This window comes from Symphalangus syndactylus, chromosome 20 (assembly GCF_028878055.3).
Source record: "Symphalangus syndactylus isolate Jambi chromosome 20, NHGRI_mSymSyn1-v2.1_pri, whole genome shotgun sequence".
NCBI lineage: Eukaryota > Metazoa > Chordata > Mammalia > Primates > Hylobatidae > Symphalangus > Symphalangus syndactylus.
In genome coordinates, this window is record NC_072442.2 from 11,406,269 (window position 1) to 11,478,357 (window position 72,089).

The 72,089-nt window shown below is 37.6% G+C and overlaps 1 protein-coding gene and 1 long non-coding RNA gene across 3 annotated transcripts; one reads left to right on the top strand and one right to left on the bottom strand.

Annotated features, from left to right (window-relative positions):
- Positions 1-32,397: 32,397 nt before the first annotated feature.
- Positions 32,398-35,528, bottom strand: LOC129470061 (USP6 N-terminal-like protein). The gene is given in 4 exon segments (XM_055257419.2): positions 32,398-33,554; positions 33,557-33,580; positions 33,583-34,577; positions 34,579-35,528. Coding segments are annotated over 4 exon segments (2,478 nt in total). The 5' UTR covers positions 35,271-35,528; the 3' UTR covers positions 32,398-32,787.
- A 104-nt stretch (positions 35,529-35,632) lies between these two features.
- Positions 35,633-41,280, top strand: LOC129470062 (uncharacterized). Of its 2 annotated transcripts, XR_008653154.2 has the most exons (6): positions 35,633-35,700; positions 36,628-36,885; positions 38,409-38,460; positions 38,659-38,726; positions 38,895-38,977; positions 41,202-41,280. It is a non-coding gene; the product is annotated as an uncharacterized lncRNA (long non-coding RNA). The 2 variants fall into 2 exon arrangements; XR_008653153.2 differs by lacking the exon at positions 35,633-35,700 and having other exon boundaries at positions 36,545-36,885.
- Positions 41,281-72,089: the final 30,809 nt, after the last annotated feature.

The following is a 72,089-nucleotide window of genomic DNA, read 5'->3' on the forward strand; positions in this document are numbered from 1 at the left end:
GGAGAATCACTTGAACCCGGGAGGCAGAGGCTGCAGTGAGCCGAGATTGTGCCATTGCACTCCAGTCTGGGCAACAAGAGCAAAATTCCTTCTAAAAAAAAAAAATATATTATTTTATACATATATTTTATATATGTATACACACACACACACACACACACACACACACACACACACACAGTTAGGGGGAACCCTCTGAAATGGTTCCAAGGAAAATAAATTTAAATTGCATTTATTAAGCAATCCACTAAGTGCCAGCAGGAGATTTCTTCCTACAGCGCTGCAGAAACATTTTAGAGATATGGTTTGGCATGCTGCAGAATGCACAGGTCTTCAAAGAAGGCTCTGACCTACTTTGTTTCTGCCTATTCTGTGCTGGTTCTTGCTACTGTAGCTTTCTGAGTCAGGTAGAGTCAGTCATTGCACCATTTTTGGTAGCCAGTCTGCTCATACAAGACCCAAGGCAGAGTCATAATACAGAAGCTTCTGATTTCTTACCTACATTTAGGAACATTATTACAAGCATTTTGCTCAGAGTTGAAGGAGCTTTCTGTTTTCATCATTTCAGTGTACATTTCAAAATAGCTAACAGGAATGTCATCTAAAGTAGTAGATCATGATTTCCAAATATACACTGGCTATATCTCATAGGCAGCAACTTATTAATAAGAACTTTAGAGAATATTTGTTTGCCATAACACAATAAGGCTAAGCACAAGTATGGGAGCCCCAAATTAGGAACCTCATTGGTTTTCATAGGCAATATACATTGTGTGCCACATAATCCAAATCCATATAGGCACTACCAGTCCCCCTTAAGAAGCTAAAGGTAAAGTAAAGGGGTCCAAGACACAATCGTGTGGAATAAATTGAAACACTAACCTGATTCTGAAGACTACTGGAGAAAGGCCACACGAATTTTAAAAATTCATCTGAATAATCTTTCCTCTCTGCCTTAGACTCAGCTCAAACTTTCTGCATTGTGTGCCTTAATGAGAATATTTGTCTTCATTCAATTTATTCATTTAGGCACTCATTCTATAGACCTAGTATTCAACTGTCCAGGAAATGTGTAGCTCCTTTGGTCTTTCTCTAGGCTTCATGCACAGTCAATAGGTATAATTTTTCATTAAAGGTCCAATATGATTTAAAACATAACCTGAACTGATAATTTAAACAGTTCTTTTAGGCAATATTTAAGCTTTTCTTTGGATAATAATGCGTAGTCTCTTAGGAAACCTTCCCCTCCCATTGCTTCTCTTTCAAAAATACCATCTATTTATATGTGAGGGAAGGTTCTGGTTGACCCATTCTTGTGGCATTAGAAGGGACTTCTTGGTGTGGGCTGGTGTTGTGTGTGTGCTGATATCCTCTTGTCCCTGAAGCACTGTTTCTTACTTACCTGGTTGCTGACTGCCCTGCGGCCGTTGAGAGATTAAGTTTCTGGTGGGTATTATTCTTGATCTGGTCTCTGCTGCATCAATCCATATTTGCAGTGGCTCCCTGTCTGAGCTGCCCTGACCGTGGTTCCCACGGGTACTATGAACCTCTATGAGGTCCTGCTTTGACTCCTAATTATTTCTTCAGCCCTCATTACATAATATTATTTGGCAAGCTCCTTGATTACTTTGAAGTTCCGTATAGATTATAGGAAAGTAAGGGGCTTCTAGGAAAAGACATGCCTTGAGATTTCTCTCTTCCCGGAAACACCATACCTTTTGCTTGTTTGTTTGTTTGTTTTTGAGACAGAGTCTCACTCTTGTTGCCCAGGCAGGAGTGCAATGGCACGATCTTGGCTCACTGCAACCTCCACCTCCCAGGTTCAAGAGATTCTCCTGCCTCAGCCTCCTGAGTAGCTGGGATTACAGGCACCTGCCACCATGCCTGGCTAATTTTTTTTTGTATTTTTGGTAGATACAGGGTTTCACTACGTTGGCCAGGCTGGTCTCGAACTCCTGACCTCATGATCTGCCTGCCTCGGCCTCCGAAAGTGCTGGGATTACAGCCATGAGCCACTGTGCCTGGCGGGAAACACCATACTTTTAAGTTAACTTTGCAGTGATGATACCTTGCAAGGTGTCGGGTTTTTTTACAGTCATAAATTGGGAGTAAGGGAGAGTTCCTTCTTCTCAGTGCTCCTGTAAAAGCAGTAGGGGAAACTGGGAGAAATTACTTATAGCTTCTCTGGCCTAACTCTCAAACCCTTTCCTTCCCTTCCCATCACCAATTAGCCAGAAAAGAGCCTGAATTACTTTTTCCTTCTCTTGTCTGAACCTAACTTATATAAAATTTTGGACCAGACCTCATATCCAATCTTTGATAAAAAGGAAGCTATCAGGGATCCAAAAAATCCTTTCTAAACACAGAGCCTGGCTCACTGGATTTGTTGGAAATTTTGTTTTAAATGTCAGTGAATAGGAGTTTCGTTTCTGGTAATGGCAAAATAGCTTGTAACAGACTGAATCTTCTACAGAGAACAAACAGATGATCTGAATTAAATAAAAGCAAAGATATAAAAGATTTTGAAGGCTAAATAGATTACAAAGATGGCTGAGACTGGAAGAACCAAAGTCATGGACAGATGAAAGTCTTATTGACGTAACCCAGCCTGTTGTGGCTGTTTTCCTTAAAACATTCACCAATCCCTGACTGCTGTAGATAATAGACTGGGAAGCCAACAGAAAGTGACTTCAAAGAGGCAGAGAAGATGAGCAGTGCTGTTGTCATTATTGCAGGATCATGATAAAATTTAGATTTCAGGGCTAATCAGATAGGAAGGATTTGCAAAGCCAACATTTCATGGAGAAAAAAAAAAAAGTGTAGGGTTGTGAGCCCAATGGTGTGAGCTGCTTTTACTGTCAAGGTGTTCATGATTCATAAAAGTAAGCAATGAGGGCAAAGTGAAGCCAAGAAAGAAACGGCAGTGAAGAAAATAAAGACCTAAATGAGCTTTTGGCAATCTCATTATGCTTCACAGATTTAAATTGGAGTTTATGACTTGTTAAGGAAGAACGACCCCAGGATTTCAGTTTGGAAACTTGAAGGACTACCCCCACAGAAGAAGGGAAAAAATAAATCAATAAAAACATAAATAAGAAAGACTAAATGAATACCCCAAAACATCTCAGCTCCTATTAAGACTACGGTTTTTTGCCCTTAATTTGCTGACAGAAACTAACTAATCCAGAGCTTTTATAATTTTGTATATACAAAATGTTTATTTAATCAAAAAAATTTAAAGATATAATGAGAATGGACCAAAAGAAAATGAGACAATAAAAGTAGATTTGCAGGTAATGCAGAAATTAAAGTTTTCAGACACAGACTTTAAAATAATTTTGATTGGTATGTTCAGAAACAGAGGGCCAAGCGAACTTCACCAGATATCTGAGATCTATAATTTTAAAAAAATCAAATATATGCTCTAGAGCAAAAAATGCGTAAAGTACCAGAGACTGATAGCACCTTGATCATTTTCTTTGAATTATTTCTATGCTAAATCATCATCCCTCTGTTCAGCTTCAGTGAAGGGAAGCCAAGATTCACCATTCAGTAAATCCCCTGAACATCTGATCTCTTAAACTCTTAAGTTCTTTGACTGCTTCTAGCATCCTCTCCCTACTTTCCTGAGTTTCAAACTTAAGGAATAAGCCAGGATACAAGGGTCTCTCCTTCTTTCTGGCCAAACTCAAACTAATTTTTAAAGTATAATGCCAGAGCAGAAATGAAACAGAAAGTACACAAAAATAGACCAAAAACTGATTATTAAGGGAAGAAAATTACTGAACAAATTTGTCAGAATGAAACAAAATCACTAGTCATTTGGAAAAACAATGTTTTATCCTGATAAACTATTTTATGGTCAAAACAGAAAAAATATAGTAGTTATTATTTTATAATCTTAGTATGAAAGCAAAGTTTTCTAAGCATGAAAACAAAGTCAGATGAAAAGGTAAAATTTTCTGTATAATATCTCTTAGGGAAAAAAGGAGGAGAAATAAAAGAATAAATCCAAACTATATAAAATTTTCACAATTTAGGCAAGGCACTATAATAATAAGTTTCTATTCTTGAGTATATAATGAGCTGTTATGAAACAAGAATACCCAAATAGATTAGAAACATAGGCAAAATATATGTATGGGCCATTTTCAAAAGATGAAATAGAAATTACGTGGTATTCAGCCTTACCTGAAATGTTTAAAATGCAAATTAAATGGCAATTAATTTTAACTTTAGTCCATTAGCCTAAAATAGAATTTAGGGTTTAGTAATACCTATTATCAGAGTTCAAGTGGAGAAATGGGCACTGTCAGGAAATAGTGGTGGGATTATAGGTTGCTCTAATATTTGTAAAGGTTATTCTAAATATGAATGAAAAAACATAATATGAAAAAGAATAAAGTAGGGATTTCCAGGATGGGTTTTGGAGAAAACTCCCTAGGTCTGAATCACAGTATGTCAGCTTACAAGCTGTTTAAACTTGGGCAAGTGGTTTAACCTTTTGGTAGGTTAGACACTTGCAAAGCTGCCACGGTTTCAGCATCTCTCCAAAAGTTTTAGCTTTCCTGACAAAGGATGACTCAAACATCTCTTGGCTTCACCATCTTACATGGCTCTATGTACATGCAAGGATACTGGAAAATATACCCGTTTTCAGGTCCAGAATGGAAAGAAAAAGCAGATATGCATGAACACTAGGACTCTCATTCTCACAGGTGGGAATCATATATTAAATGTAGCTATTAATATTATCGCATTCCTTTTGTCCCAAGAATTCCACTTTTCAAAGTTATCCTATACAAAAACATGGAAAAGTGTGCAGAGAAATACATTTAAAGATTTTACTTATAGTATCTTCTATATTGTTGATAGTTTTAAACTACTTTACCATTTAAAAATCATGATAAAGAGCTATAGTAATGGACAAAGAAAAATGTCCATAATTTAACTTTAAATGAAATATTCTATATCAATACAATAACAATTGTGTAGAGGTGTGTTTCCTTGTATTTCAGTATGTGCTGTTATCTAAATGTTTGTGTTTCCCTAAAATCCATATGTTGAAATTCTAACTTTCCAAGGGACAATATTAGGAAGTGGGGCTTTAGCAGGTGATTAGGTCATGAAGGTAGAGCCTTCATAAATGGAATTGGTGGCCTTATAAAAGACTGCAGAGAGATAGCTATCTCTTTTCATCCTATGAGAACATAGTGAGAAGGTGCCACCTATGAGAAAGGAGCCCTCAACAGACACTAAATCTGCTGGCACCTTGATCTTGAACTACCCGGACTCCAGAAATATGAGAAATAAACTTCTGTTGTTTGTAAGCTACCTAGTTTATGGTGCTTTGTTATAGCAGCTGCCAAGTGAATACAGGGGGAAAAAAGCATGTATGAGAGATACTGTAAAGGTTTTCATGCTTGCTTACATTAGCAAGTTAAAATTGTGGGAATTGTCCTTTAGTAGAAAAATTTAAAAAACTCTTAAAAATGCCTTACTTAGTTTTAAAAGTAAAAGCATTCTTTCTTTCATTGTTGCTTTTGTCTTTTAATATGTTTCAAAAAGGACAAAATATATTATGTTCACAAACTCCTAATAGAAACATGCATATCAGAACCAAAGTAAAGGTAAATTTAAAAATGGAAATGTAAAACATATCCCATTCACTACATACTGAAAATTATAAATACTTACAAATAAAAGTAACAAGAAAGAAACAGGAAATGTATGAGATGAACAGTAAAATCTTATTGTAGAATATAAAATTAAATCTGAACATACATAAACATATACCATTCTCTTTATGGGAGGAATTACTTTCATAAGCCACCATTCTCTCTAAATTAGTATAAGTGCAATGTGCCTCTAATTAGAATGATAATAGAGATGTAAGTCAAATTTTATAAATAGATTTCAAAGTTCATATGGGAGAAAATAACACCTAAGATTAAACAAAAAGAAGAGGACAGTGATGATAGTAAAGAGAGACTTGCCTTAACATAAATCAGGCTACACCAAAAATTCCCTGTGATTGAATCAATATATCATTAGCATAAAAATAGATGCATGGATGGGTGAAACAAGATGTAGAAAAAATAAATGGGCATTAGCATATATGAGAATTTTCTACACACCAATACTAGTATTTCAATTTAATGGAAAAAATAAATTATAAGATTGTGTCATGATTGGTTATTTATATAGAAGACAATATAATTTTTCCTGATATTATACCATATACAAAATAAAATTACACAGGAAATAAAGACTTAAATGAATTTAAAGTTTAAATCTTTATAAAGCTTTAAACACCCTGGAAACAGGTCCAATACCTTAATGGTGAGCTGAAGGGAATGTTCTTAAGCGATATGAAAAACCAGATTCTATAAATAAAAGATAGACATTTCTGTCTAAAAAAATGTTAAACCTTTGAGTGGCAAAAAGCGATATAAACCAAAGTAATAGACAAACAATGGATTTGGAAAGAAAATTGTAAAATATTCAACTAAAAATTGTTTGCTATTTATAAAATTGAGTAATAATTTTGCAAACAATAAAACAATTTTCCATAATTCATACTTCATATATACTTAACTAACAATTCCTAAATGACAAACTGCTGAACAATGTAAATGTAAACTATGCATTTAAAGTCTCAACACAAAGCCCATGGCCAGTCAGGTAAAGACAATATTTAATTACTAATAAAGCAGACAATCCAATACTTTGGTTAAAAATTCAATGTTATTTTTTTCTTTTATATAAACATTATTTCCCAAAGATCCATGCAGAGTAAATATTGTGAGTGGCCTCTATGTAAAGTGTTTTAACATGTAAAAAGTTTTTGTGTTTAAACTTTTCCTTAACAAAATGCAAAGCTCTGAAATTTTGACAAGAAAAAGGGCAAATAACTCAATAAAAATGGGAAAGAGATATGAGAAAATACATTTCTTAGACATAAACCCTAAGGTCAAGAAATATATGCTCAGGTCAGATGCAGTGGCTCACATCTGTAATCCCAGTATTTTGGGAGGCCGAGGTGGGCAAATCACCTGAGGTCAGGAGTTCAAGACCAGCCTGGCCAACATGGTGAAACCCCATCTCTACAAAAAATATGAAATTTAGTCCCAGCTACTAAGGAGGCTGAGGCACAAGAATCGCTTGGACCCAGGAGGTAAAGGTTCCGTAAGCCGAGATTGTGCCACTGCACTCTAGCCTGCGCAACGAAGCAAGACTCTTTTAAAAAAAAAAAGAAAGAAAGAAATATATACTAAACTCACTGGGAGTCAGGAAAATGCAAATTAAAAATTAAAGTAACACTGAGATATCGCCTTCCTACACCTTTAAAAGGAGCAATAGCACTTAGTGTTGGTGGGAATGCTGATACAGGATGCCTTCAGAGGAAGAAACAAAACTGGAATTGTTTAAAATCTTTTTGGGAAAATAATCAGGCAATACTACTGAAATTAGTCAATATATCATTTGAGCTATCGATTTGCCATCCTCCTTTTTGGATCATATTTACCAAAATAAAAACACCGATATTAAAATATATATGCACACAGATTTTATTAGAGCATTGGCTGCATTGAGAATGGTTGAAAAAGATGGTACATTCATACTTTCAGAGTCACTTGAACCAGAGTGACTCCACCTTGAACAGGGGCTGGGTAAAATAAGGCTAAGACCTACTGGGCTATTCCCAGGAGGTTATGCATTTCTTTTCACAAGATAAGATAGGAGGTCAGCACAAGATCCAGGTCACAAAGGCCTTGCTGCTAAAACAGGATCCATTAAAAAGCCAGCCAAAACCCAATAAAACCAAGATGGCAATGAAAGTGACCTCTGGTCGTCCTCACTGCTCATTATATGCTAATTATAATGCATTATCTGCTAAAAGACACTCCTGCCAGCACTATGACAGTTTACAAATGCCATGGCAACAACAGGAAGTTATTCCATATACTCTATAAAGGGAAGGTAACCTCAGTTCTGGGAATTGCCCACCCCTTTCCTGGAAAACTCATGAATAATCCACCCCTTATTTAGCATATAGTCAAGAAATATTAATAATTATTTAATAACTATAAGTATACTCAGTCAAGCAGCCCATGCCACTCCTCTGCCTATGGAGAGTAGCCATTCTTTTGTTTCTTTACTTCCTTAATAAACTTGCTTTCACTATACTGTATGGACTTGCCCAGAATTCTTTCTTGCATGAGGTCCAATCTCTTGGGATCTGGATCAGGACCCTTTTCCAATAACAATACCATGAAACACTATGCAGCAATTAAAAGAAATAAAATAGAATTATACCTGTTGAAAATAAATTTCCATGAGGTATTCTTAAGTGAGAAAAGCAGAATGCAGAATGTCAGGCCTCTGAGCCCAAGCCAAGCCATCTCATCCGCTGTGACTTGCACCTATACGCCCAGATGGCCTGAAGTAACTGAAGAATCACAAAAGAAGTGAATATGCCCTGCCCCGCCTTAGCTGATGACATTCCACCACAAAAGAAGTGAAAATGGCCGGTCCTTGCCTTAAGTGATGATGTTACCTTGTGAAAGTCCTTTTCCTGGCTCATCCTGTCTCAAAAATCTCCCCCACTGAGCACCTTGCGACCCCCACTCCTGCCCGCCAGGGAACAAACCCCCTTTGACTGTAATTTTCCTTTACCTGCCCGAATCTTATAAAATGGCCCCACCCTTATCTCCCTTCGCTGACTCCCTTTTCGGACTCAGCCCGCCTGCACCCAGGTGAAATAAATAGCCATGTTGCTCATACAAAGCCTGTTTGGTGGTCTCTTCACACAGACGCACATGAAACAGAACATTTGCATGTAATCTCATATTGAAAGACTAAGCTCCATATGTGTGTATTTATACTTTGCACTTCCATTGTATATAAGTAAGTTGATGAAAAAAACAAACTCTTTAAAATATTTAAAGAAGTGATAATAATGAAGAGGAACTTGGTTTAACATACATCAGGATATGAAAAAAATCTCCTATAACTGAATCAATATATCCTTAGCATAAAAATAGATGCATGGATGACTAAAACTGGTTTCTAAACCAATATGAGTGACCATGGCCCTGGGAACAGTCTCAAGGGATCCTGAGAAAGTGTGCCCTAGGTAGTCAGGTTACAGTTAAGTATTGTACATTTTAAAGAGACACACATTACAGGCAAAGACATAAGTCAACACAGGTAAGGTATACACTGGTTCAGCCTAAAAGGTGGAATATCCTGAAATGGGGAGAAGTGGTAGCTTACCAGTCATAGGTAGATTCAAAATTTTTCTGATTTGTAATTGGTTCAAAGAGTTATGCTTGGTCTAAAGACTTCAAGTCATTAGAAAGAAATGCTTGCATTAAGATAAGGGGAGTTGTTGCAGCCAAGGTTCTTCTTATGTAGATGAATCCTCCAGGTAGCCCCTTTCAGACAGAATAAATGGTAAGTGTTTCTTTTCAGATTTAAAAAAATATCAGACTCAGTTATCTCTGCTAGATCCAGGAAAGGCCTGGTTACGTTAATGCAGATTCTCTACAGGTGCAAATTTCCCCCATGAAAGATGGCTTTGCAAGGCCATTTCAAAATTTGTCTAAGAAAAATATTTTGGAGTAAAATATTTTTATTTCCTTTAGTGTCTGCTATGTGTCACGTAATGCTATACCAGAATCAGGTGGGAATTTGGTATCTTATTGCCACAAAGAGTATGTCTTTTCAGTCTTATAATCTCTATTTTAACTTTAATTTTGGTCAGTTGTGCCTAAACCTCAAATGGGAGGAGGGGCAGGGCGCGGTGGCTCAGGCCTGTAACCCCAGCACTTTGGGAGGCCGAGGCAGGTGGATCATGAGGTCAGGAGATCGAGACCATCCTGGCTAACATGGTGAAACTCCGTCTCTACTAAAAATACAAAAAATTAGCCAGGCATGTTGGCAGGGGCCTGTAGTCCCAGCTACTCGGGAGGCTGAGGCAGGAGAATGGTGTGGAGGCAGGAGAATGGTGTGAACCCAGGAGGCAGAGCTTGCAGTGAGCCAAGATCACACCACTGCACTCCAGCCTGGGGGACAGAGCGAGACTCCATCTCAAAAAAAAGAAAGAATTACAATTTTTCCATTTTCCAGTTTGCTAATTCTTTCCTCTGACACCTCCATTCTGCTATTGAGATGATCCACTGAGCTTTTTATTTTGGTTATCTAATTTTTTATTCTAAAATTTCCATTTGATTTTTTTATATTCCCTACTTTTTTTCTGAGACATTGTTTTTTTATTTGTCTCAACCATGTTTGTAATTGCATCCTGTAGCACTGTCATGATGACTGCCTTACAGTGTATGACAGACAATTCTGATATCTCTGCCACCTTAGTGTTGTCATCTGTATTAGTCTGTTTTCATGCTGCTGATAAAGACATACATGAGACTGGGAAGAAAAAGAGGTTGAATGGACTTACAGTTCCGCATGTTTGGGGAGGCCTCACAGTCATGGCAGAAGGCAAGGAGGAACAAGTCACATCTTACATGGATGATGGCAGGCAAAGAGAGCTTGTGCAGGGAAACTCCCATTTTTAAAAACATCAGATCTCGTGACACTCATTTGCTATCACAAGAACAGCCAAGAAAAGACCTGTCCCCATAATTCGAGCACCTCCTACCAGGTTCTTCCCACAACACTTGGGAACTGTGGGAGCTACAATTCAAGATGAAATTTGGGTGGGGACATACCCAAACCATATCACTCTTCCTCTGGCCCCTTCCGAATCTCGTGTGCTCATATTTCAAAACCAATCATGCCTTCCCAACAGGACCCCCAAAATCTTATTTCAGCATTAACTTGAAAGTTGACAGTCCAACATCTCATTTGAGACAATGCAAGTCCCTTCCACTTACAAGTCTGTAAAATCAAAAACAAGTTAGTTACTTCTAGATACAATGGGATACAGGCCTTGGGTAAATACAGCCACTCTGAATGGCAGAAATTGGACAAAACAAAGGGATTACAGGCCCCATGCAAATCCAAAATCCAGCAAGGCAGTCAAACCTTCAAGCTCCAAAGTGATCTCTTTTGACACCATGTCTCACATCTGGGTCACATTGATGCAAGAGATGGATTCTCAAGGTCTTGGGCAGCTGCACCTCTGTGGCTCTTCAGGGTACAGCCTCCCTCCTGGCTGCTTTCATAGGCTGATGTTGAGTGTCTGAGGTTTGTCCAGGCCCCCAGTGCAAGCTGTCAGTGGATCTACCATTCTGGGGACTGGAGGATGGTGGCCCTCTTCACACAGCTCCATTAGGTGGTGCCCCAGCAGGGACTCTGTGTGGGGGCTCCAACCTCACATTTCCTTTCCACACTGCCCTATCAGAGGTTCTCTATGAGAGCCCCACCCCTGCAGCATACTTCTACCTAGGCATCCAGATGTTTCCAAACATCTTCTGAAATCTAGGTGGAGATTCCCAAACCTCAATTCTTGACTTGCAGCCCCAATACCATGTGAAAGCTGCCACGGATCATGGCTTGCACCATCTGAAGCCATGGCCTGACCTGTACCTTGGCCCCTTTTAGATATGGCAGGAAGAGCTGGGAACACAGGGTACCAAGTCCTTAGATTGCACACAACATGGGGACCCGAGGCCTGGCCCATGAAACTATTTTTTCCTTCTAGGCCTCTGGGCCTGTGATGGGGAGAGCTGCCATGAAGACCTCTGATATGCCCTAGAGACATTTTTCTCATTGTCTTAGGGATTAACGTATGCAAATTTCTGCAGCCAGTTTGAATTTCTCCTCAGAAAATGGGATTTTCTATTGCATTATGAGGCTGCAAATTTTCCAAACTTTTATGCTGTTTCCCTTATGAAACTGAATGCCTTTAACAGCACCCAAGTCATCTCTTGAATGCTTTGCTGCTTAGAAATTTCTTCTGCCAGATACCCTAAATCATCTCTCTCAAGCTCAAAGTTCCACAAATCTCTAGGACAGGGGCAAAATGCTGCCAGTCTCTTTACCAAAGCATAACAAGAGTCACCCTTGCTCCAGTTCCCAACAAGTTCCTCATTTCCACCTGAGGCCACCTCAGCCTGGACTTTATTGTCCATACTGCTTATCAGCATTTTGCGCAAAGCCATTCAACAAGTCTCTAGGAAGTTCTAAACTTTCCCACATTTTTCTATCTTCTTCTTAGCCTTCCAAACTGTTCCAGCCTCTGCCTGTTACCCAGTTTCAAAGTCACTTTCACATTTTCAGGTATCTTTTCAGCAATGCCCCACTCTACTGGTACCAATTTACTATATTAGTCCATTTTCACGCTGCTGTTAAAGACATACTCAAGACTGGGAAGAAAAAGAGGTTTAGTGGACTTACAGTTCCACATGGCTGAGGAGGCCTCACAATTATATCAGAAGGCAAGGAGGAGCAAGTCACATCTTACATGAATGGCAACAGGCAAAGAGAGAGGTTATGCAGGGAAACTCCCATTTTTAAAACCATCAGGCATTGTGAAACTCATTCACTATCATGACAACAGTGCAGGGAAGACACACTCCCATAATTCAATCACCTCCCACCGGGTTCCTCCCATGACACATAGGAATCCTGGGAGTTACAATTCAAGATGAGATTTGGGTGGGGACACAGCTAAACCATATCATCATCTAATGACTATCTTCTTTCATTCAATCTGAGATCCTGGTTCTTGGTATGAAAAGTGATTTCAGTGAAACCTAGTCATATTTGCCTTATGTTATGAGATTCTGGATTTTATTTAAACCTTTTGTTTTCACTGAATTTCTCTGACACCATTCTATCAGGAGAATAGGACACTATCTTTTTACTATCAGGTGGAGACAGAAGTTCAGATTCACCATTTGGCCTCTCTTAACCCTGAGGCTTGGCCACTCCTTTTTACTGCTCTGTGCTCTCTATGTAGTTTCCACTGACATTATTGTGGGGACGGTCTTTTTAGAACTATACAGTGGTAAAGGCCCCACTCTCCACTTGGTCTCCTTCAACATCACTCTAGCAGGAAGGGAGAGGGGCGCCTTGTTACTGCTGAGTGCGGGTAGAAGTTGGCAGGCTCCTCATGTTGTCCTCATTGACACTGTAAGCAGGGAGCCTAATTACTGGGCAGTTGCAAATCCCTACTTGACCTTCTCTGACACAATTGTTGCAAGGGGTGTTGGGGTATACACCTCCTTACAGTCTTGCATGGGTAGAAGTCAAGGTTCTTCATACTGCCTTTGTTGGCATGTATGGGGATTTGACCACAGATTTTAGGGAATTTCCATTACCTATTATTTTGGACAGGAACAGAAATTCCCCTCATTTTCTTTGTTGTCTTGGTTTTAAATATATTTATTTTGGAGCATAAAACCTCAGAATATATAAGTTTATTCTTCCTCTCACACATCAAAAGTTTTCCATTTCCAATTTCTTTTTACCCCATGCATTAGCTTCTTATTCCACTTACATTTGAAAACCTTAAGTGGTAGCAAAGGCTTATTAAGTGAATGGATAAATAATAAATGTATTAATACAAACATGATGAAAATTAGAAAAATCATTCTGTTATCTTTCCCAGTCCTACAATTTGAAGAAGGTTCTTACAGTTTTTAAAAATTTATAGAATTGCATTATTTAATTGCTATAGAGCTTCAGATAGAAGTAGTACAACATAGAAAGAACTCAAGACTTGAGAGCTGCATCCTAATTATGCCACTGACTAATCCTAGGAAATTCACCTCTATGAAGACTTAATTTCTACATTTACAAAATGGAAACAAACATCTGTCCCTTCTTATGGATTATGAATACTTCAATGTCCCATTAAGTGGAAAGTACCAAGTAAACCAAGTTTAATAAGCATAATAACAGGATAATCAAATTTCACACAATCTGTACTCAACAATTGGGTGCTTAGTGTGTCAGAAAGAAGAGAAATCCAATTTTTAATTGTCTCTCTAAGAATGATCAATTTTTAAATCCTAGAATATAGCCTTTAACATAAGTGGCAGAATATCAACATAGTTTTGTAAGAGCATGATAATAAAAGTAAAACACAATAAAATTTATTAATTTTAAGTATCTTCAAGTTACTACATAACTCATCACAAGTACCTAGTGATCACCATTCCTTAGGTTTCTTGTCTGCAGAAGTTCTACAATAATATGGTCAGGATAAAGTCCAATGTCTTTGTATATAAGTGTCTAGAATACTTCAAACAGCTTAGAATTAAACTCTGATTTAGGAAAAATGAATCTGAGTAGATAGCCCAACACAAATTAGGTCATAAAAATAAAACAACTGCAGGAAACTTGAAGTTGCTTGTTAAACTAGAGAAAACCATTTATTGAAATCTAATGTATGGATGTGTACCTTTAAGGTTTGTTTCTGACTTTAATTGGTAGATTACTTTAAAATTGTTTCTGTTTCTCAACAGACCATATACTGAGAAACAAAATGAAATAAGCTTTTTCCTACTTCAATAGGCATGAGAAAACCTCTCTAACATTGAGTTTTAAAATAGTTCTAATGAATATAATTATAAAAATAAAGCATTCAGATTGTATCTAGTATACCTCTCTCTCAAATAACTACCATAAGAAACAAATAAATAGAACAAATGTTCTCTAATGTAAGGTGTGACAAACCATCTTTAATGTTTCTTACCAAACTTTTATGTCAACTATTAACCCATATTATAAGTATACACTTGATATTCAGAATTATTATCTAGTCTTGGCTGTGTAAGTTGTTATGTCATCTGAGGATTGTCAAAGATAAATTGCACCGGACAAGTAAACAGGCTAAGGAGATTTTTAGTCAAGACAGTTGCAGTGGGAGAGACATTGAACTGAAACAAAAATAGGGGAGAGATTGAATTGGAACAAAAGGTGGGAAAGTTTTTAAGTGCCTGTATTAATCCATTCTTAGGCTGCTATAAAGAACTACCTGAGACTAGGTAGTTTATAAAGGAAAGAGGTTTAATTGACTCACAGTTCCACAGAGCTGGGGAGGCCTCAGGAAACTTACAGTCATGGTAGAAAGGAAAGCAAACACATGCTTCTTCACATGGTGGCAGGAAGGAGAAGAATGAGAGCTGAGTGAAGGGGGAAGCTCCTCATAAAACCATCAGATCTTGTGAGAACTTACTATCATGAGAATAGCATGGGGGAAACTCTCCCCATGATTCAGTTACCTCCCACTGGGTACCTCCCACGACACGTGGGGATTATGGAAACTACAATTCAAGATGAGATTTGGGTGGGAACACAGCCAAACCGTATCAGTGCTTGAGTGAAGTAGTGGAAAAAGTTAGGGCAGAGGTTGGTCAATATAATTAGGCTACCTGTCTTTGCTAATAGTAGTTTATGGAATTCAGACTCCTACCTTGGCACAGAGATTAAGACAGAGAGGCACTATCTACCTTGGTGATTATATTTCAAAAGGATGGCTCTCAGGTCCTTGAGAAAAAAATTTCCTGGATTATAAAGCTGGTAAGAGGCTGGAAGAAGATTTACATCTCAAAGGGGCAGAGAGAGAATTTACAACTGCAAATTTTCTAAAGTAAATGCTCTAAGAAAAGGGAAATCAGAGGCCTACAGTCAAAAGATAAACGTGTCTAAAGTTTAGTCAATGTAAATATTAAGGGCATCTTGGTCAGGATATTATTTATTATCTCCATACTATCTGGAAAAAAGAAGAATTCAGACTTGATTAACACTAACCCAAATTGTGTTCTGTGGGAGGCAAACTTAAGACCTATGAGATGTTTCAAAAAATATTTTATTCTCATCTAATGTAGTATTTACTCTGCTAATTCACAATGTTTGTGGGCAAATTACAGGCACTATGGAGTCCTGCAGTTTAAATAAAACAAAACAAAATAAAAACACTAGCCTTTCCTTAAGCCAATATTTTTCAAATCGAATACCAAATCCCTGCAAAACGTATGCTCCAAGAAACACAATTAAGGACCAAATAATCCTTAATTTCCCCTTTACTTCTAAAATTCTATAATTATATGCATTTAATAGCATTATTTTCTTGGAATATAAAATTTCAATTCTGGTTTTTGTGCGTCTTTAAATTGTTGCTCCCCATCTCTGCGCTCCAATGCAAACCCCCAGACAGATTCTTTAACGCTTCAAATGATTGAGAAATCACTACAGATTTTTAAAATTCTAAAACAGACCATTTAGTATTCAAAGTTTTATAAAACCAGTAGCTACTTGACTAATCATTACTTGTATCTTAGAACAAGTAAGAGGATTCCATAGAAGTTCAGGGAAAAAAAAAGAATCCTAAAAACCATTACTAAGCAACAACTTTTTATGTGTAAATCCTTTGATTGTTTCTTGAGAAATTTCCAAAAAAAAAAAAAAAAAAAAAAAATTGAAAGGAGGGGACGGAGGAAGGGAGAAAGCAAAAGAAAGCTGCGTGTGTGCATTTATCTCCAAGGGTCCTTATTTCACTAGTTATGTAAACAAAATTTATATGGTCCTATTTATCTTACTTTCTGAAGTATCCTGAGAGTTTTAGCCTTGTAAAATCTCAGGCAGCATTTCAGCTTCAAACTTTTTTTTTTTTTTTTTTTTGAGACGGAGTCTCACTGTGTCACCCAGGCTGGAGTGCAGTGACACGATCTTGGCTCACTGCATGCTCCGCCTCCTGGGTTCACGCCATTCTCCTGCCTCAGCCTCCCGAGTAGCTGGGACTACAGGCACCTGTCACCCCACCCGGCTACTTCTTTGTATTTTTTAGTAGAGACGGGGTTTCACCGTGTTAGCCAGGATGGTCTCGATCTCCTGACTTCGTGATCCGCCCGCCTCGGCCTCCCAAAGTGCTAGGATTACAGGCGTGAGCCACTGCGCCCGGCTGCTTCAAACTTCTTATTAACCATTGCAGAGGGAGGGGTTATGTACTGGGAACATTTATTTTCTTTGCTGACAAAAGTAAGTATAGAGCCAAATGACTGAAGTTAGTTGGCAAATTTCTCTCTTTGTTATAATAAATGCTAGGGAGATAGCTCTTTGAGCCACATAATTCTAATTTTGCCAATTAGTAAGAGCAAAGTAAGAAGCAAACTGGTATTGGATTTTCTTGTAAATACTACAAATACATTATTCTACCACAGAACAGAAGATATTAATGTAGTGTTCCTTCAAGAAAATAATAAATTAAGGTCACCAATATAAATAAAATAACCTTTATATAATTAGCTCAGAAAGTTAGATGAAAATTTTTAAAAATGCTTTTGATTATTAAAGTATAACAATGCTGCTAAACATATCAGTTTATGTTACTGTGTGCATCGGGGTTGGTATATCTAAGACTAATGATGAGCAAATAACTAAAATGACTTCTACTGTTACTTACTTCTGAACAGCGATGGTAGAAGACAAACCAAATTACTCTGTTTTTCCCTGAAAAGTTATTCATGTTTTAACTTTTAATAAGAATCCTATCCCGTAATTATAGATGTCAATAGAAATCTCATTTCCAACCAAGAAAAGTGAATTTTGAGTCCCCAATATGCATTTTAGAAGTACAAACTTATGTTAAGTTTATAATGCAGTTGCCTTAGAAGGTAATAGAATATCTTAAATAATGTAAACATATATGTAAATAATACCATACTTTAAAAATCTGTTCATTTTCTTCTAGGCTCACATATTTGTCCATTTTACATCTTTAGTACTATCATGTATACAACACAACACATATTGTTGGGAAAAATGATGAATAATAACATAGTGTGCCAAATGTTAGAGAATTGACCATATCTTTTGACAACTGGAATGTATTTTCTAAAACAACCAAGAAAAAGTTATTTTCTATAAATCCTTTTGTTTATAATCTATTTTCCATTCTAAGTCTCATTTTATTTAATCTATTACTCTACTCAGAAAAACCTGATTAATAATGTTATTCTACATAATATAGGATATGCATATTCATGAGCCCTCATGAATTATTTGTGAAATTGAAATGAGTAAACCTTTATCTTATAGGAAAGCAATTAAAAGTACTTGACTCACAAGATGATAAATCAAAACTGAAAATTCAGTCCTCTAAGCACATATAATTTGAAACCCTGCAATGAGAAGTAACACATCATGCTAGATTAGACTTCCCCGTGTAAAAAAGTGTATTTAAAATATTAAAGCTACTCTTTTAGATCATAAAACATTCCAGTGTGGGTAAAGGTATAGCACATTTTAAAAAGCTAAGCTGATGGGTGATTTAAAGTACTTTTGGACAACATATTATCTTCTGACATACCTGCTTTCTGAAAACCTAAAAGGTTTTATATTTTTATGGAAAGGCCTAGGTGACACTGAAAACCAAGAAGATTCCTCCCTCAGGGAAGACGGGTTTAAATTTACTCAAGCTGCATAGTAGAAATTAACAAGTGATGCAGAGCACAGTTATCTTTCTATTGCATACTGTATGCTAGTTTAATAATCAAATGATATATAAAGTTGTCAAAAAGCAGTGAATTTAAAAAAATATATAATTTAAGTAAATGCACTGTAAAAAAACATTGATTATACTGTATTCTATGTGGAAAAAGCTCAAAGCTACACTGTAAGGTTAACATTTTATATAAACTACTTTAGCAAATGGTATTCTAATAACTTCCCAACTTGGCAATATATTTTTCTTTCTTTTTCTCTCCTCATGAGTATGTACAGAGGTGATTTTTTTAAAACCTGGAAAAACATAGATTTTATGTAAATGCATACTACTGCTGGGAAAACCCTTTGGGTCTTCTTATTGTCCTATTGCCAATTACATCTTAGTGATATTGCTCTATAGCATTGTCATTGTTTAATATTCTGTTTGAAATATTCTCAGATCTTCTTTCCAAGTGTTTGTGTCCATTTAAAGATACTTCCAGGATCTGAATTATGTTGTTAATTTATTTTATGTTGCCTCTTTCTTTTTTCCTAACAAACTCTTTCCTGCTCAAACCTTCTATCATCTTGAAAAACAAAAATGCTGCCTTGTTCAGAAAGCTTCATGTAATGAAAGCGTATTTATTTTTACCAGCTTCATCAGGCAAGGCTTCACTAAATATCTGTATGTGATGTGAGCATTATAGCTTAAGACGGTTTGCTTAAGACTTTTTTATTTTATAAAAATGGGAAAAGATATGAGAAATCAAGTGAAATTAGACAAACTTAAAAACACCTTGGTATATTGGGGAGATAAAAGCCTTGTAATTAGGCTCAGAATCATGGCACTACTCGGTCTTAAGAGACCTGAGTCACTAGATCTTTAAAACCTCAGTTTTGTCATTTATTAAGTGATAAACTAAAGCTTAAATAAGGCAATATATAGATAGCAATTTATATTATAGAGTACTGTGAAATGTAAGGAAGCAATTATAAGACAGAACGCGTTACTGCTAAATGACAGCTGGGATAGTGGAGCCATCTTATCTCAACACTAGATGCTGCAGATGTTGACGTTTATTCCTAGCAATTCATAGATGGATGATAAAAGAACATTAGATTCACAACATGGAAATAATTGACTAACAAGACAATAAGAAGACAGGAGATCTAGCTGCTCTTGGCTTTAGGCATGAAATTCCCACATACCTGGAAGACCAAGGCCACTTCTCCACAAATCTGTCTAATTCTGAAAACGAATCCACTCAGCGTTTCATTATCTATTAATCAAATTTAAGTTACTTTGTACTGTTGGAGAAGAAAAATACATTTCCCCTGAGTTCATAAAATATTCTTTTCAGGAGAGAGCATTTTCTTGATGTTATAATTAATGTAGTCTGCCTGCTGTAGCTATTCAAACATTCTTTTATTCTATTTTTTGCCCCATGGCAATTCTCTGACTACTGTTTTATACATTATGTGTAAGATACATTGCATAAGACTGCATACTCATACAAATATGGAATTTTTTTTATCATACTTTTAGCCTTACTTCATATTCTGTATCTAATTTGTCTAAACTTATGGTGTAACCTCAATTTTTCTCCAAGGCATTCAACATTATTTGCAAAAAGATTCAGTTAGATTTATTGTTACAGGAACTCACAAACTGAATAATATGAGCAAAAATAAATCATTTCAGGGTTATTTAAATCTTAGTGCATTTGCTGTATAACTGTATGTAAAGAACTGTTCTGGGGGTTGGACACACAGAGAAGTGTTGACCATCTCTGCCCATGATGAGGATACAATCCAGTAGTTTAGACATCGTTATGGTCTGAATATTTGTGTGCCCCGCCACCAAAATTCCTGTGTTGAAAACCTCATTGCCAATGTGGTGGTATTAAGAGTTGGGGGTCAAGGAGTGTGATTGGATCATGAAGGCAAAGCCCTCATGGGTGGGATTAGTGCCTTTATTGAAGAAGCCCAGGGAGCTGCCCTGTCTCTTCTGCCATGTGCAGACAGAAGGCACCATCTATGAACCACAAAGTGGGCCATCACAAGACAGTGAATCTGTAGGCATCTTGATCTTGAATTTCCCAATGTCCAGGCTGCAAGAAGCAAATTTCTGTTTAGCTACTCCATTTATATTTTGTTATAGCAGCCTGAATGAACTAAGACAGACATTATTGTGACTCTGAGGGAAATTGTGGAGGAAAGAAAGTGGTTTACAGAAAGATGACTCTCACTATGTTGCGTCAAATTATTTGGAGACCAGTGATACTGAAGAAAGAGAAATATGATGAAGACATAGAGGGGTTTCAAAAGGTAACTTTATGTCATCTGCCCATTAGATTATTTAATGCTTATGCATTTATTTATATTTTTACCACATGACTATGTATAGATGTCAATAGAAATCTCATTTCTAACCATGAAAAGTGAATTTTGAGTCCTAAATATGCATTTTAGAAGTACAAACTTATGTTAAGTTTATAATGAATACAGTTGCCTTAGAAGGTAATAGAATATTTTAAATAATGTAAACGTATATGTAAATAATACCATCCCTTAAAAATATATAAAAATACTTTAAAATACTTTAAAAGTATTCCTACATAAAATATAGTTTTGTTTACATTTAATATTTGTGAGAGTCATTCTTATTAGTGCTGATAGTTCTCAGCCACTCATTTTTATTTTTGTGTGATATTCCATTGTAGGATTGTTGAATGCCTGCACATATTAAAATTTGAATATTAACTATTGCCAAGTTGTTATCCAAAGTGATCGTAAAAATGTTTATCTCAATTCACAGTGTATGAAGAGTTCTTGTTATGCCTTAATCTTGTCGATACTTGGTATAGTCAAACACTTAATTTTGTCAATATAATGGAAATGACTTGTGAATTTCTCTTGAGTTTTTCTCTTCTGTTGGAGTTGGCAGACAGGAATCACATTTCTCTTCATACCTTCTGTTCAATTTTCTATTGGGTTGACTTTTTCTTACTAAGTTTTTTAGGAATCATTTTTACTGTATATTCTTCATACTTATGTTTTGGTGATTATACACATTACAATATTTTTCTAGTCTGACATATTTTTCCATTGTGATTTTTTTTGTACAGAAATTTAAAATCTTAATGTGTTTGAAAATTTCAGTCTTTTTAAATAATTTACTCTACTTGCATTAAGAAATGTTTTCTTAACCTGTCCTTATAAAAATTTTGCTATCTTTTCCCAGAATACACAGTTTTGCTCTTTATATTTACATTTTTGTTATAATATGTAGCATCAATCTAATTGTATTTTTTTATCTGAATAATACAGTCCTAAGACCATTTGCTGGGTAACCCATATTTTCCCACTAACTATAATACTATTGCTGTCATATACCAAGTTTTATAAATGTCTAGGTCATTTTCTGGGGTTTCTATTTTATTTTGTGTCATCTTATTTTTGTGTCGCTTAAAACACTCTTTAAATTACTACAGATTTATAATAATCTCAGTATCTGCCACATCAATTTTGTATACTTTGTCCTATTTCAAAATATTCATGACTCAACATGCTGTCAAAATCTCAACAAAATATTGTTGTGGCTTAAAATTTTAAATTAATTTTGAGATAATTGATATCATTATTATACTGAGACTTCTTATATATTAACACAGTAACTCTCTAATTTTTTCTTTTCTCTTTTAGCAATATTTTATAATTTTATCCATATTTAAATCATTTAGAAGATCTCTTAATAGGGTTCTCATGGTTTTTTTAAGTTTTTATTATTTCTGTGAATGAAAATTTTTTAAATCAACACACTTTACTGTAATTAGGGACCCTAAAAGCACTCTTAGTTTTTGTATGTAGATTATCTAAAAGCAATTATTTATAACTTGTATACAAATTATCTTGCATTTTTATACAGAAATTTTCATCATTTAAAAATAAGGAGAGTGGTATTACTTTCTATTATTTCCGTATTTCTTGTTGTATATCTTTCTTGTCTTTTCTGTTAGCTAAACCTTTACTACAATATTGAATATTAGAAGTGATGGCAGATATATTTGTCTTATTCCAGAATAAAGGGAAATAGTTCAGAGTTTTGCCATTTTGTCCATATTTGCTATCATTTTCCTCCTACAGAAATCCTCTATCAGGTTAAAAACTAAAATTATTTTTTTCCTATTCCCTGTTTGTTAGGAATTTTTACTGAATAATTTTTCTGCATCTAAATAGGTGGTATGTTTTCTTGTTTACTTTCTACTATTTAATGTGGTGCTAATATGAAAATAGATTTGCTAAGATTCAAAGATCTTTATATTTCTTGAATAAATCTTGTTTATCAGAATGTGTTTTGTTGTTAGCACATGCAGAAACAACACACATGCATGCATGCACACACACACACACACACACACACACACCCTGCAATAATCTCCAAACAATTTCTTAAAATCCATGTGTAGAAGAAGAAAAATGAGAAAACAGGCTTAGTGTCATCCATAATCACATAGAACAATCACATTGCTCGAACTGAGAATAACACAAAATTCCCTGGATCTCAAGTGTTTAAAAATTATGGATTTATTTTGTTAAATTAAATTTGTCCTAAGGCTGCGTTTGTACTTTGAATCCCTACAAACTGTAAACTAACTTAGTATGTAAAGAAACTGCAACCTTAATAAGACTATATTCTTTTTTTTTTTTTTTAGACGGAGTCTCGCTCTGTCGCCCAGGCTGGAGTGCAGTGGCATGATCTCAGCTCACTGCAAGCTTCACCTCCCAGGTTCCCGCCATTCTCCTGCCTCAGCCTCCTGAGTAGATGGGACTACAGGCGCCCGCCACCACGCCCAGCTAATTTTTTTTTTGTATTTTTAGTAGAGACGGGGTTTCACCGTGTTAGCCAGGATGGTCTCGATCTCCTGACCTCGTGATCCACCCGCCTCGGCTTCCCAAAGTGCTGGGATTACAGGCGTGAGCCACCACGCCCTGCCAAGACTATATTCTTGTAACAAATATCTGAGTCTCACTCAATTACAGTAGCCAAGCTTCAGCCAATCACAGGCTGCCAACTGATCAGGCAATGTTCACAGAAAGCAAATGCCTCATCACACCATGTCCAATAAATGCAAATGCCCATCTGTAGCCAATCAAGCTATTTCTGTACATCACTTCCTTTTGCTGTCTATAAATACTGTCCTGCCCATGTTGCTGGGTGGAGCTCTCTGAATCTCTTTTTGTTCTGAGGCTGCCCAGTTCATGAAACTGTCCTTGCTCAAATAAACTCTGCTAAATTTAATTTGTTTTAATAGTTCTTAACAAGAGATTTTATTCTAACACAACACATAGTGAAATAATATGGCCCAAATAGTTTACCACATGGGCAATTCATGTATTTGGATTGAAGTACACATACTCAGTTTAAAAAGGGAAAGAAAGAGAAAGAAAATATTTTGAATTGTGTGGTGAATTCTTCCCATGAGGCTATTCAATAAATATATTCCCTAAAACAAACATGATGGGAAATGCTAATGTCCTAGTCTGTTATTGTCAATTTCCCCCATCTCATAGTCTATGCATCTTACTACATTAAATTGTGTTTAAATATATGTATTTTTCATAAAACATGGCCCCAAGTCAAATGCATCATCCAGTGCCCAAAGAGGCGAAACTTTTTTCTCCAATACTAGGGAAAAAATTGACTAGGCTGGGCATATTTTAAGGTGGGCTGTTGAACTACATTTTTGTACCTTTCTAATGGATATTTAAGGATAAGTTTTACAGCTGAGTTTTCAACATATGGAATGGTTTTAGAATCTTATGAAATGGGAGCGTTCCCTTATCCCCCTTGCAGGGTGTGCGACAGGGGTGTGGCTCACTTCTTTGGTGCCTCCACTGCTCAACCCTAGGGGAGCATGCAGACGGGAGGGTGCAGAGGTCGTGGGGAGCATTTTTGGGTTCTGACCCCATGGCAGCATCTAGGGGTGTGTTTACAACTCCCAAAGCCTAAGTGAGCCTGTGTTACAGTGTGCTCTTTCAGCTTTGCTGTCTGCGGGCAGCTTGTGTTAATTAGCTCAGTTAGACCTTCTGCCTTATTACAAGGACAGAGGGCTTTCTGTATCCCGGGTTCTTGCCCTAGTGTACTGGAAAAATCGGATCACACGTGGGCTTGGAAGATGAGTGCAAGTTTTTATTGAGTGGTGGAATTAGCTCTCAGCAACATGGTTGGGGAGTCAGAAGGGGGATGGAGTGGGAAGACTGTCTTCCCCAGGAGTCGGGCAGCCCAGCGGCCAGACTCTCCCCTCATCGCCCCTGGCCGAACTGCCCTCTGTGTCCACGTGGTTCCGCCATGGCTGGTCTGCCAGTGTCTGCTGGTGTCCGTCAGTGTGTTCTCCTCCTCTAGAGGTCCAGCCAACTTGTATGTGTGCCTGCTGAGGTCTCTTGGGCACAGGACGTGGGGGCATGACAGGCCACAGTGGTCTTGGTAAACGCAACATTTGATCCCGAAAACCCAGAGTGCATGTTCTCACTTAGATCCATGGGCACAGGACCGAGGGTGGAGCCCTTGCCAGGGACCCGCCCCTTCTCTACCCAGCACTTCCCTGTCCCCCTCCCATATCACCTAAACAGTGACTTTAGCATTAGAACCACCTGAAAGGCTTGTTAAACTACAGATTGCTGAGCCCCATCCCCAGATATTCTGATTCAGAAAATCTGGTGTGGGGCCTCAGTTCCAAAGTGATTCTAGGACCTTCTAACAAGTTTCCAGATGATATGGCTGTTGCTTGCCTGAGGACCATCGTCTAGGATAACCACTGACTTTAAAAAGGGGTTTAAGTTTTCTTTGGATCCAGGCAAGCTCAATTTCCACTGAATGTTGACGGTGTCTGTTTCTTTGGGTGGGGAGGTAAGAAGCAAGGGGAGCAATTTAGCATGTTTTATTAACTGTCACATGATAGGTGTTTTAGAATAAACTGGGGATTGAAATTATTCGAATTCACCTATAGCCAATATTCTTTAGTGCCTACTACAAAATTTTAATAAACTTCCTAGCCATCAACTGCTGAAAGTCTTATCTTTCTTGTAGCTTATAATTAACAGTTTAAGATAATGTTATCAACCAGGGATTGTTGACGCATTTCCTTTCCTCATAGTTAAAAGACATAGAGCAAAACCATTCTTTTGACAATTTAACATTTTGGCTCAGCAATTCTTGACTTTTGTTTTGCATTCGGAGGCAATGATATAACCTCTTTGCTGTGGCATGTCAGTTTTTCTGAGTTATCCTTGCCAGAATGCATTTCCAGGTTTTGATGAAAGATTTGCTTTTGAAATCAGTTATCTTTCTTCTTGCTTATTTTTTTCAAGACAGAAATACCTCTTTATAAATAAATAAATAAACCATCAGAATTTTATCACAATCTGAAAAGGTCATAGAGAAATCTGAAGAAAGTGTTTAAGGATTCATCATACCATTAAGGTATCTCCAGTCCAGCATCTTGCAGATTCCTTTAAGAGGAACTTTTATGGTCAAATGACGTCTAGTCCATAAACCATTTTTCTTATCCCGAAGGTTGTGGAAACACAAAAGTTTATACAAAAGAACAAAGATTTTGTTTCTTTGATGAAGTCATGGACTGCAAAATACCATCTGGCTTACATAATTGCTTGAAATCTCATTAAATGTTAAACAGATAAAGTATTTCAAATAAATTAATAAAAAGCTCAGTTTCTAATTTAGAAAACATCAGTCTGAAATTTGTAATGATGAACTGATTAACAGAAGACAATTTTAAGCAGATATATGTGACATCTATAGCTATAGTCTGAATATTACAAAAATGAATTCTCTCTTCTTTCCTCTAGCCTAAGCTTTTTTTTTTTCTGAATATGCATATGCTGTATCTAAAGTTCCCAGTAAATGTTTGTGGAGTAGATGAGACAAACAGTACCACTAAAAAGCCTCTGGACATTGGTAAATATTAAGCTTGATAAGTTGTAAAGATTTCATTTTTACTTAAACCAACTTTCACCAAATAGTCCCTTCTGGGAGGCTTTCATACTCAGCCTGCTGAAAAATTTTGAACTGACAGTGGGTTTTATTTGTTTATTTTGCATCTTTTTCTACTGAAAATGTACTTATTCACTTGGGAAAGTTAACCATTCATTTGGAAAAAACAAAACAAAACAAAACAAACAAAAAAAACAATGTGACTGCATCTACCCAAAGCTAGATACATATGCTTACTGCCTTGTCATTCAGTGCAAAGTAGTTTCCATAACAACCATTATATCAACTGAATGCAAAGAGTCCTATTTTTTTCTAGGCCATGAAAGCAACTTTCTAAAGGAGAACACATGTTAATATCTTCTCCTCACTATATTACCCTATCAAACTATTTGGTGAAAAGCACCCTGTCTCTATAAATTAACATTTCTGCTGGATATCTCTTTAAGAATTCACATTTTCCCTTATTCCTTTAAGTATAGTGTGGCAACCTCTCCTTCTGCTGGGTCTGAAGTCCCCCTTGTCAGAGGTCGGCTCTGGTTCAATCTCTGGTGAGGAAAACAAAGTCAATTGGCAGTCTGGGCTCCAGACAGGGATTTTCTAAGCAATCGTTTTGTTTATAGCTCCAGTTCCAACCACATCTAAGTCTTCAGAAGTACCTAGCAACTCCAATTCTTAAATTCTTCCTAGGATGCTCCAATGTGAGTTTCTCAGAACTACAAGCATTGCATTTTTAACAACTGCCTTCTCTTAAATCATTTGCCAGCCTTCTAAGTCCTTCCATCTTCATATATTGTCTTTTAGATTTACAAATATTATCTGATTTTACAAAGACACACTTCCTATTTATCATTCTTGTTCAGTTTGGGTAATTTTGGGGAGAAAGTTGTGAAAATGTCTTTTTTTTTTTTTTACTGTCTTGAAACCACAAGTCCTAAATATTCAAAAGAAATAAACATGGAATTTTTGCCCTCTACCTTATAAAAGTAGTAAATTTAATAATAAGTTCTCATGATGTATTTAAACTATTTTGTTACAGAAATTTGGGGTTAAAATCATAGTGATTCTGTAAATTAAACTGATTTACACTTATGCTTGTTCTCTAAGAAGGTTCTTAGTTGGATGTAGCTCCTATTCCATACCACCTTCATCCTAACTTTCAAATCTACCATCAGAACAAACTAGATTTATTGGCTCATTAAAAAAAAAAAAGAAGATTGAATTTGCTGTGTATGGAAAACAAGGGAACAAAGAAATTTTAAAAAGTAAAGAAAGAGAAACAATGGCAACTTTCAGCACATTATCAAAATCATATACTTTTAGGTAATAGGGAATTCCAATTTCTGAAGCTTGAACCAAAATTTAATGGCTAAGAAAGAAAAAGATAAAACTGGGTTAAATTCTGTTGTTAGAATTAAATCATAGTTGGTGGAACAGCTCACACCTGTAATCCCAGCACTTTGGGAGGCTGAGGCAGGAGGACCACTTGGGCCCAGGAGTTTGAGATCAGCCTGTGCAACATAATGAGACCTGTCTCTACACAAAATAAAAAATTAGCCAGGCATGCTGATGCATTCCTGTAGTCTCAGCTTCTTATGGGGCTGAGGAGGGAGGATGGCTTGAGCCTGGGAGGTTGAGGCTGCAGTGAGCCCTGTTTATGCCACTGCACTCCAGCCTGGGTGACAAAGTGAGATCATGTCTCAAAAAAAAAAAAAAAAAAAAAAAGAGGTGGGGGAAGGTGGGGGGCAAGAAACAGATTTTGTTCGATTCTGATCTGTTAGAGCTCTAGAGATTAGTGGGCAAAACCAAATTGTGAATACCAACAATCAAATAAGAAGACTTCCTTCTTTGTGATGTCGGTGTTTTTAATTTGTTTACAGCTAACTTTAATTTCAACGTTTCAAGATCCTGGAACTGAAAAACAAAAGTTCAAGCCTAGGACACGCTTCTCAGAGTCCCTACGTGCTATTGTTTTATTTAACGTTGCATAAAAACACACCTGAATGAGCTGTAGGAATCAAGCTTTAGCTCCCTTTGCAAGATGACAATCTCTGGCCTTGAGAAGACTTATGATTTTCTCCTTATATGGCTCGAGACAAAAGCATAAAACAGGAACAGCTTGGAAACCTGAAGATGAAAGCTAACTGCGTGAATGAAGTGTTGCTGCCTTAGACAAGATAATCTGCCCATCAAAGCAAAAAAGCATAATTCAGTATGCCTGGGATGTCTCCGTATCCAAGGAAAGAAAAGGATCTGAAAGAAATTGTTGACATTCTGACTACTTAAAGTAAACGCCTTGTTAAATGAGATTCTGCTGAGACTAGGATGCTCTGTATGTGCCTATCAGTTCAAAAATATAATGAAAGGAAAGTGCTCTGTGTTTCCTGTTGACTTTCATACCCAAAGATCAATTTAATGGAAAATAAAAAGCTTCCATTCATGGGATACGTCTTTGTATTAAAAGGGATTAAATAAAGAAATTTGGAACTTTAGGAGCTATTAGCATTATTATGTGTGTGAAGAAACAGTGAGTCCCCAATTCACTCCTCACTTTAACTGAGGGTTCCTTTCTTTCCCATTAAATGCCAAAGTCATTAATTCATTTTGTATTGAGCATAAGATCTGAATTTCAGTTAGCATAGAAAAAAACGATAAATCTCATGAAATCTCATAAAATGTTAGGAAGTTGGGGGAAAGCAAAAGCAGCTATAATTTTTAGATATTCATTCAAAAATATATGTTATTGAAGCTACTGTATATTTTCACATAATATCTAATTTTTTAAATTATTCTTTTATTCTATGTGTATTCTGATGAGTCTTCACTCACTTATGGTATTATGGAGCATAACGTAGGTTAAAATACTGTTGACAAAGAGTCAAACTCTGTAAAATATTTGAAGAGATTTATTCTGAGCCAAACATGAGTGACCATGGCCTGTGACACAGCCCTCAGGAGGTCCTGAGAACATGTGCCCAAGGTGGTAGGGGTACAGCTTGGTTTTATATATTTCAGGGAGACATGAGACATCAATTAGATACATTTAGGAAATACGTGGTTTGGTTCAGAAAGGCGGGACAACTCAAAGCGGCAGGTTCCAGGCTATAGATAAATTTAAACATTTTCTGGTTGACAATTGCTTGAGTTTATCTGAAGACCTGAGATCAATGAAAAGGAATGTTCAGGTTAAGATAAAAAACTGTGGAGACCAAGTTTTATTGTGCAGAGGAATCTCTCAGATAGCAGACTTCAGAGAGAGACCATGTTGTAAAATGTTTCTTATCGAACCTAAAAGGGTACCTGTCTTAGCTGATGATCTCCTGAATCTGGAAAGAAAGGAAGGAAAACAAAGGGGAAAGGGGATTCTCTATAGGATGTGGATTTTTCCCACAAGAGGCTTTGCCAGGCAATTTCAAGGTATGGCAAGGAAATATATTTTGGGGTTAAATTTTTTTCCTTGTCTCATAATGCTATGCCAGAGTCAGATTAAAAAGTAAGTCATGATATATAGGGTCAAATAAAACCCATCAGATGAGAATTCATGGTTTGTAGGGCATGACTTACTAGACCCCTTAGGTAGGAATTTGGGCAAGTTTAAAAAATCAGAGCTTAGTCCTCAATACCTATCTTAATTTCCTCATACAAACACTGCTGTATCCTTTCTTTTCTCTCTTTTTTTTTTTTTTTTTTTTTTTTGAGACAGGGTCTCGTTCTCTTCCCCAGGCCAGAGTGCAGTGGTATAATCAAGTCTCACTGCAGTCTTGACTCCCTGGGTTCAAGTGATCCTCCCACCTTAGCCTCCCTAGTACCTAGGACCATAGCCATACACGACCACTTATTAGCCTCTCCTGGCTAATTTTTAAATTTTTGTAGAGATAGGGATCTCACCATGTTGCTCAAGCTGGACATATTTTAATAAACTGCAGGTGTCAGAAAAGAGAACTAAGAAATTTTGATAATTTCATATCAATTAAGAAGATAACATGTTTCAAGAAATACTATTTGATCCACTATGTGTATAAGTGTCTGCTGTTAGCCACGATTCATTGGGATCTTATTGCATATCTCAGATGTCCATATCTCATATCTCACCGAGAGTACCCTTCAGTTTCCCTTATGTTGGTTAATGTATATTTCTCAACCTCTTTACCAGACCACACCATCCCAGAAAGCGGAATCCTAATTTGTTTCTTCTTGGTGGCTACTAATTTTCTACCATAGTACCCAGCACCTAGCATTCACTCAATTGTGTGTGTGAAATACATAAGTGATTTTTATCTAAGCTCATTTATTTTTAAAGTACTTTTCTAAAAACATGTCTTTTAAAAAATCCATTGCCAAAGGGAAAAAAAATTTAAAGTTTCTTTGGTTACCTTGGCGGATCATCTAGATGATGTGCATCAATGTCATCTTTTTGTTATACTCATTAACGTGGCTGTTCTTAGCATGAATTATTTTTTTTTTTTTACTTATTACTTTTAGCATGTTAAACAATCACATCAAAAAAGTATACAGATAAAAAATGTCATAAATGACATAAGAAAATAGTGCTTGTGTGTATATATATACTTTTTGCATATATATATATAAAAATCTATAGTATTTACCACTGTTGATATATATATATTTTGGAGCAGCTCAGATACTGCTATTATAAACTAAATTGTACAGCTTGGTTTATTACAAGTCGCAGAATTATGGTTATATAATGGGAATTAATATCCTCAGCTACATATTTATATACATTTATTTCTCAGCTTCCACCTGATCTGAATCAAGAGCCCAGTTATTTCATCAGAATTTTCTTTGCGTTTCAATGTAGTTTAGCTTTAATACACTGCATTTGTTTTGCCATTTAATAACATCGTTACCAAGTTGATTAAAATTACATTAGACTCATTATATACATAAAAAATATTGTCACATTCACTAGCTAAACAAATGTTACCTTCATTTTAAAAGACATACTTTTGTACCTTGAAAGTTTAAAGCCCCACCTTGCAACAGGAAGAAACATCAATGCCGGGTTTTCTACTATTCAAATATAAGCAATGTTGAAAACAAGCTCCCCAGTTAAACACGAAGTCATACTCTCTTGGAGTGCCTAAATCTTTGTCAGTGTTTTGTTATGTGTAGTGTAACAGAATATTATTTAAAGACATCACTAATTTTTTTTAAACCAAGAACTTGAATTTGTTTCAATGAAAAAAAAAAAGATTTTCAGAAGCATGAAATCACACTGTATTTTTTAAAAGATCAAAATCCTAGACTCCTATGAAAAACTAGGATCATTTTTATAATTTTAACATGGACAAAGTAATGGCCTAATGAGGTGCACCAATATCCATCGACTACATTCCATAAAAAGGCCAGAAATGGATTGTGTAAATGGCCACCCTGGGACCTTCGTGGGGAGAAGCTACGTGAGTCGGGGCAGAAGAAAGAAGTAACCACACTGCTAATCCAGTTAGTGTGGCTGCCCCACATGAGTACTGTGAGCACTGAGGGATCAGTAAGCTTCAACTTCTCCTGCTCTGAGATTCGCAAGAGTCAGACCAGAACAAAGGGCATAAACGCACTAAGACCAATCTCTTAGTATGTGGATATGATAAGCACTGCTGCACCTTTGGCCGTAAACTTATTTTCAGTGCCCCGATTTTTAAGCACCATTAAGTGGTTAGCCTTTCTCTCCAATGTCTTTTATTTTCAGATTGAAAGAAAATGGCAACAGCTGAAGGAGAATGATGAGCATTCTGTGAGACTGCAATTAATAAAGTCAGAACAAACTCTTCAGTCAGTTTAGGACCCAGGTTACAAATATGAGAGGGAAGAAGAAAAACTGGACTAAAAGACAAGGAAAACAAGAATTACATATTATTCCATGGATCTGGATTAAAAGTAGTTTTTTAAAAAACGTTTCTTTAGCTCTGTGTTCAAACGTGTATGAATAGATGCCTATACCTATTAAAAGACACATACACTACATATAGCGTTAAAAATATCTATTCTACAGTTTTTTCAGTACTTTGTAACATTAGTCAAAATAGAATGAGCCAACAGAGTAAAAATGTTCAGGTTTTGGAGAAAAACATAAACGGAACTGAGTAATAAATTACCATTGTGCGTGCATCCCTAAATGCTATTGCTATGTTTCCGGGTTAAATTCTAACAGGTCAGTGATGATGCAGTTGTAATGCTCATCTTAAGCAGCATCTACGTGGGGCTGAAGACATTTCCCTGTACTCTTATTACTGACAGACAGGAGAGATGCGCGAGTTGTTTACAATAGTATAAATTCTGCTTTGGCAATTATGAACATAGCAATGTAGGTTTCATGTGGTTTCTCTCTCTTGTCTTTAGCAAGTACACATCACATCTCACAGCAACACTGACTCTTGGATGGAAAGCCCGTCCCTATTCCTGTAGTGGTAGGCTGGAGGCGGGGGCCCTGAATATGGATACCCAGATGGACTGGCATCTTCTGCAGCCGGTGAAGCTTTCTACCTCACGGGACTATCTACAGAAACTGCAGGGAGGCCATGGTCCTGAAAGGGTGCGTGTTGAAAGGCTGAGTATTTTGGTAAATTGCCACGTCTAGCATCTCGGGTCCATGATTGTCCCTGCGTCTCAGGTCTGTGTGTATAACTAACTTCTGACCATGTTCTGTTATCTGGCAAATAATCCACTGGCGGAATGATCAATTTTCCATTCTTTGATGACCCTGAATTGCCCGAATATCCCCCAGCACCAGTGTCAACAGGGAGGACTTCTATTCCACTAGACGGCAGTACAAGGGGGCTTGGGCGGCTGTAAGATTTCTCCAGAGAAGCACTGACGGAAAGAGTAGAACCATGAGGTCTCCTGGAAGGATTCAGCTGAGTCCCGGGGCTAAACTGTGGAGAAGCAAAGCTGCTGTCGGCAGGAGGGAAGTGTTTGGGAGAGTTTCCCTGGTAAACGTGGGGATTGCTGTAGGAGGGGGGATGAGCTAGCCCTCGGGCTTCCCCATCTAGCTGGGACGGATATCGTGCATGACTTGGAGGCTGTACTTTAAAAGCAAACTTGTTGGATACTTTTGATGGACTGCAACTTGGCTCAGCGTGCTTTCTCGGGCTGGGAGGGTAAAGGGCATGCCGCGGGCTCTGGGGTAAGCCCTTTCCAGCGCCTCCTCCAGGAAGCGCCGCTGTTCAGCTCCGCGCCCGGCCTGTTGTCGCACTGGGATGCGGTGGAGCCCCGCTTCCCGTCCTCAGCATCCAGGGCCTTCATCTTTGGCCGCACGTTTGACACCCGCACCTCGGCAGGGCCTGGGGCGGTGAGTGCGAGCGTGGGGTGCGCTGCTCGACCTTTGCCGTCCATGGTGCATTTGGCAGTTCTCTCCGTAGCTGAGACGTCTGAGGGTTTATTCCATTTGGGCACAAATTCCTTCCTGATATTTGAAGCGGCGTTGCTATTTTGGTTGGCAGCTGCGTGATTATATTGTCTGGAACTGTCCTGTGGACCTGATGGGAGTTTTCTTTGAACATCTGCCTCATCTTTAAGCTTTTTGCTCTCCTCCTCCACCGATTTCCGTCTTGGCGGCTGCGCTCTCCCGGGCCTCCCGGTCCTGCTCTGGGGGTGCGGGGAGTGCTCGTGCCTCCTGTGGGACGCCCCGCTCTCCCTCCTGCCGCTGGCCCGCGGGCTCGGCCGGCCCACGCTCCTCTGTCCGTTGCTCAAGTGATGGACGCCCCAAGACTGAAGTTCAGGTGGAAGCTGCCCCAAGGGCTTCTTTGGATATTCATCCTCTTTACCAGGTTCTGGAAGGTCTAACTTTGCCCACTTTAGTTCTGCCATAGAAATCTGAAGTTGCTCTATCACAAAATCATCTTCAAAGAAAAAATCCTTTGCCAGGGTCTCCTGAAAAAATTCTACAAGTTCTTCCATGGACAATTTCATTAGATGTTTTTTGTGTAATTTTAAGATTGTGTAAGACATAGCAGTAAGAACTCGTTCTCCTTCAAAGATGTAGATATCCCATATTCTGAGGTTTAGTGTAAAGGGAGTGCGATTAAGGAAACACTGAAAAAACCATTTCATTGTGTAAAAACTTGTGTAGATTTCTTGAGAATCCAAGTGTTGCTTAAGCTTGGACAGAAATTTGTTCAGTATTTTTTCATGATGTTCTTGAAACCTCGAATTTAGGAAAACCTTGGACAAAACAGCCATGCATGGCATGTTTAGGGCCTGAGAAGAGTTTGACCAGGGCCCAGAAGGCGTCTTCCTCGTTCATATACATGAGGAGTAAAGCTGTGATCTGGCTCATCCCCTGACAATACCCGACTTCCGTATTATAAATAGAATAGGCAGCAAAAACATGGAATAAGGACTGTTGCTTAACACCATATCTGTCTCTAAACATAATGTGGTCCCGAAATGTGCGGTTGACATCCAGGTCTATTTGTCTGATGTCAGGTGAACGGCCCCGTGCTCTGTGTTTTAATTTACTATACAGGTCCCTTGTTTCTTCTTTCATTTTAGGGATCTCAAGAAGGAGGGCCCAGACTTCACCTCTGAGCTGGAGTGGTATTCCTTTGTAAATTCGCCTATGAAACTTTTCAGTGTTCTTGTGTTTTTCCCATCCTTTCAGCATTTTCAGCCATTTGGTAGTTCTTTCAATTTCCAGGTGCTTTTGCCGTTCCACAGCCGCATTATGACCTGGGAGCTCCACCTCTTGTAAAAATCCAAATCTATCCATGACTTTGTAAACAAGGTAATCAGCATCTGCCCAAGGTTCAATCTCTGCACCTTCTCGTCCTCTGTCATATTTAGCAACTATTTCGGCTCGCTCCTGGGCAAGTTTGAGTGCTACATCCTGGTCTGAATTCATGACTGCAAATGGCTCTGAATGTTGTCCCAATCAGATATTAAACCAAAATCTGCTGTCTAAGGTTTCTCAGAGGAATACATGTCCTCAGTACGGTCCCGACTGCGAGGCTGTGGGCAGCGGGCAGAGCGGGCGGTCCCGGGCGGCCGAGCAGGTCCTGCGCGGCGCGGCGGCAGCTACCACAGTGCCCTCAGCCCCATTGTTTCCCTTCCAAGAGGATCCCGGCAAAGCCGAGCCCGGGAACCAGGAAGTTCCCCGGCGCGACACCTCCTGGCGCCGCTATGGAAACGGCCCCCGCCTCCCCGGGATCCTGCCTCCGCGCCTCCGGCCCCGCCCGCCTCACCGGCCGCCGCCAACTATCACCGCAGCAGCGGTGGCCGCCGCCGTCTTGGCGCGGCCCCGGGAGGCCTTAGCATGAATTATAATGAAGGTGGTAATAACAACTGGAATCAAATGTTTTTTTTTTTTGCAGTAGAGAAAGCTTTCAGTCACATTATTCCATTTGATCTTCACAAAATCCATGTGTTGGCAGAGTGGTCACTGTTATTCTTATTTTATTTATTTATTTTTTTATTTTGAGACAGAATCTCGCTCTTTCGCCAGGCTGGAATGCAGTGGCACAATCTTGGCTCATTGCAACCTGTGACTCCCAGGTTCGAGTGATTCTCTTGCCTCAGCCTCCCAAGTAGCTGGGATTGCAGGTGCATGCCACCATGCCCGGCTAATTTTTGTATTTTCAGTAGAGACGAGGTTTCACCATGTTGGCCAGAATGGTCTCGATCTCCTGCCCTCGTGATCCACCAGCCTTAGCCTCCCAAAGTGCTGGGATTACAGGCCTGAGCCACCGCGCCCAGCCTTTGTCATTCTTATTTTACAGTTGATTAAGTGAAGACCAGAAATGTCAAGTGACCTGTCCAAGATTACATATATAGCAAGTGCAGATGCTGGGAGATTCATATTCTGGTCTTTCTGATTCCAAAACTCTATGCTAAATGCAGATTAGTCCCCAATTTACAAGTGCCTGAATCGTAAAGCCTTCTTCAATCTAAAAACAAACAAACAAAATAACTAACACCCACATGAGCACAGAAATCACCAGTCCACTTGACCACATGACTATAAGACACTCTTACGCCATTGAACCTCCTATTCCGTGTTTCTGGTACTTAATGGAGGACAGAAAGCTTGTGCTTTCACAAATTGCCTACGGCTTGCTGGAGTAAAATCCTTTAAAAATATATTCTGTTCTGGGGAAATATTTTCATTGCCTCCTATTGGTTTGTGTTTGTTAGTTCAAGCATCTTTAATGAGATGAGGAGTACTTTGCAGCCACGCTGCGTAATTTTCTAAATTATCACAGGTTAATTTATTCCTGAATCACCCAGGAGTTCTGGACAAAGAAATGCCTTCAGAAGCAAGTAACATCAGGCACCTTCTAGAGAAGAGTACATGGAGGGACCAAGTGGGAGCTTCTTCCCATCTTTTTTTTCTCTAGGGCCTTCAACTTTCAATTCAATCCCTTCCCTGCCTTAGTTCGTAGAAGCTTCTTTCGAAGTCTTCTCTCCATGCTCAACTCTTGTTTCATCCATCACAGTCTATTTAGCACAGAGCAACCAAGGTGATTCTTTTAAAGCAAATCTAAATACATAAATCATTTGTCCAAAGTCCTTCCAGAGCTTCCAATTTCAGTTAGAATAAAGTCCAAAGGCCTGACTATGACCTCCGGGGCCCCACGTGATCTGCCCTCTGCTTCTCCAGTACCACTCTCACTCCCACACTGTGCCCACTCAGCAACAGCCACACTGGCCTGCTGGCTCCTTCTTCACTTGCCAAATATTCTCCTACCTCAAAGCATTGGCTCCTCTCTGCCTCAAACACTTTTCCCTTAGCTATTTCCACAGCTGTTTCCCTCACATTATTCAAGTCTCATATTATCTCATCAAGGAGGCCTTCCCCCAAATTTTCTATATCCTTACATTATTTATATACTTTTTCATAGTACCAATTGCTACCTAACATTGCACTGCATATTTATTTACCTATTTAGAAAATATTCTGCCCTAGAATATAAACTTGATATTAGGAAATTTGTGTGTTAATGACTGCTCTGTTCTCAATATCTAGACTTCATATAGTAAGAACTCAATAAATATATGTCAAACACATGAAATGAATCAGTAAATAATATCTTAGTTTTTGGGGCTATCATTTTGCATTTCTCTCAGGATATTCTAATGGGAGGGTATATAGGGTAAATGAGGATGCAACAAGCCAGTTGGTATCTAAGCCTAAAATTTTTCATAACATCAAATTCAGTTTCAGAATTACTTAAACTACAACTAAATTCAGTTTCAGAATTACTTAAACTACAACTAAATAACTGTACACTTGGAGCTATCCAAGTTTTTTAGTTGATGGCATTCTTATATAGAGCAAACTTTTGTTGAGTATTATCTATGTACCAGGCACATCACATAGAGGGTACCTTGGACCCATACTGGGAAAGCAAATATGGAAAATGTACAATTGGTTTTCTCAAGAGACTCATAGTTTAGTATCAGTAGTAGTTTATTTTAGTAGTAGTTTACTTTGTGGGGATACTTTTATTTGAGAAATAAAGAAAGGAAGGAAAGGAGAGAGGAAGGGACCAGTCTATGTTATTCTGTAAGAAGGATTTATAGATAGGGTAGGAAAAGACTTCAAATTAGGAAAGAAGTTTAAAATGTTTGACATCAGTTTTTAGAAAGGTCTTGTCACATACTATCCAGACAATATTTTGGTTTTGTGTGGCATGAGAATAATTTTTATTAGATATGTTATAATATTTTATAAATGAATATTTGCCAATTATAGGAATCTTGTCTACCTATATCCTCTTCAAGTAAAATTTCATGTTCCCTGAAATGACCCTAATAACTTCTAGAATAAGTTGTGATACATGAGAACATGTAGCTAATATTTCTGATTGTGATCACTCATCAGTTTCTTACCCACTGATAAAGGAACAGGAAATGTGATCATTTCATGTCTCAGTCATAAAGGTGCTTATATTATTGTAATTACATGTTAACGTTTTTTATCAAGATTTCAATTTTTAATAGAAAAAATTTTTGTGGTTTACTTTCTATTTTTTATTTTCAGTTTCTAAGATACCATTTAGCATACAGTGCACATATTACTCCTTCTAAAGCATGTAAGTATCTCACCTCCCTAGCCTCATCCTTTTGAATGTGTGTTTTGAAAATAGATCAACTTTAGCATTTCTTACCATGAAAAAAAATCATAAATGGATAAAATTATAATGTAACTTTAGCCTAAATTCTGTTGTTTTCCATTCTTTAATATGACTTACAAAACCTAACCAAGTCTATCATCTATTATATTATCCTAGACCAGTAGAATTGAGCATCAACCCTCTTTAGGACTTGGCAGTCTAGATGACTGATGAAAAAACCAAATGTGAGTTCCTTTTGTGGTTATTGATATTGCTATATTTCTCTACCATCTGTTGCCTCTTTTCCTGGGAAAAAAGAACCCATCTCTTCTTAATCTTCAAGGAGATCGTTCTTAAAATTTGTTGGATGGTCTACATGACTAAACTTCACTTCTATGTCCTTATATTCCCAGAGCCAATCATTTCTATGGAATCAGAGCTCCTAAGACTACAGGAAATTCATTTACTATCTCTCTTAAGATGAAAAGTAAATCCTGTAAATTCATTTTTGTTTGTTATTTGGTTTTGGATTTTTAGCTTCATATTCTGTATCTTTTTAATGCAATAAGCTAATCCACTGTGTGAAACTGGTTCTTATTTGGCTATATACTGAAATAAAATAAAAATTTTATTACTTTGAAGTAAATCTCTCCTGGAAGGCTTTTCAGAATTGTTCACTAATTAATAAATGTTAGTTTCTAAAACTGCACTGAGTACAAAAACACATATTAACACTCTTATTTTCATCATAATGGTCTTTTAAAACAGGCATGCATGATATTCTGTAAGCAGGGCTGAACGTATTATTTAAGAAGAGGAAGGAATTGATTTATTAAGCAAATATTTATTAAACCTAAATTCTACAGTAATTCACATGACATTAAGCATGAAGTAATAGTTCACGGAGAATGGTAGTCTGGCTGCCAAGAGAAAAGCATATATAGAGTTTTCAGCAATGTAGAGCCATTCCAGAAGGATATAAGCAAAACAGAAAACCAGTATGAACACACCACATTATAGAAAACCAAAATCTTTTATAGGAATTAACTATTGGGGGACAATTCTTTATAAGTCTCTCACATTTCTGAATGTCTGTTGAGCAAGGACACTAACTGCCCTTTTATTCTTATTTTAATGTATTTATTTATTTATGTTGAGATGGAGTCTCACTCTGTTACCAGGTTGGAGTGCAGTGGAGCTATCTCGGCTCACTACAACATCCGTCTCCCAGGTTCAAGCGATTCTCTTGCCTCAGCCTCCTGAATAGCTGGGACTACAGGCACATGCCACCACACCCGGATAATTTTTGTATTTTTAGTAGAGATGGGGTTTCACCATGTTGGCCAGGATGGTCTCGATCTCTTGACCTCGTGATCCACCCGCCTCAGTCTCCCAAAGTGCTAGGATTTCAAGCATGAGCCACGGCACGCAGCCCTGCCCTTTTGTTCTTAACTGTCTTTCCAAGGATGTTAATATAGCAAACAGCCTTGGAAGTTAAAGATAGTTTTCCTCTCTGGAGCAAGGAGCAAGTTCGCTTAGTGTTCAACATAATAAAGGTAATTTCTCCCTCTGAAACAAACATCAGGCAGGTTTGCTTACTGCCGATTATGAAAGATTCTAGTTACCTAACTTAGGGCTCCTCAGCCATGAAACAAAATTTACTGCATAATTTTTCATTTAGAAAATTCCATAAGGCCCTCTGCTTCATCCCATGGGACATGAGAGTACAGAAGAAACTGATGTAAACATGAAGCTCATACTGCTTTCTGTGCCGTGAGCAATAAAACCCTTTGTCTCTGACCAAAGAATCTCATGTCTTGTTAAAATCCACAAAACTATGCCAAGTTTGTTAACTTGCAAGTAGGATGAAAATCTTACATCCTTAACAGTTCTTGACATTAACTGATATATATCCAATATTTACAGTTTTAACAAACACCACTAGAAAATAGCCCTTAACTGCCCTAGTTGTTGAAAGGGGAATTTAGAAATCACAATTAATTGTCCTTGGAAACTCCATGGAAGCTTGCTATCAATTCACAGAAGAAGAAAATCAGAGCATCATGCCCCATTGTGGAGCCTGAATTTATACTATTTGCTTGATCTGAAATTCTTATGTAAGAGTGTTTGTATTTTTGAAAGGAAATAATAGAATAGGCAAGATACCGTAAATCATAAGACAGTAGCTAAAAATTTTCCAGAATTCAAGGACAACAAGAAATTAAAAATGAAGGAGGTATGTTGAATCGCAGCTTCATTTGATGTCTCTCACTTTGCCACAGCACACAGGCCATTTTTCAGTTTCTTAACCCACTTATGCCTAGTGTTCCATTATTGGAACACTAAGCTTATGGGAGTTATTTATATCCTACTGCTCAAGGTCATTGCCAAGGTCTGATTTTTCACACAAAAAATTTGCAACCTCCAGCATAAATTTAAATATACCAAGCTCTGTTGCACTCTCAGGTACTCTGCATGTACGTTCCTCTCCTATCTGCCTGGAATGTTATTATCCTGCTTTTTTATAGTGGGCCTTTGCCCGTGCTTTGAGTGATACCTCCTCTAAAACTTCTTATCTGACCGCTTTATTTAAAATAGCCTCTTTCGCTTATCCTCCACTAGTCATTTGGTTTATTTCCATGGGTTATGGTTACTTTATTGATTTACGCGTGTATTTGTTATTGTCGTCCCTCTTGGTGAGAGAGGTCTTATCTTCACAGGCTCCATTGTATCTCCCTTGTCCAGCACAAGCCTAGCAGGTAGAAAGCCCTCAAGAAATATTTGCTGATTGATAAAGAAGGTAAGCGCTTAATTGATTTGAACATAAATATAAAATTAAATAAATATGTAATTATAGTTATAAAATTATTACTTATATTTTATATAAAACTATAAGATGGTTGAAAAAGAAAATTCCCTTTTAATAGACTGTGACAACATGTTAAAATAATAATAATTCTAACAAAGCCCATTGGTAGCAGGAAGCTCTCAAGAAAAATGGCATAAGTGGGATAATTTCAATAGAAATTGTTTTATTTCTGAGTTGATAATTTAAAAAATATAAATGTAGGCATATTATTGGCAATTAAACAGCTAACTCCCAAACAGAACTCAAAACAGATACCTGCTTTCTAAATTGACAGTTACATAAGCACACACACACACACACACACACCCCCTAAATATGAATGAACATGATTATATAGCAAAAGGTAGGATAAAAGAAAATAGTAATATAGCACTAAAACTACAAAATAGACCAGAAAAAAAAACAGCTAACATTTTGTAGATAGAATAGGCTATTAAAAGGAATTAATTCTTTAAAATTGAGTCAAAGAACAAAACTCAACTATGTATTATCTAGGAAGCAGTTCTAAAATAAAATAACCCAGAATATTTAAAAGTGAAAGAATGAGCAAGAGTATAGCAGAGCCATGATACTAATATTACACAAAGAAATATTCCAGGCAAAAATATTACATAAAATAGAATCAATTTTATGTAGCTATAACTCTCAAGACTCTTTATCTATCAAACAATATAGATCTTGAAAATAAAAATTTCCAGGAAATATTAAACATGGAACTTTTAGTAAAAGATATAAGGAAAGCAAGGAAAATTAATCAGTAATATAAATGGGTAAATTAAAAGATTGAAAGACTGATAAGTAAATCCAGAGCTGGCTATATGATTCTCCTCCAAAAAGAAAATAATGATAGTAGAAAAAGATAAACTATCGGGTAATCTAATTAAGAAAAAACAAATATATATAAGAAAATTAAAAGAATTAGAATACTTTTGTAAAAAAATTGCTAACAAGCTCAAATAGTTTAATGAAGTCTTCCTAGAAGAAATGAATGGTTAAAATGAGTCAAAGAAGTTGAGAAAGTTGACCAAGCCCTCAAAACTAAGAAAACTACTTATTTAAAGACTACCACTCCAAGAAAGATTCAAAAATGATTTTTTTTGAGACATGGTCTCACTCTGATGCCCAGCCTTGAGTGCAGTGGCGCCATCACAGTTCACTGCAGCCTTGCCTTCCCAGGTTCAAGTGATCCTCCTGCCTCAACCTCCCAAGTAGGTGAGACTACAGGCATGTGCAACCATGCTCGGCTAATTTTTGTATCTTTTGTGGAGACAGGATCTCGCTATATTGCCCAGGCTAGTCTTGAACTCCTGGCTTCAAGCAATCCTCCCACTTTGGCCTCCCAAAGTGCTGGGATTACACATGTAAGCCACTGAGCCAGTCTAAATTTTTAAAAATCATTATTAAACATATTATCCTTATGGTGTGTTTCCAAATCACTGAGAAAGTTAAATCACTCTTGATTATATGATTCTATATAAATTATTAGAATTTAGGACCAAGGAGTACACTAAAATAATGATACACCACGACCTAGAAAGGTTTACTCAGATTTAACTAAGGTGATCATATAATTTATTGGTTACACCAGAACCTTTATCGTGAAAGAGGTGGCTATTAATAATTACTCTTTCATATCCAACAGTTAGCCCATAAGAAATTGGTATTTGCTCCAAATTCAAAGTGTGAACAGAGTCCAATCCAGTCATTTTTCCATATTATTCTTATTCAACTTTGTCTGAACCACATTAAGCTCTCTCCTAGTTTTCTACAATAGTCCCTAACTGCTCCAGTTTTTGTTATCTTTGCAATTGAGCAGCAAGGCAAATCCTTTTAAAATGTACATCAGACCTGATGCAGTGGCTCATGTCTGTAATCCCAGCACTTTGGGAGGCCAAGGCAGGTGGATAGCTTGAGCTTAGGAGCTCAAGACCAGTTTGGGCAACATGGCAAAAATACAAAAAATACAAAAATTAGGCACAGTGGTGCCCACCTATAGTCCCAGCTACTCAGGAGGCTGAAGTGGGAGGATCGCTTGAGTCCGGGAGGTGGAGGTTGCATGAGCTGAGGTTGCACCACTACACCCCAGCCTGGGCAACAGAGTGAGACCCTGACTCAAAACAAACAAACAACAACACAAAAGTACAACAGATTATAGCCCTTTCTGTTCAGAACTCTCTGAAGGCTTCCTATATAACTTAGAGTAAAAGTCAAAGTCCCTTTGACCAATAAAGTTCAATATTATTTAACCCCCTCCTCCTGATTCCTACCAACACTTCTCTCCCTCTAGTTCACTCCACTCCACCTACATGCATAACCTCACTGTTCTTTGAATTTACGAGTTAATTTCCTGTTCTAGGGTCTTAGCAGTGGCTTTCTTTCTGTCTAGAATGCTTTCCCCACAATTATCAGCCTGACTTATTGGGCTTATCAAGATGTCAGCTTCAAGGCTTTGTATGAATGTCACCTTCTAAATGAGTCTCCCTTTCAACTCTATCTAAATTACATCCACTCACCCCAACTGCACCACCCTACCTGAAGTTTCTTATCTATTTATTTTCTCCTTTGTTACTTACAATGTTCTAACATGTTATTTATTTACTTATATGTGTTGTTTATTTTTGTCTGTAGCTACTAGATTGGTGCAAATATAATTGAAGTTTTGGACTTTGAATTTTAAATTAAGCTGAAACACATCTTTATTAATCAAAATAGGAACCATTACAATCAACACATTTTGGCCAATGAGAAATACGTTTATTTACTCCTGTAGGGTCAAAATCCATGCTTTGGGATTTGATGAACTCTTGGAAAGCATTTTCTGCATCCTGCTGGTTGTGGAAGCATTTTCCCTGTAAAAAGTTGTCGAGATGCTTAAAGAAGTGGTAGTCAGTTGGCAAGAGATCAGGCGAATATGGTGGATGAGGCAAAACTTCGTAGCCCAATTCGTTTAACTTTTGAAGCATTGGTTGTGAGACCTACAATCGAGCCCTGTCACGGAGAAAAATCGGGCTCTTTCTGTTGACCAATGCTGGCTGCAGGCATTGCAGTTTGTGGCACGTCTCATCAATTTGCTGAGCATGCTTCTCAGATGTAATGGTTTTGCCAGGATTCAGAAAACTGTAGTGGATCAGACCAGCAGCAGACCACTGAACAGTGTCCATGACATTTTTTTGGTGCATGTCTGGCTTTGAGAAGTGCTTTGGAGTTTCTTCTTGATTTAGCCACTGAGCTGGTCATCACTGGTTATTGTATAAAATCCACTTTTTGTCGCACGTCACAATCCGATCGAGAAATGGTTAGGTGTTTTTGTGTAGAATAAGAGAAGATGACACTTCAAAACGACAATTTTTTTGATTTTCGCTCATCTCATGAGGCACCCACTTATCGAGCTTTTTCACCTTTCCAATTGCTTCAAATGCTAAATGGCTGTAGAATGGTTGACATTGAGTTCTTCGGCAACTTCTTGTGTAGTTGTAAGAGGATCAGCTTCAATGACTGCTCTTGATTGGTCGTTGTCAACTTCCAATGGCTGGCCACTATCCTCCTTATCTTCAAGGCTCTCGTCTCCTTTGTAAAAATTCTTGAACCACCACTGCACTGTATGTTAGCAGCTCCTGGGCCAAATAGGTTGTTGATGTTGCGAGTTGTCTCCGCTGATTTACGACCCATTTTTAATTTAACAAGAAAATTTTAACTTAAGAAAATCACTCATATTTGCTTTTTGTCTAACATCATTTTCGTAGTCTAAAATAAATATAACATAAACAGGAAGTAATAAGTCATTAGCAAAAAAAAGTGAGAAATGAGCATTAAAATGATGTATAACATAACCACTTTTATTTAAGAATATGTTTCAATATCAAATGTCAAATTTCAACAATGCAAAAACTGCAATTACTTTTGCACCAACCTAATACAAGGATGTAAGTACCTCAAGGCCACAATTTCTTTCCCTTTTTTCTCTTTTGTTCTCTTTGTTCTTTTGGGCTCACATTAGATGGTCAATAAATAGTGTTGAATTAGTGGATAAGAGTTAAACATTTTCTCCTGAAAATTTTCTGTAATTTCAATTTGACTCATTATATAGATTCTGGTTCTTGTGAACATATTATTCTGTTTTCTCAAAGACCTGTCTGATAACTCCAGTATCTAGATCTCCTATGAGTCTGTTTCTACTATCCATTCTTTCAGACATTCCTGTTCTTTGTATGCCCTGCTATTTTTTATTGAATATCTATCTGACCTTCTCTTATGAAAAAAAAATTGCAGAAGTAATTTGAGTTGCTGGATGCTGTTACCTTCCTCCAGAAAAGATTTACCTTTGCCCTTGGCAGGCAGTTACATGAGAGAGGCAGAGTACTTTCTTTTAGGAAGTGAACTGATTCAAAACTAAACTTCAGTCTTTATGAGAGCTGGTCTTTTTTGGATAGCCATTACTTGGAAGTGTTGCCCTTCACAGGTCCCAGCTGAAAGACTGGAGTATTTTTTCATGCCCTTCCTCCTTGGCAAGTCCCGAACTCTAATTTTTAGCCTGCTGAGCACCACAAGGTTGCCCAAAGTTCTTTTCAGTTATCCAGCCTCTCAAATACCTTGCTGGAAAAAGCAGAATTGAATATCGGGTTCATCTACCTGCACTCCCCTACTCTTCAGGATTTTAGCTCTCTAAATCATTTCTTCCCTGGTATGACTCAAATGCTATTCAACTTTTCTAGACTTTTTTTTTTTCTTACAGCAAGAAGTTTGAATGATATAAATTAATCACCATACTGGAAGCAGGATGTCCCAAGATTTACTGGCTATTCACTAGAAATCTTTGCATAAGAACACTTTACATAAATTTTAAATAATGCATTAAATATGAATCAGCTATTTCCAACAAATTTGTTTCTTGCTTTTATAAAACCATATATTTAAATATTTCTTTAAACACTTAAATCAAGATATTGTTGATGTAAAGATGATTTACCAGATTATAAGTGCTAAAATTATTTTTCCCTCATTGGAAAAATAAGTAAGCATCATTCCTCATGAAAGAAGTTTTTGAAGTCAATAAAAGAATCTTTATACTTGCATATGACACACACCATCTTCGTAATAGTAGACCACGTACTGCAGAGGAACATTTCACAGTGTATATTTTTTCTTAAGAGATATCTTATCACACCACTTTGCCCCTCCCTCTCCAAAAAAAAGTTTATGTTCAGCTATGTTTGGGAATTTCTACATATATGTACCTAGCTTGGGGACATGGGATATGTTTGTATTTTAAATGTTCTGAAGTGTTATACTTTAAAGATTTGCTTAAAAAAAAATAATTTTTTCTACCTCATTTAAGAATATAACTTTTTAAAAAATATTTACTGGCATCCCAAGGAAGTGGTTTTCCATGGGACATTCTTTAGGTAACCCTGTTCTGGAGGAAACAGAAAAATATAACATAGAGTCTCTACCTTCAAGGGATTTTTAATTAGTTGGAGAGAAAAATATATTCATATTAATTAACCTGGAATATACAATTCAACTCACTTTACAAGAAACCAACACAAAAGAAGTCACAAGATGTCATGATTAAGGGTGAACCTGATTACCCAGTCCTTTGTGATCAAGTAGGGCATAGTACTAAAATATCAAAATCCATGTCAGGGTTTAACTCAATTAGCATTATGAATTTGCAGCAATGAATGTAAAGTCTTTGAGGTCAAATAATAGGAGAATAATCTTTAAAAATTCCAGTGCCAAAGTAATGTTGTTTGCCTACCAAGGGTCACAATATTTTTTATTTATTAACTTGGAAGGTTTAGGGTGCTTTCTGCAAATCTAGTGCAATAAAAATGAAAGCCATTAAAATAGCCTTGCTTCCCTGCATAACAAACCCTGGACATTACAAGAGATTCAAAAATAACACACAACAGGCTTTTCTTAAATTTTTCTCATTAACTTTTTAAAGCCTCCTGACTTTGTGGAATCACCGCAGTAAGTTCTAAGTGATGAATAAAATGGAAAAGAAAATGTAGGCTATCCTCACTTCCTTCTGGGCAAGAACACACCTGGGTTTTGTTTGTTTGTTTGTTTTGTTTTTAGCTAAATTACTGTCAGCATTGTTATTTGCTTCTATACAGACCTTTTAACGAAACAGCACAGCCACACAAACATGCACTGGGGAAACACATAAAATCAAAACTTCAGAATTCATTCGGATCACAGCACATTTTACCTACTCTGATCTGGTATTTCTAGCTTTTATTATCTATTCTCTCTCTTCCTTCCTCCCTCCCTCATTTTCTCCCTCTCTTTCTCCATCACCTCACAAATCAGACACTCCCTCAGCCATCCACAGGCCTAAGTGGTCAAGCTTGCATTATAACCAATCCTTTGCCAAGGGATGGGATTGGAGAGTCTCTGAAATAGAAAGAGAAAAGAATTTCCAGGTTGGAACCAAAACAGTAGCATCATAGGCCATCTCTGTCATTACTTACGATTCAAGACAAGAATCTCCATCATGGTATTCGTGATTTCATAAATATCGATATTCATTGTCTTCCATGAAATAAAAACGCATTTTGCCTCTTGATGTGTATAGCAGTTAGCTAATTATAGAACTTTAGGGGACAGGCGGTGATAGTGACAGGAGGCAGACAAATCCTAGGCAGATGGGGTGGGTCCCCAGTAAAACCCCACCTTCTATTCAAAAACAGCCTGAGGGCTGAAAGGCTAGACTGCTGGTTCTGGATGAAACCTGCAACCCAGAGTGAGAACGTCTGTTCCTGTTTGCCCACCCTTTCCTGATTGGTTCTTTTTGAATAATGCTTTTTAAATAACAGAATGTTGCCTTTTTAAATACTACCTATGGCCTGCCCCTCCCTTCTTTGTCCATAAAAACCCCACTCTCAGCCACACTGGGAGAGAAACCACTTGACGTCGGGTGGCTGTCCACCTGTGCATCCCCTCTCTGCTGAGAGGTGTTTTGCCACTCAATAAAATTCTTCTCCCCCTTCCTCACTCTTCTATTGTCAGCATATTCTCATTATTCTTGGACAAGGGACAAGAGCTTGGGACCCACCAAACATGGGTACAGACAAGGCTGTAATATCATGGCCCTCTGCTCTTTGCCAGTGGAGGGCGGCCACCCCATGCAATGAAAGCAGTGGCAGGGTTGAGCCAGCCTTGGAGCTGTAGACACCAGAGCAGGGCAAAGGGCTGACAGAGCTGTTAACATGCTGCCATCTGTTGGGGTGTGGATGGGAAGACTAAAAGAGCTAATTAGAATGCTGTAATATCCCTTCTGGGGCTTTAGGGTCATATGCACCCCTGCCTAGGCATCACTATCTCTCCCTATTCTGGATGCTGGGGTATACCACAGGAGTGGCTTGTGATATGCCTGGTCCGGCTGCAAGCACCACACAGAGCCTGCTCCTGTGCCAGCACTTGGAGTGCCCACTTGGGCCACACACTTGCTTCCTGACACACCCCCTCCTGCCAGGAGCTGCGAGTGCAGTTGTGGTGGCTGTGGGATCAATGCCAGAGTGCCACCAGTCACAGTCCACCAGGCTGAGTGGACAGTGTGTCTCCTGTGACAAACCTGGGCCCCAAGCAAGACCTGGGCAAGGGTGTCACCAGCCAGGGGTCACCAGCTGACAAGTGACTGAGAAAAACCCTGCATCAGAGGTTCAATAGTGTGTTTTTGGCCACAAGGAACAGAATAGCCACCTAAAAAAGAATTTATAAACAGTATGGGCTAATTTTTCCCACATAATGAAGAGTCTATAGATATGCAGATCAGGGTGGGGTAAGTGGCTCAGCAATGTCAATTACCAGGATTCTGTGTCAGTATCTCTTGGTCTTCAACTCATGGTCACAAAGTGGCTGCAGTTGTGCAACTATTATCCTCATAGGACAATATCCAGAAGTAGAAAGGAAGTGGCAGCAATTTCTTCTCTATTAATGCTTTCATTCAAGGAAAAATAAATATTTCCTAAAAGTCGGAGTAAACTGCTTTTCTGTCTCACTGGCCAGCATTCTATCTCCTGCCATATTTTTAGCCTCTATAGTGGTAGGTGGAATCTTTTGGCAAGAAAAAATGAGGCTGGTCTTCAAGTATCCAAGAGTATCTGCCACAGGAAGAGGAAGAGGAAAAGGATGTGCTTTCCTTCTTGTATGGACTACTGATCCTGTTTAGAGAGCTACACACTATGCATTTTACTTTTATCTGACATTAGATCCATTCTTGTTTTGGTTCCATTAGATTAAGAAAAAGGTTATTGATTTTAAAAGTTTAAAAGTTATGTTTCACTTATTCATTTTTTTAAATATTATGAACCTTGAATATTGTTGTTTTGAATGAGTTTTTGGTTTGTTTCAAAGCTCTTTGGAGCATAAAGGGGAGAGGCAGGTCATAGGTAGTACTAGAAAAGGCAACATTTGATCACTTAAAAAGCATTATTCAAAAAGAACCAGTTGGGAAAAGGGGAACAAACAGGAACAGATGTTCTCACTCCAGGCTGAGGGTTTCATCCAGAACCAGCAGTCTAGTCTTTCAGCCTTCAGGCTGTTTTTGGATTGAAGGTGGGGTTTTACTGGGGACCTGCCCCATCTGCCTAGGATTTGTCTGCCTCCTGTCACTATCACCGCCTGTCCCCTAAAGTTCTATGATTAGCTAACTGTTACACACATTGGGAGGCAAAATGCATTTTTATTTCATGGAAGACAATGAATATTAATATTTCTGAAATCACAAATACCAAGCTTGACCACTTAGGCCTGTGGATGTCCAAGGGAGTGCCTTTATGTATACATTTTTTGTTGTTCTGTAAAGTAAGTCCAAAGCTTTTGGCAGATTTAGAAAGTATGTATCACCCCCTAAAAATTTAGAATCATCAGTAACAACAATTGTTTCTAATAATTCAAGGTATTTGTATAAACTGTTTTAGGACAAATCCCTCATCCACATTTTAGAGACAGCATTGATACAATAATCTCATTCTGTTTAGATTAATAGTTTCCCAAATTCATTTTCGCAGTTAACTCCCATAATATTTGTTCTTTATCCATATTATAGAACAAGGGAGAAATTACTGACCTTCATCATGCCTGAATCCAGAAAAAGTCAATTGACAGTGAAAACCAGAGGGTATTTCCATAGTAAAATGTAGGTGGGAAACTCATTTTTTATTTTCTTTCTGTACCTTCTCTTTCAGCTGTTCAATAAGAGCTTATTGAGTTCTTGCAGTGTGCCACTGTTTCATTTCAATTGTTTCATGAAACTGCACACAAACATAAAGCTCTGGTGACATTTGTCCAAGGTCATACAACTAACAAGTTTTGGAGATTCAAAGCAGGACACAAAGTCCAAGGTTCTTTTTACACTGTCACAACTAGCTTTTTTTTCTTTTCAAAAAGTATTTAGAGTGTAATCGGTATGCCCAAACAAAAAGAAAAATCTTTTCTGACAAAGCTACATGTTTATTTGGTATAAACGGTAGTAATTCACAGAATTCGAGGTAAATCTTCAAAAATACTTTCAAAAATGTCACTTCAGTGACAACATTGCACTTCACTTGACTACATTAAAACTCTTCACATTATGTATAATTGGTAATATGGGATACACATAGGCTCACATAACCAGAATCAAAAATCAAAAAGAATTTATCCTATTTTTCTGAATTTATATGCATAATCTTAATAGAATATAGTATAAAATATACAGAAAAACAATAAAATATTAAAATTGTATTTTAATCTGTAAGAAAAAATAGTAGCCAATTTTTGTTATATTTCTATTTTGGTCATTGAGAGTTATAAATTTAATTAAATGTAATTGTTTTCTCAATCTTGTGCTATGGATAATTTAAGTCTTCATTTAAATGTTAATTGCCAGTAACATCAAAGAAAGACCTTAATAATAACATTTTATTCTGCTTTAATTTTATAAAATTCAGGATATTTGTTTTGTTATAAAGTATGATGTAAGATAATGATTATGAAAAGGTGAAGATGAATATAAATTTCTACAATAGTCTTCAAACAATTTCGCATAGTGATTTTCAGAAGAGTCAAATGTACTGTTTCCGTGTTAGTTTCAACAAATGGAGCTTGAAATTCAGATAGTTGCAGTCAAGCTGCAAAACTCTTCTTCATTCAAAAGAGGAAATGATTACCTTCTGGTCTTTTCATTAGTTATCAGCAAGTTGCTACAATTAGATTAGGGCTGGATGAAGACCTTATTTTCCATTTCATTCTGTGTTAACATTATCTATGCAGTGCATATTGTGTAGTTAATAGAAGTTTAAGGGAAAAAGGTTAAATAGATTTATAATTTTGATGGACTCAGTAACAAACAGTGCTACAGTTGCCTGGTCAGACTGAAAATCAATTTGTGAGTATCAGAATGTGAACTCGTTTAGTTCCAAGCAGAACTATTGCTAGGCCATCTTTGGGGAGATGCTGGACTATTGTTTTCATTAGGTGCATCTGGGATGCCTAAGAATAGGTTGTTCTTAGAATGTGAACAATTCTAAGAATCTCATAATGAGCCAAGAGGTTCTTTCAGCATTAGCAAAGATAGCTCACTCACTTAATATTGTGCCAAAGAGACCAAGGTTCAAGTACTTAGAAAGACTAGTGCTCAAATATTTCTGCTTGTTCTCTTGCACCTTTACCACTGCCATGAGAACATGACCAGGATGGCCTGATGAAATATGAAAAATGCATGGGTCAGTGGCCCCTGTCACTCCAGCAAACAGCCAGCCAAATGCCAGACATGCATGTGACCCCAGCAGAGAGCAGAACTGCCCAGCCAAGTTCAGCCTTAATCACCAGTCTGCAAACTTGTGAACTAAATAAATCTTATTATTTTCAGTCATTATGTTTCAGGATGGTTGATTATGCAGTACTGCGTGGCAGTAGGAAACACACGCTTTGATAAACACCATCTCATACTAGGAGATGATAATGGGGATTGATTAGAATCCTATCATTCGTGCCTTCTTGGCTGGGGGCAGAGGGTAGAGAAAGACAAAAAAAAAATAGGAATTTTTTTTTTTGTTCTACTTAGCAAAAGTACCGGTATTTATCTTCTTCTATTGAGGATAGAATGAGAATGGCCCTAACAGACCTTATACAGAAAAGCAAAGCTACTACACGACAAGCTGTCAGTGTTAAGGCTGGATGAACCAAGGCAGAGTCAGTGTCAACATAAAAGCTAAGAGTTGACAAGGGAAGTAAAAGAGATACCTGCTTCAATAATCCTGCAGGCAGATTTGATTACTTCCTATTAAATGAGCAAATGAGGCCAGACATATTGTTGGTCAGTACAATTGCCAGATTTAGCAAATAAAAATACAGGATGCTCAGTAAAATTTGAATTTTAAATAAATGACAACAGCTTATTAAAGTTGCATCCCATACACTGGGCATGCTGTGTATTTTCCAGGAGTTTGACTTCTGGAGAGAGGATTTGGGGAATAGAGAACTGATTCAGTTTTTAAATTATACTTTTCCTGTCTCTTTCTGATTTTTATTTTCTTGTTAGTAGCCTAAGGAATAATGTACAAAACTACCTTCTTTGCCATGTTTGTAGAATAAGTGATGAACCATTACTACGTATGAAGGTAGAGTTCAGTATAGACTGTGGATCTAGTAGAAAAACCTAAGTTTTCCAGCCCCTCTCCCATCTATGACACCTGTAAATTCACCCATAAACAACATGACAAACCAGACACTGGCGAACTCCTTCTTTCCTTATCTTTAAACTACCCACTCATAGCTGACTTGGCTTTACACATAGTCCATTCCCAAACACTTTACATGTATAACTTTTTGCAAAGTTACATTGTCTGTTTTTATAATTATAAAATAATATATCATCATTGTAAAATAAATCAGAAAATAATGGAAGAACATTAAGTTGAAAAGAGAAAACACAAATATCTGCCTCTGAAATAGCAACTCTTAACATTCAGGTAAAAATCCTTCAACTTTCTTTATGTATATGGACAAATATATGTATGTTGTTTTTCCTCACACAGAAATAGAATTGTTACATATGCCTCTTGGTAACCTGTTAGCCTGACTTAATATGTTGTGGATTTTTTTCAATGTCAATAAATATACATTTACAACCTTGTTTTTAATGACTGCAGTCAGTGAGTCTACAATACTTATTTAGCTCTTACTAAATGCAAGACATGCTGCATTTCATTGCATGTATACCCCATGATAGATTTAACCAATTCCTTATAATCAGGCATTTTATGTTGTTTATAATTATTCACTAGTATAATCAAGCTTACAAAGAACATGTTTGTAAGCCTACAACTCAACTGATAGATGGGTTCGGGCACACTAGAGAGGAGTAAATATTTTTGGAAATGTTCTGATTGTTCCAGGGCAGATTGCATGCAGATTTTCAATTTTTATGGATATTATTTGACATTCAACTAGTCAATCAGTGAATCAGTCAGCTCTCTTCTTTTCATTATTCCTGATACCTTTTCTTTTTGCCTCTGTTATACTTATAGGTACAATTATACTCCCATGAGAAAGCAAGCAAGAGTATGAGAAAAAGCATCAATAAATACATTCTTAGAGGGTTGTGTCCGTGCCAGCATTCAGCCATGTACATTCTTTCATTCATGAAATATTTACCGATTGACAAAAATGTACCAAGCCCTATTCTGGATATCACAAACAAAAGGACAGAATGGCTCCTTCCAAATGTTTTATGGTGTGACCAGAGGCACATTGCTTACACTTCCAAAGGTCTGTTCTTCAGCTATTAGGGTATATGGAGACTGCCAATTCCTCATACTTTCTCTAATAATAAGTATATATCCTTTGCCATTTTAATACGATAAATAATATTCGTATATAATGCTATTGTGACTAGTTGTAGGTTAAATTAAAAGTTGGGATAATGCAAGAAGTCATAAAAATAATAGATGAGTCATTTAGACCTTTAAACCTCTTTAAAATATATTAAGGTGACTTTATTCCTAATATTTTCATGTATGGGCAAGTTTTCCTATTTTGGACATGTGTCTGTTAAAACAAATCCAAGTGAATTACAAACACATTTCAAAGTATTATTCTGGAGGTGTTGCAAAAAGAGATGTAGTTCTAAATAATATCCATTCAAAAATTTTTAAGGGCAAATAACATCTTTAGTGGGAAAAAAAGGAGTACTAAATACACAGCCTAGCATGAAAAAAATTATTTAAAAGTGTAGGCTAGTCACAAAATTGGCTAAAATCTGGATTAATCAGCTTTTAATGCAAAAATATTGTGTAACAAACAATACAAAATTCAATGGCTTTGACAACACTTTGTTAATTTTCACTCATCACTGCTCTGCATGTTTGCTACAGCTCAGCTTCAGTGTGACTCCCATTTAGTGGGACTCATCACTAGACTACAGGCTGCTGGTTGGATTCAGGTTTTCTGCATGTGTCTCCCATTTAGGGACCCAGGCTGAAGGAAAATTCAGGCTGAGGATCAGTCTGGGGCATCATCTTCTCATGGTATGTGTCAGACGCTCAAGAGAGCTTGCAAAAGTGAGCCAACCATCTTAAGGCCTTACCTAAGAACTGACACCCTGTCACTTTTATCTACTTTCCATTGGCTAAAATAAGTCACATGGGCAAGCACAATGTTAGTGGGTTGGGGAAATATAGAGGAGAAATGAGGTGAGTGAATAGTTAGTGAATATAACATCACTCATTATCAGCTAGAAAAATTAAAAACATTATCAAAGATGGGCCAGTTAGTGAGATGTACTACAAATTAATACAAACATCAAACAACAAAGTGTTGCTTCAAACAGGCTAAACAGAAATTGTTGAAGTATGTTATTAGAAATCCTACACGGCAGAATTTTGATTTCTATCAGGATTGAAATCTTTCAATTTTTTTCTTTTTAAATAACTGATCAGATCTTCTTGTATAAACCACTCCTATAAGTCACCTTCTATGATTTTTATTTTCTATTCTGTGAGAGGGGAGAGAAAACCAAAAGCAATGTGAATGCATAGTCCTTCTAGATTCTTATCGTTTCTGTTTCTCTTGTAGTTTATCTCACCTATATATAATTCAATATCAACCATTTTTTTTTCCTAACTTACATTTAGTAAAACTTTCTATGCACTCAAGTTAGCTTTCATGGAAATAGCACTTTTTTTCCTCTAGCAGCATGTAATTAAACTATGTGATTATAATGACAAGTATTGCTATTATAAAATGGTTTGAGAACAAACATATAGTATCTGTGGGACTTAACTGGTAACAGCAGAAATGAACTGCTACTTGCCATCGTATTTGGTTGTCCTTCCTATTAAAATATCTATTGTGTTTTAGAATGGAAATGGAGGGCTAATGATTTAGTTTTCACGTATTTGATTACTAAAAGAGTCAAATGTATTTTTTAAACTTTTAAGTTCAGGGGCACATATGGAGGTTTGTTATATAGGTAAACTTATGTCATGGTGAGTCAAGCATTTTAAATATATATATAAGCCATATATATTTCTGAAGGAGTTTATTATTTTGTTTATAAATATAAAATCAGAGTTTTTATAATCTAGTAATGTGTGGCAATATTACATATCAAGCTAATGGAACAAATTTAATGAGCTTCAAAGACAGGACACTTATTAAAATAATAACATTCATAAATTAATTGACATCAACATACTATTTACAAAAATTAATGGTTTATACCTACATATACACTCAAATTTAGTGGCATTATTATGTGGTACAGGTCCTGTTTGTACATAAATTTTGGATATAATAAAGTTTTTGTGTATATAAGCTTCCACTTATTTCAATGAACATTAATGTATATTAGGTATTTTATTAGAAAGAACATTACTCATCAACAAGAAAGTTTATTTAAAACCCCCAGCTCCCTCAATTGCTTGGTTCTCTTTCTCTATCTAAATAAGTTACTCTTTCCTTTTTCTCTAAGATCAGTTATTGGGATCAAAGCTTCAGTGATGGTTTACCTTATGTGTAAACTTTTGGATGTAATGAAAGTTTTGTGTACATATAAACTTCTGCTTATTTCAATGAACATTAATGTATATCCGGTATACGATTAGAAAAAACATTACTTGTCAACAAGAAAGTTTATTAAAAAAAAACCCAACTCCCTCAGTTGCTTGGTTCTTTCTCTCTATCTAAATAAGTATTCTTTCCTTTTTCTCTACAATCAGTTGTTGGATCAAGGCTTCAGTGATGGCTTACCTTATGTGTCAACTTGACTGGAACACAAGGTGTCCAGATATTTGGTTAAAGATTATTTTGAGTGTGTTTGTGAGGGTGTTTCTGGATAAGATTCACATTTCAACCAGCAGACTGAGTAAAGCAGATTACCCTGCCCAATATGAGTGGCCTCATCCAATCCAATGAAGGCCTGCAGAGAACAAAAATCTAAGAAAGTTGGAATTGGTTCTCTGTCTTTCTTTGAACTGGGACATTGGTCTTCTGCATTCAGAGTCAAATTCAAACTGGAACTTACACCATCAGTTCTCCTAATTCTCAGGCCTTTAGACTCACACTAGACTTCTACCATCAGCTTTTCTCAGTTCTTATATATATCAGACCAAGAAAAGCTGCCAGTATTTCTGGACAACAAAGTTCAGGCTGAGGTGGTCTTGGATGAAGATGAGGAAATTATTGGGATATATATCAGCTCTGATATATATCAGACCCAGAAAAGCTGATGGTATAACACTAGTGTGAGTCTGAATGCCTGAGAACCAAGAGAGCTGATGGTGTAAGTTCCAGTTTGAACATATATATATATATATATCTGTGTGTGTGCATGTGTGTGTATATATATATGACACACAATGAGATGAAGTACCCCTGTATGTGTGTGTGTGTGTGTGTGTGTGTGCACATATACATTTGTGAGGCGACGCAGCCAATCTGTATCATTTTATCCCTTGCCCTTCCCAAATCTCATGTTGAATTCTAATCCCCATGTGTCCGGGGAGGTAACTGGTGAAAGGTGATTGAATCATGGGGGCAGATTTCCTCCATGATAGTGACTGAGTTCTCACAAAATCTAGTGGTTTAAAAGTGTGGCACATCCCCCCTCACTCTTTCCTTCTGCCTTGTGAAGACATGCCCTGCTTCCCCTTCACCTTCTGCCATTCTTCATAAATTACCCAGTCTGAGGTAATTCTTTATAGTAGTGTGGGAATGAATTAATACAGAAAGTTGGTACCAGGAGTGAGATATTGTTACAAAGATACGTGAAAATGTGGAAATGACTTTGGAACTGGGTAACAGACAGAGGTTGGAACGGTTTTGAGGGCTCAGAAGAAGACAGGAAGATGAGTGAAAGTTTGGAAAGATCTGTGGAACTTTGAACTTGAGAGAGATGATTTAGGGTATCTGGTGGAAGAAATTTCTAAGCAGCAAAGCATTCAAAATGTAACCTGGCTTTTTCTAAAAATGTATGCTCATATGCATGAAGAAATAGATGGTTTGAAATTGGAACTTATGTTTCAAAGGGAAGCAGAGCACAAAAGTTTGGAAAATTTGCAGCCTGGCCATGCACTAGAAAAAGAAAATTCTGGGGAGGCCTCAGGAAACTTACAGTCATGGCAGAAGGTGAAGGAGAAGCAAGGCACATCTTCACAAGGCAGCGAGAGAGAGAGAGAGAGCAAGGGGAGAAGTGCCACACTTCTAAACCATCAGATCTTGTGAGAACTCAGTATCACAAGAACAGAATGAGGGAAATCTACCCCCATGATGCAATCACCCCCCACTAGGTTCCTCCCTTGACATGTGGGGATTACAATTAGACATGAGATTTGGGTGGGGACAGAGAGCCAAACTATATCAGCCCTTAAAAATTATGCTAAATCTACTCTATCTCTGTTCCATAAATGGAACAACAAAGCCTGGATAACAACATAGCTTTTTATAGCATAGTTTATTGAATATATTAAGCCCACTACTGAGACCTACTGCTAAGAAAAGAAGATTCATTTCAAAGTATTCTGCTCATTCTCAATGCATCTAGTCATGCAAGAGCTCTGATGCAGATAAGCAAGGAGGTTAAGTGTAGTGTTCTTTGCTTGCTAATACAACATCCATTCTGTAGCCTGTGGATCAAGAAGTAATTTTAATTTTCAAGTCTTATTATTTAAGAAATATATTTCAAAAGTCTATAGCTGCCATAGATAGTAATTTCACTGATGGATCTCGGAAAATTAAATTGAAAACCTTCTGGAAAGGTTTTCATCATTTTAGATACCATTTTAGATACCATTAAGAACATTTGTGCCTCATGGGAGGAGGTCAAAGTATCAACATTAACAGGAGTTTGGAAGACATTGACTCCCACCCTCATGGATGACTTTAAGGGGTTCAAGACTTCAGGGGTGGAAGTAACTGTAGATGTTGTAGAAATAGCAAGTGAACTAGAATTAGAAGCGGAGCCTGAAGGTGTGACTAAATGCTGCAATCTCATGGTAAACCTTGAATGGCTGAGGAACTACTTCTTATGATGAGCAAAGAAAATGGTTTCCTGAGATGAGATCTACTCCTGTGAAGATGCTGTAAACATTGATGAAGTGAAAACAAAGGAGTTAGAGTATTTCATAACTTAGTGGATAAAGCAGTGGCAGGGTTTAACATTAAAGTGGGTAAAACATTAAAGTGCATCACATGCTACAGAGAAATATTTTATGAAGGAAAGAGTCAATCGATTTGGCAAACTTCATTATTGTCTTATTTTAAGAAATTTCCACAGCCATCCAACTCTGTTGCCACCACCACCTTGGTCAGTCGACAGCAGTCAACTTGGAGGCAAAACCCTCCACCAGCAAAAAGATTATGACACTCCGAAGGCTCAGATGATTGTTAGCATTTTTTAGCAAGAAAGTATTTTTTAATTAAGGTACGTACATTGTTCTTTTAGACATAATGCTATTACACACTGACAGTATAGCATAAACCTAACTTTTATATGCACTGGGAAATGAAAACATTTGTATGACTTGCTTTATTGAAATATTCATTTTATTGTGATAGTCTGAAATTGAAACTGCAATATCTCCCAGATATGCTTTGTGTGTGTGTGTGTATGAGAGAGAGAGAGAAAGACAGAGAGAGAGAGAGGGAGAGAGAGAAAGACAGAGAGAGAGAGGGAGAGAGAGAAAGACAGAGAGACAGATCCTATTTGTTTGTTTTTTCATGGAAAACCCAGAGTAATACAGCTTCTTTCACCTTGCTAGAGCTAACTCAAAATTAAAGGTCAAGAGGAGGTTTAGAGATTTTCTTGAATCAATGATCCATACTCATACCTATTCTGAAAGGTAGAATCTATTCCTCCTCAAAGAGGGATGCAAGCGGCAGATGTGGAATTATGCCACATGAGGTTACTTTTCAGAGCTCCATCTGACATTTCTTAATGGGTGGTAGCAAAATTGAGCTACCAATTCAATACACATTTCTCTAGAGTAGGAACTAGGGATAAGCTAATTGATAAGCTATAATGTCAACCTATTTATGATTTTAAAGTTTGATAGGTTTAGGTCAGCCTGAATACATTTATATTTCACCTCTCATAGATTACTTTTGCCCATTTATTTATTGAATGCTGAGATATTAACATCCCTTGTGTTAAAATAGGTCCAATGAAGTCCAAGCTCAGAGAGAACATAAAACCTCTGCAATTTCAAGATGGGTTGCATAAAGTAGAAAAGGTGGTTAATAACAGGCCTAATTGAGAAATGCAATTTTTGTGCTGGGGAGCTTCGGATCACAGACTGTTTTTTCTTTTTTGTATTCATCACAGGCAATTGAACCTGGTGAATGAAAGGAAATTAAGTTAAGGGGAGAAAATTGGTTCCAAATAAAGTTTAGGAAGCAATTTCTACCCATGAGGTAATTAATGAATGAAATGGGTTTCTACATTAGCTCTTAAGGCAAAGCCATTTTAATAAGAAGCCCTCTTGGGGAAAGTATTCAAAGTCATCTACCCCAGTGGTCAAGCAGTAGTTGATTTTGAAGTAATGGCAATATGGTCCTTTACAGGCAAGGGGTGTTCTTGCTTAATGAGGTATTAAACAAGGTCATGTCTTCCATTTGAATGACTGCTACCATTCCACAAGAAAGTAGAGGAAGGATAATAAGGAGTTTTAGAATTGCTTTGCAGTGATCTTTTGTGTTTTGGCTTTAATTACAAAGTACTGCATGTGTGTTATATTAAAAAAAATTAAGAAACATAAGTGCAAAAAGCAAATTATGAGAAGACTCGCCAAACATGCCCATGCTTGGGTGCTCCCCTCACTTTACTCTCAGAGATAACAACTGTTCTCTCTCTAAATCCAGTTCTGGGCATTTCTTGACACTGAAAGTATTCTAAGGTTAGGGAAGTCACAGGGTAGTTTTGTCAAACCTTGCTCCTCCCTGGCCTGCAGGCACATTGCTTAGAGAGACCACTCTGGAGGCTTCAGAAAGCCAGGAAGCTGGCTAAGAAATCTCTTGACCCTGGCTAAAGACCAATGTTTAAGTAACAACATCTAAAAAAGAGAGACTTTTCCTTTCAATGTCCTCTGTGGAAACTTAATGATATGTGACTTTGTTATCAATGCATTGCAATAAAAATCAAATCAGTGTCCAGTGTTGCCTAGCCGTAAGGAAATTTCAAGCAATAATCTTTGAACAAAAAAATTACTTTTCTTCCTCTGTCTTCATCAGTTTGTGGTAATTACATCTGTCTTGACTGTGTGGTTGGCATTTACTTGTAATCCAGAATAAATCTTTTTATGTCCAGTATATTTTGAGTTTTTCTGCAAATTATCTGCCAACCATCATCACTTCACAGGGCTAGTTCAGAATTCTGTAAAAATATTTTGCTGTAGGAGAGTTACTTAGCCTCTTATTTAAAAAACAAACAAAAACATACAAAACAAAACAGGGCCTTTCTCTGTCACACAGGCTGGAATGCAGAAACTCCATCATGACTCACTGTAACTTCAAACCCTTGGGCTTAAGTGATCCTGCCCCCTCAGCCTCCCAAGTAGCTAGTACTACAGGTGCATGCCACCATGCTCAGGTTTTTTTGTTTTTTTTTTTTTTAATTTTTGTAGGCACAGGGTCTCGCTATGTTGCCTATGCTGGTCTTGAACTCCCCACCTCACACAATCCTCCCACTTTAGCCTCTCAGAGAGCTGGAATTACAGGTATGAACTGCCATGCCTGGCCAGCTCTTATCTTTCTTACTCTGTTCTACCTGGTCTCCAGGACAATGTTTCCCAAACTGTGGTTTTTAGACCCTTGGGAGGCCCAAAACATATTCTATGGGAGGCCCAAAACATATTCTATCTAACAAAAAACTGAGTTAGATTTTCACTTTGATGATTATATTTTAAAATATAAAATATAAGTATAGTCTCAATTGTCTATATAAGTTTATAATCAAGTATGAATCCACAATTTATGCCTCCACACTTTCTTTTGTGTTTATGATCAAGCTAAAGGAGTAGATTCTAGCTTGGCCTTGACTGAGTTAGTAAGCAGCTAATTGATTTCAGAGAGATTTACTTGGTGTCAAAATGGTGATAATCAGTTTATATCTACCTTCATCCTCATGTTAACTTTTTAAGTAATAGTAAGCATCAAGTGTTCTTTTGCAAGAATTATTAATAACTAAAATACATTTTTAGAGAATAAGACTAGCTCTTTAATATGTTGAGACTGACTTTCCATTATAAAAATGACATTAGGAAATGATGATACAATGTGATTTGTGATATAATAAATAAAGGACATCTTACAAACCTAGGGAGGAAGGTGATGGCCAGAGAACACCTCTGAAGTTTAGGCATGAAGTTCAGTAAGAGTTAACTCTTACTCCACGTTCATCTCCATGTTACAGAGATTTGGGGCAAAGCCTGTGCAAAGGAAACACCCTTTGCACAGATGATGGTTAGCATTTTTTAGCAAGAAAGTATTTTTTAATTAAGGTACTTACATTGTTCTTTTAGACATAATGCTATTACACACTCACACATGTAAGATGTAGAAGTAGGAAAGCATGCTATTTGCACAACAGTTTATGCATTTTAAAAACAAGACCTTGTATTAGGGTTCTCTAGAGGGACAGAACTAATAGGATAAATGTATATATGAAAGGGAGTTTATGAAGGAGTATTGACTCATACCATCACAAGGTGAAGTCCTACAATAGACGGTCTGCAAGCTGAGGAGCAAGGAAGCCAGTCTGAGTCCCAAAACCTCAAAAATATGGAAGCCAACTTTGCACGCTTCAGTCTGTGGCTGAAGGCCCAAAAACTCCTGGCAAATCACTGGTGTAAGTTCAAGAGTCCAAAAGCTGAAGAACTTGGAGTCTAATGTTCAAGGGCAGGAAGTATCCAGCACAGAAGAAAGATGGAGGCCAGAAGACTTAGCCAGTCTAGTCTTTCCACATTCTTCTGCCTGCTTTTATTCTCCCTTCACTGGCAGTTTGGATTGTGTCCACCCAGACTGAGGGTGGGTCTGCCTTTCCCAGTCCACTGATTCAAATGTTAATCTCCTTTGGCAACACTCTCACAGACACATCCAGGAGCAATACTTCGAATCCTCCAATCTAATCAAGTTGACACTCAATATTAACCATCACAGACCCTATTGATTTTATTTGGTACATTATCCAATAATCATGTGATGTAGGTAAAGAGTTTATTGTTATTATTCCTTTATATGGGGCAACTTTCACTCATAGAAGTTAAGTAACTTAGCTTGAGTCATACAGCTCACAAGTGACAGTGCAAGGACCTGACACAATGACACTGCTATTTTGCTGGGCATTTTTACTAGTCCACATTTTCGACTTCAGCACTTGAGATGGCCTGAAGGGCACTCCATCCTTCCCTAGTTTATCTCTGTCCTGGTTATCTTCCAACCATGTAATGGACACTATTAGGTAAGCAATTATACACCCCATATGCTTTGTGAATTAAAAACCTGTTGAAAAGTTAATGATGAGTGAAATCCAAAAGACCAATATATATCTAGTGTCTGTTCTGTTCCAGCAACTTTAGGAGGACTGATTTGGCCAATGGAGATGCACCAAGTCATGTTTCCAGAATAAACTTAAATTACCTCTCATTTCACCTGTTCCAATCTGGTTGCTGGTTTGAATACTGTTGCCTCTGTGCTTGGTCCTTGTTCTCACCTCCAGTGCCTCTGGTTTAGAAGATCTGTTAAATACTCACTTTCTGTCTTAAACTTATAGTCTCCTTTCAGTTCAATTCTAGTACTAGTCCTCTGGTTTCCTGCACAATGTCCACTGCTCTGGACTTCAGGAACTGAATGACTAAGTTTACCTTCTGCTAGGGGTGAGTAATCAAAGATGTTATTCATATAATCAAACAAATATTAAAAAGTAGAGGGACATACAACAACTACTGAATTATCTTTTTAATTATACAACTATCTACTTGGCTAGTTGGTTTTGATTATTATGTAAAATATTTCTCTTTTCATTCTTATCATGTTTAGTGTTACATATTTTAGTAAATTTCTCACAAATCAGCCTGGATTCTCACTCTGTATCTAACTTGAAGCCATACTCAGCATTTTGTAAACCAATCCCCCCACCCCCAGAAAAAAGCCAACAAAACAAACAAAAACTTCACTTCCACAAGATGTTAGTGAGTGTTATGTTTTCTGTAAAATATAAAGAGAGAAGTGGAAGAAAATTCAAATGGTAAATTATACAGAAAAACTTAAAATTTCTGATTAAATACATTTATTCTGTTACAAAATTGCTCCCTAGCTGCCAGCCATCTATTCAATTTATCTTTTTTCCTTTTCCCTTTCTCCCTACATCTGTTCAAATCCCTTCTATTGTCCAGAAACTTCTTAGAAAGTAGTTCCATTGTTATGCAATCATGAGCTTGGGGACTTTGTGCTCCTGAGTGACTTCTCTCCAAACTAAATTTTTAATCCACAGAACAAATTTTGGGGGTGGGGGTTATATAGAGTCACAGGAACGACAGCAGTGGTGGAGTTGATTCTAGCTCCACATTCTTCATGTTGAGAACAAAAGCAGTATTACATTTTCAGATTTTCTGCCACATTTGATAATATATAAACGCTTGATATTTTCATTAACTTGTACTAGGATTTTGTACAGGAGCATTCAGATTTAATAATAACAATATCATCCACTGCCCAGCCAATGCAATAGAACATAGATGGAAATAAAGTCATGTAGCAGGAGTTAAAAATCTTTCTGGAAAGAATCTTTGACATATTCAGAGTCCTTTGACACATATTAGTGAGTTTGGTTCTCAAAATAACCTAATGAGGAAAGTAGGGCAGGTGGTGTTATATCTATTATACATGTTGAGAAACTCAAGGTTTACTAAGTTCACAAAATAGTGTGTGATAAAGTGGGAAAGCTGAAACCCATGATATCTGTGGGTCTGATAGTCTCAGGTAGTCATGAGCACCAGTCGCCAAGTATATCTGGCTGTTTTTCTGGACACAGTAGGCTTATGCTTTTTCACCCCATTTGATGATAAGCTGTGTGACTTGCTTTGGCCAATGCAACATGGGTGAACATGATGTATCACCTCTGGGCAAAAACTTGGACAGCCATCATGGATTCTCCGCATTCCTTTCCATCTGCCATGGTGACAGAGAAAGCATGGGTCAAAATGGAGCCCTCTTAATCTTAGCCTTAGGTTTCTGCAATAAGAAGAGCACCACTGTCAACTGGCATAATTGGACAGGTAATTTAGAATTTTTATGACATTTTGTGAGGTTAAGAGATTGATTTTGGAGTTGCTAGTTGCTCCAGCATAACCAACCTATCCTGAGTTATATGCCTTTGACTTCTATTCTTACTCCTTCTCATGCAAACTCTTCACATGGTGCGATGAAATAGTCAGATAGCAATTGGACAACAGATCTGAATCACGTGTTTAGTATCTCGATGTTGCCCTGGCTATTACTGGTAGCTATAGTTAATAAAGAAAATTATAGTACTCTTTATTTCTAGTAATTTTTTTTTCCTAACACAAGAGTGAGAACTTTTGCTGTTCACCACCTGCCAATGGGAAATACAACATAATTCAAGGTAACTGAAGGTCACCCATGAATCACCACTGTGGAGAATTATATCCAAAATTTGTGCAAAGCATTTTCAGCTCACATCCTTAGTGATGAGGGCAGCAAGGAGCAAAAGAAGAATGAAAAACATTGTGTTAATGCTGAAAAACAAAAAGCAGAGAAAAAGATTAATAGTGATGATTAAAGAACTAGAAAGCATTTTCTCCAGAAATCCAAGCTGTGCTTGGAATAAAATAGCAAAAGTTGAGAAATTCATAAGACAACCACAAATAGAAAATGATAGGGCAAGTGTGGGTATGAATAAGGATGACTCCAGAAAGTTCAAATTCAGCATTCTTTCTTCCTTGCCCCTTCTCCTAACTCAGTAAAAGTAGGGACAGTTAAAAAGCTAATGAAAATTGGGAGTTTGTGAAATATCTAAGCTTTCTATATTTGCGTACAGATTCAGTGCTTGTTATAAAGCTGTTTTTCCTGTGAGTTTTCTATCAAGAATAGTGAGTATTCCAAGATGGGGTGGGTGGTGGCAATTCTAAGTAAAGTAAGCAGCCTCAAAAATCTGACTTGAGGCTTCATGAAAGAGTTTTGCCTTCATTGTGTTTTCCAATGCTAACTCAGGGCATGGATACATTGAGGGGCCACCTGAATATCAAAATTTGAGGGGGTAATTAAGGCCTATTTGCTTTCCCAAAGACAAAAATGGTTTATCCTTCTTCCTTCATCATTTCTGTCTTTTACAAATGAACTTCTTTTAAACAACTCTCTACACTCAAAATTGCAACTATCAAGTTTTCCTCTGTTGACATTCTTCTGAAATAGTTATTTCTGTTCACAGGTAGAGTTGAATACACAGCAAAGATATTTCTAGATAATCGCTTCTCAGAATTTAACGTGCATATGAACCACTTGGGGATCTTGCTAAAATGCAGATTATGATACTGTAGGATTTGGGATGGGCTTGAGATTCGGCATTTCTAATAATTCCCTAGGTGATGCTGATGCTGTTTGTCTAGGGACGATCCATGAAATAATACGGATATCAAGTCTCAGAGCAGGTAAGCAACTTAAACAGGACCATAGTAAGTAAATGGTAAAACTGTGATTAGAAGTCAAATCTGTCTGACTCCACATCCTGTGCTCTTGGTCAATAATGTAATGCCTCCCCATAGAGATAGGCACCGACGGGACATTCTCTGAGAAGAAAGATAATAGCATGAAGACAATGGATTGCTAAGCTACAGAAAAGAAATCAGACATGTCAGATGTCACTCACTTTGGGAAATATATCTGAAGCTCACAAACCTTTAAATTAGACAATTTCAGCCTTACAGAACACTAGCTGTTTTCATAGCTTCACTTCATAAAGTTCCACCATTCCCCCACTGAAAAGAGACAATAAAAGATTTTATAACATATGCAATCATAATTTGGTGCCAGCACTACATAGTCTCCAGGACATAAAGTTGCACAGCAGGAGAACAAGCCCAAGGAAAGTGTTTAATCAGATAATTAACCAGGAAATTGAGAGCCTGAGCATTAAGTGCTACTCTGGGGGTCTCCTACAGCAAATGGCCTCTATGGTGTATTAACACATTGAAGCTTGGGTGAAAGCTTACTTCAGAGGCTATACGACTCATTCTATGTTTAATCACTGCTACTCTACAGCAGTAGAGTATATATAGGGAGAAAAGAGGAGCATAAAACTCACTACATGCTGGGCCCGGTGCCTCACGCCTGCAATCCCAGAACTCTAGGGGGCCGAGGTGGGCAGATCACAAGGTCAGGAATTCGAGACCAGCCTGACCTGTCTCTACTAAAAATACAAAAATTAGCCTGGTATGGTGGCACGCACCTGTAATTCCAGCTGCTCAGGAGGCTGAGGCAGGAGAATCACTTGAACCAGGGAGGCGGAGGTTGCAGTGAGCTGAGATCACACCACTGCACTCCAGCCTGGGTGACAGAGTGAGACTCAGTCTCGAAAAGAACAAAAAAGCCTCACTACAATAATAGTAGGAGAAAACCATAAGAAATCTCAAGCCAACCAAGGAAAATAGCTCCCCAGCTTGGGAAAACCTCTTAATATGGACAATGAAAGAAAGGCCCTAAAAAGGGATAGAGATCACTTAAGGGGAAGGCCAGGAGGAATCAAAGGTAACTGTTGCAACTTAACAATTTACCTAAAGCAGAGTCTTAACTTTTCTGCCCTTGATTAACTTTTCAGAGGTTTATCAATGTAGCAGCTCCAATATGCTATTCGTCTGAATCTTTCTAAACCCATGCCTCCCACAGTCCCAACACTCCTTCCCATATCACAATCCATCCCAGGTTTTCATCCCTTTCCCATACTGTCATTCCTACTCTTCCATCAAAAGTAAAACTCTGCCTTCATTTTCTTCTAAGTCCAGCAGAAAGCTGTGAAGTCTTTTCTGATTCCATGCCTCTCCACCTTGGTCCAAGCCATCAGAATCTCTCCCCTGGACTACCTCAAGAGCCTCTAACTTGTTTCTTTGCTTTGACTCTTGCCTTCCATGTGGTAGCTCCTGCACATAACCCAAACACAATGATATTCTTAAATGTAAATTAGATTATGGCACTGGCCTGCTTAAAACCCTGCTGTGTTCTTCACTCTACTTCTCTCATTATACTCTGTAGCATCTCAACCCTGGTTGCACTTGAGAATCTCCTATAGAGGCTTTGCAAAACAGCAATGCCTGGGCCTCATGACAGACTAATTATGCAGGATACACCATTTGCCTGATGATTCTTAGCACAGCCAGGTTTGCTGGTCTGGCCTGTGCCACCTCTTGGTTTCACAGCACTCATTCCTCCTGATCTTTGCATTGCTGTCACCATGTCATCATTCTGCCTGAACATCACCTCCACACGAGGCTGTCTCTGACCACCCTTCCCAGGACTTCTCTGTTGTAGCACCTTGAAGCACTTTTCTCTGCTTGAATTTTCCTTGCTTACTCATGCTGTAACCTGCATTGTCCTGTTAGAAAATAAGCTTTAATGACACAGGGACCCTGTGTGTTTTTCAGTATACCTGGCACAGTGTAGGCAACTCATTCAGTAAACATTTGTGAACAAGTATTGAATGAATTCCCCAGGCAGAACTAATCACTTCCTCTTCTGTATCCTCAAAGCACTTTGGAGATTGCTCCATTAAAATACATCGCCCATATTTTATTCAGTTGCATCTGTGCCTGTTTCCTCGCTAGACTGAAAGCAACTTGAGTGTGGGAGCTATGTCTTATTCATCTTTCTATTTCTATTCCTTAGCATTGTGCTAAATATATGATAGGTGCTATAACTAAGACACCACCTTTCATTATGAAAATCAAATTAATGAGTGGTGACAAATCAAGGATGGTACATTTCATCCTGGCTCATCAGTAACCTCAGTGATTATTTAAAACGTAGGCCCAATATTTTTTAGGAGGGGAATTTTAAGAGAGAGATTTACAGTTGCTGGCACATGTTGACAATAAAAAGCAGATGGACTCTCACTTAGGTTTATTATTTATTATAAATTGTCTACAGACATTGTAGCCCCTTAGTGCCTGCACTCAAGGCTGGTCACCATCACTATCTTGCCTTAGGTACGCCGCTGTTTATAAGAAGCCCCAAAACTCTGATGAATGGCTATTGTTGTTTTCTACTAAAATCTCATACAATTAAGAGCTGATGCTCAAAGTAGAACAGTCCTCTTGGCTAAGCCTTAGCAAACAATTACATGCTCATCTGAACCTGAGATTCTGGCAAACCTTAAATGAAGCTAATTATCTATATACTATAAGCCTGCAGACACTAGAATTATGAAGATGAGAAGAAGTCCAAGTGTGCAAGTGTAAAATAATGTTATTTGCCATATTACATTTAAAGAAATAGCCCGGAGTCATTTTCTGTGAGTGTGATTGCATTTATTGTATTGGATAGTTTTTTTTATTAGAAAAGTAATACAATGCTTGTTGTCACAGGCAAACAATATGAAAGTATAAAAATATTTGCACTCTCTTTCCAACTCTGCAGTCTAACTCTAATATCCTAAGGCAATTCATGTTAATTTGCAGTTTGGCATATATTGTCTGTGCTCTTGGAATTACAGATAGCGAGAGAGATGGATACAGAGAAAGACAGAGATGATCTAGGTACATACATACACACTTCATATTGTTACAAAAATTGGGTCATCTCATTCACTTTTCTTTAAAAAGTTGCTTACTTTCAACAGTATATCTTACTCTTCCCTCTGGGTCATTACATATAGATGTAACTCATTCTGTTGAATTTATATATTCATTCATTCAACCTATATTTATTATTACTATCTACAGGCATATGCTTTAGGCACTCAGGTAAACAACACAGAAAAATTCTTGCTTTTAGGAAATTTGCATTCTAATGTGCGATAATGAAAATAAACACATAAACAAGTAAACTAATAGCGTGCCACATGTGGTATTGAGTGTTATAGAAAACCAAAAGCAGATGACTCCACAGAAAGGGAGTACAGAAGGAGGGCTGCTGTTTTTCATAAGTGGACAGGGAAGGCTTGTGAGCAAAGAACTGAAGGACATGAGGGAACCAGCCACGGATGTGTCTGGGGCAAGAAATTCCCAGGCAGGGAGGACAGCAAGTACAAATAAGATTGCCAAAAAATTATCCTACTACAACTGTTCTTAAGTATTCAAATCTTCTTGAATTATTCATTGAAAGGCATACATATATAAAACTTACACCATCCATGTGGCAAAATCTGGTTCAATATAGGACTCTCTCGACCAAAATGGAAGCCCAGCTTCCTAAGATACCCACACAGATGGGAGCCAAACAGGAAGACAAGCTATTGAGTCAGGAAACATTGCTACTTTTCCTTCTAACCTGAATTGGCTTTGGATATAGGCAAGGAAATCTGAAGATGAGAGGATGCTTCTTTAAAAATTGCTATTATTAAAAAGTCAAAAAATAATAGATGCTGTCAAGGTTGTGGAGAAAAGGGAATACTTATACACTGTTGGTGGGAGTGTAAATTAGTTCAAACATTGTAGAAGACAGTGTACCAATTCCTCAAAGACCTAACAACAGAAATACCACTTGATCCAGCAATACCATTATGGGTATATATCCAAAGGAATATAAATCATTCTATTATAAAGACACATGAACATGTACGTTCATTGCAGTACTGTTCACAATAGCAAAGACATAGAATCAACTTAAATGCCTATCAATGATAGACTGAATAAAGAAACTGTGGTACATATATACCATGAAATAATAGTATACAGCCATAAAAAAGAACGAGATCATGTTCTTTGCAGGGACATGAATGGAGTCAGAGGCTACTATCCTCAACGAACTAACACAGGAACAGATAACCAAATACCCCATGTTCTCACTTATAAGTGGGAGCTAAATGATGAGAACACATAGTCACAAAGAGGGGAACGACACACACCAGGGCCTATTGGCAGGTAAAGGCTGGGAGGAGGGAGAGGATCAGGAAAAATAAGTAATGTATACTAGGCTTAATACCTGGGTGATGAAATAATCTGTACAACCAACCCCCATGATGGATTCCTCCTAAGCCATGTCCCATCTGTGCAGGACCCCACTGGAAATCGGACTGTCCAACTCACCCAGCAGCCACTCCCAGAGTCCCTAGAGCTCTGACCCAAGGCTGTCTGACTGACTGCTTTTCAGATCTTCTCGGCTTAGCAGCTGAAGACTGACACTGCCTGATTGCCTCGAAAGCCTTCTGACCCATCACAGACACTTTGGGTAACTCTTACAGTGGCAGGTAAGGCTGTCCCCTTCTTAATCAGTATGGAGGCTACCCATCCCACATTACCTTCTTTTCAAGGGCCTGTTTCCCTTGCCTCCATAACTGCTGTGGTTATTGACAGCCAGGCTGCTAGACCCCTTAAAACTCTCCAACTCTAATGCCAATTTGGACAACATTCTTTTATGCACTCCTTTTTAGTTATCCCCCCCGCCCAGTTCCCTTATTAGGTTTAGATGTTTTAACAAAATTATCTGCTACCCTGACTATTCCTGGACTACAGCCACATCTCATTGCCACCCTTTTCCCCATCGCAAAGCCGCCTTCGCATCTTCCTCTTGTATTCCTCCACCTTAACCCACAAGTATGGGACCCTTCTACTCCCTCCCTGGCAACCGATCACCTGCCCATCACTATCCCATTAAAACCTAATCACCCTTACCATGCTCAACGCCAGTATCTCATCCCACAACAGGCTTTGAGGGAATTAAAGTCTGTCCAGCATCTCTGCCTTGTCAACAAAATTGCCTTGCCTAACCACCCGTAGTGCCAAACCCATATACTCTTCTATCCTCAATACATTCCTCCACAACTCACTATTCCATTCTTGATCTTAAAAATGCTTTTTTTCACTATTCCCCTTCATCCCTTATCCCAATCTCTTTTTGCTTTTACCTGGACTGACCCTGACACCCATCAGTCCCAGCAGCTGTACTGCCTCAAGGCTTCAGGGACAGCCCTCAGTACTTCGGCCAAGCTCTTTCTCATGATTTACTTTATTTCCACCCCTCTGCTTCTCACCTTATTCAATATATTGATGAGCTTCTACTTTGTAGCCCCTCCTTTGAGTCTTCTCAA